The sequence below is a fragment of the Lactuca sativa genome, chromosome 3, assembly GCF_002870075.4.
Source record: "Lactuca sativa cultivar Salinas chromosome 3, Lsat_Salinas_v11, whole genome shotgun sequence".
Classification (NCBI taxonomy): Eukaryota; Viridiplantae; Streptophyta; class Magnoliopsida; order Asterales; family Asteraceae; genus Lactuca; species Lactuca sativa.
The window spans coordinates 224034235-224106323 of record NC_056625.2 but is presented as its reverse complement, the minus strand read 5'-3'; the positions used below and the strand labels follow the sequence as shown (position 1 = coordinate 224106323).

General features: G+C 36.7%; 2 protein-coding genes across 2 annotated transcripts; both read left to right on the top strand.

The window, feature by feature from the left end:
• Positions 1 to 44656: 44656 nt before the first annotated feature.
• On the top strand, positions 44657 to 46760 carry LOC111913671 (zinc finger BED domain-containing protein RICESLEEPER 2-like). The gene is made up of 2 exons (XM_023909392.2): positions 44657 to 46324; positions 46410 to 46760. Exons 1-2 carry the CDS (start codon positions 44657 to 44659, stop codon positions 46758 to 46760), a joined length of 2019 nt encoding a protein of 672 aa, XP_023765160.2.
• Positions 46761 to 61925: 15165 nt separating this feature from the next.
• LOC128132906 (uncharacterized) lies at positions 61926 to 63731 on the top strand. Its single transcript, XM_052769911.1, has 3 exons — positions 61926 to 62908; positions 63013 to 63092; positions 63601 to 63731. The coding sequence occupies exons 1-3, from the start codon at positions 61926 to 61928 to the stop codon at positions 63729 to 63731; spliced, it is 1194 nt and encodes a 397-aa protein (XP_052625871.1).
• The last annotated feature ends 8358 nt before the right edge of the window (positions 63732 to 72089 follow it).

Genomic DNA, 72089 nt, shown 5'->3' with positions numbered 1-72089 from the left:
AATATCCTCCTCCTGAACCTTGAGTTGGTGGTATCCAGACCGCAGATCTATCTTTGAGAAGTGACTAGCTCCTTGGAGCTGGTCAAATAGGTCATCGATTCGTGGAAGTGGATATCGGTTTTTGACAGTGAGCTTGTTAAGTTCTCTGTAGTCGATACACATCCGGAAGGTACTGTCTTTCTTCTTGACAAAGAGAACTGGAGCTCCCCAAGTTGGGAAACTGGGTCGGATGAATCCTTTATCCGAAAGCTCGCTGAGTTGGCTGGACAACTCTTGCATCTCTACAGGAGCCAATCTTTAGGGTGATTTGGCGATGGGGGTAGCTCTTGGTACAAGGTCAATTCGAAACTCGACTTGTCTTTCTGGGGGTATCCCCGGAAGTTCATCAGGAAAGACATCTGGGAACTCACAAGCTACTGGAATGTCTTGAATGTTGACCTCTTTCATGGATTTGTCTACTATGTGAACCAGGAACGTCAAGTCCCTCTTTCGTAGGTACTTTTGCGCTTTAATGCACGAGATAAGGCGAAGGTTCGTGCTGGCTTTGTCCCCATAAATAACTAGGGTTTTGTGATTTGGGAGATGAAGGCGAACAACCTTCTCGTGACACATAATTTCAGCATGGTGGGGGCTTAATCAATCCATGCCGATAATCACATCAAAACTCCTAATGGAAACAGGTATTAAGTTTATTTGAAAGACGTGGTGATTTAAGGCTAGGGTAAATCTGATATAGATTTCCCCAGTGGATTCTGTCTTCCCATTAGCCATTTCCACCGTGAAGGTTTCATTAAGCTTCTGGGGTTGTTGATTTAACAAGTGTTTGAATTTATTGCTCACAAAACTCCGTTCTGCTCCGGTATCAAATAGGATGCATGCATAAGTTTGTTTTAGGAGAAACGTACTAGTAACAACAGCGGGATCCTGAACTGCTTCTCCCTGAACCATAGCTAGCACCCTTCCTGTTCCTGCGTTCCTAGGGTTGTTGGTGTTGGGGCAGTTCCGACGGATATGCCCTGTCCTTTCACATCCGTAGCAAGTGGGGCTTGATCCTATATTATTGCTGCTATTGTTGGTGTTGTTTTTGTTGTTGTTGCGATTGTTGTTGCTGTTTTTGTTTCCTTGTGGTTTATTCTGGGGAGGATAGGTCCTGCAATACCTTGCCGTGTAACCCTTCCGATTGCAACTGGTGCAATGCATTTCTCTGCATTCTCCATCATGGTGGAGACCGCATTTGTTGCACTTTGGAAGAGTTCCCGAATACTGCCTAGGAGCACCTGGATTAGCTGAGGCTGGAGCATGTGGTGTGAAGGGTACTTGAGTGGTCACAACATTGACCGTCACTGTTTGTTGCTTCTTTGCTGATTCCGAGCCTTATCGCCCTTTTCTCTTGTTATTCTTTCCTTTCTTGTTGTCATTCTCTTTCTTGCCTTCAATTTCCGTTGGCTTCTCGCCCTTTTGTTGTTGTTGTCGTACAGTTTCTTGGCCAATCTCTTGGCACTATCGAACATTTCAGGTTTTGCAGCGATCACATTTCCTTGAATTGGGGAGGTCATTCCCCAGATGAATCGTTCGATTTTCTTCCCTTCAGACGTAAACATGCCAGGGCACAATAATGACAACTTGCTAAACTTTGATATGTAAGCATCTATATCAGAGTTTCGGACGGTGAGATCCCACAGCTCTTGCTCCATCTTCTGGATTTCGCCACGAGGGCAGTACTCAGCCATCAGCATTTCCTTCAGCTCCGTCCATGGCATAGAGTTGGCTACAGAGAGAGTCATGGCCTCTATATGTCCATTCCACCAGGTGAGAGCCTGGTCGACAAAGGTGCACGCAGCAAACTTCACCTTCACTTCCTCGGGGCATTCATATATTTCGAACACTGATTCCACCTTCTCAATCCACCCTTTCAGGGCTATCACACCACCCGTGCCATTAAAGGTTTGCGGCTTGGCATTGGTGAAATCTTTGTAGGAGCATGTTTTGGTCAGTCCTTGATTGATCCCGTTGTTCGAACTTCCTGCCCCTTGTCCGTTGACTCCTCCATTGTTCCCTTGGTGAATCTGTGCCATTGCTGCGGTGACCGCAGCAGACACAGCTGCTTGGAATGCAGCTAAGTCAACTTCTGGAGGGGTTGGTCTAGGGTTACCGCAAGTTGGTCGTCGAGGCGGCATCTTTCTTTCATGGAGCGGAAAGATGTTGAGTGCCTATGGTTTTGTGAGATTGTGATCCTATAAACTAGGTGTGTGGCAAAAACTTAATCAATTTCACAATTTAGCATACAATCATGGATATATAACACATAGCAGATTAGAACGTCACAATAGAACACATAAAACCTTTCATTAATATTATCCGCATTTTTGATACATGAATGTTTTGCTCAAAAGAGCATACATAAGTGGTGCAAATTCGACAGCATAACGGCTCTATGAGTAGTGTAATCACTTAAACATAGAGTCAAGGTACATAGCATAGATTCTAATACTAGTAGGGTAAGTCTACTCCTAACACTCGATGGAGCGTCCTATGACTACAGGGAGGTCATATGCCGAAGTGTTGTGCCAACAACTGGGCCATCTCAGTCATATCCCCAATGACTTCGTCCCTTTTATGCTCAGCTCACACTGCTCGTGCTTCCATAGCGAATAACTGTTGCCACAGGGCGGCAATCTCAGCTTCTGGGGAGCGGTTCTCCCTTGCGGGATTTACTGGTGGGGCGGGATGGTCCGGCTGCGCCTCGCTGACAGGTGTCGCGACAGTGTCCTCGTCGGTGTCTTGTTCATCCTCCATGTCGTCCTTAGCCTCATCGAACTCGTAGTCAGTGTCCGTATACTCGTCAGGTCCACGGCGTGTGCTCCCCCCTGATCTCCTTCCGGCTCATCTTCGATCATCCCGTGGGCTACTAGGACCTAGTGAAACTGAAGGCACTGGTGTTTTCCTTCCATGTAGACTGAGAAGAGGCATGCGAATAACTATCATTACTCCTATGACACTTCTATCATTATATAGATTAAGTTGTTGTTCTCTTTTTGGTGATAAAGGGGTATGTTTTTAGGTCTTCCTACCATCACGATTTCCTTGGGACACGTGATAGTTGTACCTTGGAGGAAATGTAGTTGATCAGGCTACATCCTCTCCTTGATACAACCATGAACAGTCCCGGCTTACCCTAGATGATAGCATTATCTTGTTTGGTTTGGTATTATATTCTGTTTCCTAATTCACACAGGCAAAGATGTTTTTGTTCAGAGTTGCGTTAGTCCCTTTTTGGTTTATAGTTGCATATCAATGTGTGGTTAGATATGCTATTTCACTATAAACAATGCTCTGATACCAACCTGTCACACCCCCGAAACCAGACGGCGGAAACGTCCCGGGGGCTCGTGTGACTTTAATTGAATATCATCACAATGAATATATATATATATATATATATATATATATATATATATATATATATATATATATATATATATATATATATATATATATATATATATATATATATATATATATATATGAATCATAACATAAACGTCACCATGCATCAATATATTACAACTGGAATTAATCACATCAAGTACATTGTTTTAACATGACACATTCATAACATAAATTTTTTGAGTGCTTTTAACAACATAACATCCTAACATTACTTCATATTACTCTTCCGCTTACCTGTTACCTGAGAATACAAGTTATTTTTGGAAAAACGTCAACATATGAAATGTTGGTGAGTTCATAAGCAATGTTGTGATAAAATGATTTGTGTAGTTTGTAAAACCCAGAAAATGCGATATTTTCTTAAAATACTTTTGTTTATAAAAGTGTGAAGATCCATAAGTTGATGCATGAATGATTTCAAAAACATATATATGAAGGGTATTTTGTATTATAGTTATAAAATTTCGAGCGAGTAGTATTGAATTCCCCAGAAAACCCGATGTTTTCCGATGTTGAAATGTATTCGTGATTACTGATTTTTGTATTGTCTTAACGAATGAATATTGATTACTCCACATTGTATATCGTCCTAATTTCATCTACTTTGATTTATCGTAAGCCTTAGCGAACGAAGAGAAAAGGAGCATTATGTCCCACTACTGTCATAAGTACCTTAGGCTGTCGTGGATGCGAAAGACACGAGGGTCTAACACACATTTGATTATTGTGACCTTATTAGCTTTTCTAATGGGCCTCCAATAGCACATAAAAGCTATTGAAAGTCCTTTTATAAAATATCGGGTCATGGAAGGCCCAATAACATATAAGCGTTATCCCTTTGGGCCCAAAGATCATATCGATGGGCGTGCAAGGCCCAACGAGCATGATTTGAAACTCATAAGCCCAAAGTTTGAAGATTTACTCATTGTAGTTATCGCGTATCTATTGAAGTGTTTTGATTTAACGATTGTTGTTTTGTATTGATTCGAGACTGAATCAATTCGTTTATAACGATATTTGGTGTTGAATGTGTATTTGTTTTCCATTTTGTTGGTAATCGTGGATCTTGTATTTTGTCTTAATGAATTAATTTGTTTAAAAGTAGAATTTGACCTTTTCACTACCTTTCTTTTATAAAAATAACACTTTTAGTCCTTTATATAAAATAATTTCATTTTTAGTCCTTAAAACATTTTCTTGACACTTTTGTATCATAAACTTGTTGAAAAAACAGTTTTAACCCAAAATTTATTTTGTTAACAGCTTCGGCCCTTCCAGAATGGTGTTTCTCGGTTAGAACCCCATTTTTCGCAACTTTTACAGTTTTGGCCCAAAATCTAAAAACTTTACATTTTTGGTCCTTTTTGATAGTAAAAAGCATTTTTGACCCTTAAAATAGTTTTGTTATGCTAATTATCCCCTGTTTTACAGATAGTTTCATTTTAGCCTCTTAAATTTGTCATTTTTCGCAATTCGAGGCTTATTGGGCCAAAAAGCCCAAAATTAGCCCATTAAGCTAAAAATTTGCATTTTAAGTCCTTTGAAAATTTTATTATTCAGAAAAACAATTATGAAAACTGTTTTGACTCTTTTGGCCCTTAAGAAATCGTGACTTGGCCATTTTTAACCCTAGTTTTTTATACTTGACATTTTAAGCCCAAAAGTGGGTTTTTATGTTGAAATATGTTATCATAACCTTATAATTTTGTTATTCTTGACTTGATTAGTGTAAAATAACTTAGATTATATTTTTTTCTCTCCTCATACCATAGATCTCGAGATTTACTCCTTTTTAGTTACATATTTATCACAAAAACACATAAATATACACATACATGCATTAAATCACACATAGCATACATATACACATAGATCTACACATTTTCTTCTATTCTCCCCCATAAAACACATGAAAACCGAAAAGAGAGGGGTATGAAGCTCACCTTGAGTTGTGGTTTCGGTTTTGAAGAGAGGAGTGAAGAAAATTTCGATCCTAGTAAGCTTTCTTGGATGATCTCGAATTTAGAGGCTTCTAAGATGCAAGATCACAAGATTGCATGGATTTAGAAGATATTTTTGATGAAATGAAGTAGTTAGATCATGGATTAAACATCAACTTACCTTAGATTTGTGATATTAAGAAGAGTTTCCTTGTAGCCCTTGTGATTATCGAAATTTTTGAAGGAGAGTGTAAGGATGTTCTAGTGAGAGTTTGAGAGAATGGAGATGAATTTTATGAGTGTGTGTGTGTTGTGTTCGGCCGAGAGAAGAAGGGAGAGGGAAAAAGAGAAGGTTGATGAGATGTTTGCTTGGAAGCATGGGATTTGTATGGAAACCCACCAATTATTAGTGAGGTGGCAATGAGAAAGTCAACTCCTCTCTCCCTTGTGGGTTTGGGCCTAGAATGGAGAGGGGAAGAGAAAAGATTTGGGCTTTTTTTCCCTTAAGCCCATATTATGGTTAAGTTAGATGACGCTTGGCCCAAATAAATCAAAGTATAATTTTTATGACCTATTAGGGCTAAATTAAATTGGTTGTGACCCATTAAGGCCCAAAATATTATGTTTCATGTATATGGGTCCAATTAGGGCCCATTAGAGAGTTCTAGGTTCAAGATGGATAAATTGGAAGCTTATTAGTCCATTAGTCCCAATATGGAAATCCAGTCCAAAATGGACTTAACCCGGGATTTCAAAGGTTTCCAATTCTTTGTTGACCATTTGTAGTGCTAGAATGAAGTATTTGATGAAGTTTTGTTGTTATTGAATAAGCATCATGCATGCTTTCATGTTAGTGATTCATAGTTGTTATAGGTGTTTTAGTTACAAGACACCAAAATTCCTAGTTGTGACAGTAGGGTAGAAATTTGATAAATCACACAAATATTATTTTAATGTAAGTAATATTCATAACATGAGGTATTTGCGTTTATGAATCCGTAGACAGATAGAACGTCTAAAACGGAGCTCGCATTCAAAAGTTACAACGATTCAGTCACAAAAAACGATAAATGTACATCGGGTATCGACACTAAATGCACTACAAAATTCCGTGAACGATAATTATAAAGTATCGGAACACACTTTATAGACATCAAGAGCTAAGAAGGGGGCCAACAAGCCCCTTTGAAGCTAATGCCATAGAAGCTACAACACATAGAAGCAGGCTAACAAGTGGATTGAATCTTTTCTAGTCTAGAGACTGGTATGACCTTGTATTTAATTTTAAACCCCGTTCAGTTTTCCAGTAGAATGTCAAATCCCGCAAATACGGAAATCTACCGCATTTAGACACCCATATTTCTACAAAACGGATTGGGAAAGGATTAAATTACGTATTTATTAATATTATTTTCAACAATATTGATTAACGTAATAGTTAGTTATTATACATTACAAATTACACAATTATACAACATTTTACCACACTTCTATAAAATGCGAAGGTTTATATAAGAGACTACACACATTCAATAAACATGAAAGGAATTATCTCTTGTCTCCCCTCTCCTAACCGTCCCTTCCCTACCCAACATCATCATTATCAATTTTCCATATTATAATTCAAGAGTCAATCCTAAGATTATTTTAATCAAAATTCCATACACTTATCACATCACACTTTCTAAGCATGCTCCTTTACCCAAGTGTAAGGTCCTGAAACGGATCTTACTAGTGATCAAATAGCAAATACAATCAGTTAGCAATAAAGAACGAGTAGAATCGAGAATAAACAAGCTTGCACACGCTTTTCTATTAAGAATAACGTCTGGTACAACTTGTGGTTACAGTAGCTGTGAACTTTGGGGCATGAACAACTGACAAAAGACCTAGCACACCTCTATATATACTGCACCTGGGCCGGCTTTGGGTTTACAGCCATAAACTCACTGTCGGGTCGTAAACTACACATAGACTACCACAAGCTATAAATTGACCAAAAGAACCTATTACATAGAAAGCCTAGACCAAACCACTAATTAGACCCTTCAATCTCCCCCTTGGTTTGGTGCTAGCTTTAAGTCAATCTTTGTCCACGATCATTACATCATCCAACCCCATCGCTCCATTCCACATCCGCTTGTTGATAATCTCAGCAACCATAGTGGTGTATTCTTTCGCAACAGACTTAAAAATCTCCTCAGCAACCTGAATCTGGAAATGGCTCAAATGATGAATGTCCCATTTTCTAAACTGGAACAAATCCCTTCTGTCATATAAACGAATGCACCCCTCCTTTAGTTTGATGATAGCAGATGCTGTGGTTTCATAACACCCAGTAAAGCATAGAGCTTAGAGATCCATCTGGGTAATCTTGAAGCACGAGAATTTGTTTGACCTGATTTGTAGCAGGCCACATCACGACCTGAAGTGGATTGCCAGTCTTGGGATCAATAACGTCAGGATGATCCATTATCACAAATTCAGCAGTCTTCATAGCTAGAAATCCCTTCTTTACTTGGTCTTCTAGAAAGTGATTGAAGCTTGTTTCTTGCTGATTATCCGTCGGGTTTGATAACAGAGATTGAGATAGCTCTGAAAGATCCACCCTGGTCCAAGAGTTAAAATCATGACAATCCTTATAGCGTTCCATATTGCCGCTCTTTCTACAAACAATCCACATTCTCAGGGGATCATGAAAACCCCAAGATATGATACCTGACCGATCACCATACGTGTCTCTAAACCTTGCGGCTTCGAGATCCGTAACAATGATTGTGGACTGATTTCCTGGTGCATTCTTGTCAGAACTCCTATTGAATAAGATTTGTCCCTTCTTGGCAGCCTTCTCTAGTTTATCTCGAATGATCTCTGAAATATGTGGAGCATGAGCAGGCTCTTCTTTAAAGCGGTTTACCACTCAAGAAGTCTGAGCAGTTGGCACGCAATAGGATGAGCTTGAGAGTGAAGATCGATTCTATGCTCATATGCAGATGTCTTATACTTATCACCAAAATCGTCTTCAAGCTTCTTCTTTAGATTAAAGTAACTGGAGCTCAGGAGATTGAAATGATCTTGAAGCTCCGAAATTTGCTTGGACTTAATTGCTTTATCTTCTTGAAGATCAGAAACTTGAATCTTCAATTTCATATTCTCACTCAAGAGATCTTTAATACGAATACTCAGCTCGATGTTCTTCTGATCTAGCACACTCACTCTTTTCTGGAGATCATTGATCACAGAGTCATATTCTCTTGGTTGACCTTCACTAAAATCTATTCCTTTGCCCTTAGAAGAAGGAGCAGCAAGTTGTTTTTGAGCAAGATGTTGGGCCAAACGGACAGAAGCTGCATCAAGATCAATTCTTGGAGGAGAGAATCCTGATGGAACTGAGGAGCTACCTGCTTCAAAGAGTGAGCTAGGGCCTTCACGTAACGGTTCAGTGGTTACTATAGCGGGAGTGGTAGTTGGAGTGAACGACAAACCCTGAGACAACCCAGAATCCAGATGCCTGAATCTAGGATTTCGTCGTCTTCTTTTGGACGGACGCGGCATTGTCTGGTCTGTTGAAAAATCACCCTGAAGTGGCTCTAATGTAGGTGAAACAATGTCAAGGGGAGGAATCCTTGATACAGTCACTATTAGAATTGAAGAGACAGCCACTTGATCCGTAGTAATGGGGGTTGATTCGAGAGCGTCCTCCGAATCCCTACTCTCCATTGTCGTGTGAGCAACATCACTGAGATTATCTAGCAAAGAGTTGAGGTTGACGTTTGCCAGAAAGTCATCATTAGTTCCAAAATTGGTAGGAATATCATCTCTGTCAAAGCCTGTGAGATCGAGGTCTTCATCTTGGTTAGGCTCAGCAGTGTTCTTAGAAGACCCATCATTATAGTCTCCTTCTACTTGGACATTTTGTAGGTCATGCTCCTCTGCAACTGACACAGCAGGAGCAGCAGTCTCTTCTCCTTCTTGATCCGATACAGTGATCACATCTCCTTCTGAGATCACCTTTTCCGATGAAGTATGCTCTGAAGAAATCTTGTTCGAAGATCCATGTGACTCGGTGGCTTCGTTCGGTTTGGTAAATCGTCCGAACTTGACCAATGGATACAACCCCTTAAAGACCACCTTCCCCCTGCGGTTTTGCTTAATGATCCCAATAGTGTGGGGGCCCAAAGACTTCATATCGAGTGTATCTCCATCCTTTACCAAGTCAGGAAATTGCTTATTGATGAAAAGGTGAACGAACCAAGGGTACATCAGAAAAGTATCCCGAGTAGTGGCATTAATGTTGACCATGAACTCGTCCAGGATAAACCTAGAAAAGTTGAAGCTGATCCCCGCAGCAAGAGAAACAATAGCGCCAGTGTTTCTTAGGGATATCTCACCTGCACCGGACCTTCTGCCGGAGATGCAGCTCACGAACACGTGGGTTAGAAATCTCCAATAGGGCGGCAGAAGTTTCTTCATTGTTGGTGGAGTATCACCTTCGTATCCCATCTTCCTTAGTATTCTTTGAGCATCACCAATACCAATTTCTGTGGGAAAGGTCAGAAGGTCATTGATCAGCAGAGTCTCTCTCACAAAGGTCTCATCGATAACAATCTTGCATCCCTGAACGATCGCGTCCACAGTGACAACTCCATTATCAACCCTTGTCATTTTGGCAGTCTGTCAGAACTCACGAATCATTTTCTGATAGACAGTAGTGTTCGTTGTAATGGCAGAGGCCAAGTAGCATTCTCGCAATCCGTGAATCATTGATTTAAAATCCTGATGAGCCACCGGAGGGTCAGCAAGAACCATCACCATGTTTTGTATATCTGCAAATTTTAAAGCTGCTATTTTATCTGCACTAAAACATACCAAGTAAGACAAGAGAGAAAAATGAGCAATTAAAATTTTAAATGATTTAATTTTTCCCCAAAATGAATTAATAATTTTTTAAAATAAAATTAGGTCAAAGTCAGAGTTTGCGGTCAACGAGGGTTTACGGCCGTAAACCCTTGACCGTATGCTAACGACCTCAAAGGGAGTTTACAACCGCAAACTCTTCACGACCATAAGCTTCGACCGTAAACTCCGATGATCAGTTTTTCGTCGATTTCACGCTAAAAAATCATCAAATCACTGAACGAAATGCATATTCATGGTCGGAAACGAGATACCTCCAAAGCTATCGGAGTAATTTCGCAAAAATCGAAGAATTTTTTTCGAGGAGTGAGAGTGTGGGAGGGTTTGCGGCCAGAATCAGAAGAATGAGAGGGATTCCGGCTGTAAACCTCTTTTATACCTAGATTTCCTTTACCTGATGTCCACACAGTATAAGGCAGGATCCAACACAGTCCAATATTTTTCAAAATTTTTAAAACAAATATTTCTGAGGATTAATATTAAAACTAAAATTAAAATTAAAAATAAAATAATATTAATCTAGAAAATTTAAAATAATTATTAGATTTTAACAGTTAATAAAAATAAAATTAAAAATAAAAATAAAATAAATAGAAATAACACCAAATAAAATATACAACTTAAAAATTTAATTTCTGAGAATAAATTTGTGACGCTGGGATCAAAATTGTTGGATAGCCTTATTCCACTTGTCGGTACCCTTATTTTCACATCTTCGTTTGATCGATCGCCAATATTGAGGTCCACTTAAACACGAAACATTTGTGACATAATTTTGGACAATTTGCCAATAACATGACATTTTTAGCCCTTATTCTTAAGTAAATTTCTTAGGGACCATTTAGCTGACGACACCCAGGGATATTGTTGTCCACCTAAATTGAGCAACGAGATCTACAGACAATATGTACGTGTTCAATTTTAGTTGTACTAGAACGTGTTTCCCGCTTCCTGATATGACCCAACCATCAAGGACTTCCAGAATACTCCTTACACCGGGTGAGCAGACAATTATTAAGTTAGAAGATAGATTTAGAATGCATATGCTGTACATCCAGGTCGGATCTCTTCCAATCACGCAAAGGATGAAACATATGACTAACTGAGGTTTTTAGAGGCATTGAGAAAAGAATGGTGCATATACTATGTACCAGGTCGAATTTTGAGTCACGCAAAGGAGATAGTATATGGCTAACAGATAGAAAGAATTGCATAGAGAGAAGATGCATAGAAATAGAATTGCATATGTTACAGTCCAGGTCGGATCTCTCGATCACGCAAAGGAGGCAACATATGACTAACAGACAGAAAGAAAGAAAATAACCTTCTACAGACCTAATTTATCGGAATTCCCCAGTCACCCCATCCAACCAGAATTAAGGATAGAATCCACACATCGAGGAAAAATGAATCCACAGTTCTAGATGATGAGAATTGTTATCGAGATTTAGAAAGCAATCATGATTGTTTGAAAGAAAAGTATGAACACAAGAAGTAAATATTAATCAGATCTTATATTGATAAAGAACTGGTTACAAAACTAAGCAGAGAAAACTTGCGAATGAATGAATCACTCGTTCATCTAATTACTCTACTTCTAACCTCAGTCCCTATTTATAGGAAACCTGAGTGTACAAAAAATATACTAAGTCCTGAACTATATGCTTCGCATAAAAGAAGACTTAGTAAAATAAATAAAATGCGAAACTAAAGAAACAAACACTTCGACTTTTACAACTTTTAGTCTCTACATTCTCCCCCTTTGTAAACAGTCGAAACTATTCAGTTTGTAAGATGTTGAATAGCTGAGTGCATTGTTCTTCGAATTTCAGAATACCAAGTGATTATCTTCTTTAGCTCCTTCTTGTTTCCTTCATTTTTCTTCGCATAGTTACTCATATGAACAATAAAGTTCGTATATTGCGAAGAGGTGTATCTTTCTATTTATGAGACTTTGAACAAAAATTTCTTGGGCTTCCCTTTCGTATCTTTTCCTGCGAAAACCATTCCAAAAGGTTTCAGGCAAATTTCTCCATCTGCATACTTCCTTAACTCTGTTTGAGGCAAGGTTGATTCCTAAGCGACTGTAACTTTTCTTCCAAGACCCAATGCAAGTTCTTCATCAGTCAACGCCAAGCAATAATATCTTGATATGTGCGAAACCAAATCTGAACACATCAGTATCATGTCCTTTTAGCTTGTTTTCTTGCATGTCTTTGAGAATGGATGCCACTTGAATGAGATCATTTAGATTCATTAAGGGAAAATCAGCAATGGTAAAGTCAAAATCCTTGTTGTCAGCACGAACCACAAAATACCGAAAGTTTTGAAGCATGTTCTCGAACATAACATCCTTCTTGATTGTCAAAACTTTCTTGATTTTCATTAAGGACCAAAATTCCTCTTGATCCTTCGCAAGTACATCATGAAATCTGATCTTCAAGTAAGTGTATTCATCAGCATTATCAAAATTTTCACTTATCTTGTACTGCTCCGTAATAAACATCATTTCGTTTATTGGAAAATCAAGTTGGCTTCTATCTGAATTCGCAACATCATAACTCTTCCTTGGCTTTTTCTCAAATTCATATAAATGATTCCCCAACACTTTGGACTCAATAGTTTCATACGAATATAACTTCGCAGGATCACCTTTGTTCATTGTTGGTGGGTCACTTGCTCTTTGCTTCATGATACTTTGCACTTGTCTTAATCTTTCCATTTCAGCTTCTGCCCCTGCTTTCTTTTCTTCTTTTGATTTTTCATATACAATCCCTTTTCCTTTTCCAATAATCTCAGTTGAAGGTTTCGCACTTGAACTACCTCCATCTTTTGAACCAATTGTGATTCCTTTGGTAATTGGTTTTGTTGTTGTTACTGTTGAAGAAATTGGCTTTGTGAGCACTGGCAAAGATATTTTGATTTGAGTTGAATGAATCTTCCCAACCGTTTTCGCATCCTCTCCTTTACTTCCTTTTATTTCTCCTCCTTGCACCCCTGTGAAAGCAGGTGGGGCATTCTTTGGCAAAAGCGAAGTAAAGTTGGTTATCGGGGCCAATGCCTTCTGAATAGCTTGCTCTAAAGTATTAACCTTGAGGGTTAAGAATTCAGGAGTAAGAATTGATTGTTGAGAAGGCTGCAAAACACAACTTTTCAATTCAGTAACCAACTGAATTAATTTGGAAAACTGCTCCTTATTGTCTTGATGCTTGGCTTCAATAAGTTGAGCAGACGGTTGATAATCAGTAGCAAGCTTGGTTAATTCTCCAGCAAGAATATCAACTCGTTTTTGTACATCAAGATTTTGCGAATTAATATCTTGAAGCTCCTTCGCAATTTCTTTCTTCAACTCTTCAATTTTGAAGTTTACATCATCCGTGACCGTCTTGACATCCTGTACAAAAAGAACATGACGTTCTTTTGTAACATTCTTCAGTTCGCGAACAACATCATCAAAAGATTTCCCTTGAGCTTGAATACGAAGCTCATTGTTCTTGTCTGAATTATCAACTTTCTCAATTATTCGTTTCTCCACAGCTTTAAGCATGGACTCAACCTCTAAACCTGATATTGACGATTTAGTGCCCGAATCAGCTTGTGATTGAATGATAGCATTTAACTTTCGATTCAGGATTTTGAATTGCTTTCCTGACATAAGCATATGATCAGGTATCTCCTCCTCCTCTGAATCGAAATGTAAAGCCTCAAACGTTCCTCCAAAACGACCTCCTTCGGTTTCTTCATCAGACATAGCTTGCGAAGGTTGTGGGGTTTCAGGTGATTGTGATGGAAATAATGTGGTGAATAGATGTTGTAAAGGATGATCAAAAATTGAGGAAGTGATGATATTTGTGTTTGGAAGGAAAAATGGTGGTAAGGAAACAGATATATTCTCAGATGAGATGGGTAAAGATGAAGATAAAACGATTGGCATTGTTGTGTCGACACTTGTGATAGGTGCCCCCATATCAGATACGTTGACAACCATATCAGAAGTAGGTACCTCCTCAGGAACTGATTTGGTAGTGACTACTTCAAGTGGAATGGTGGTAGAAGTGGGAATATGCGAAGTGATAGGAAGAGATATGATTACCAAAGGTGAAGTTGAGACAGGTGGAGTTTCAGGAACCACTTCGTCATCGGACGATTCATTTTGAATAATCATCTTTCGTTTCTTATAGAACTTTTGTGTAATATGCTTCGCAACCTCTTGAGCTCTTTTTCGCTTTGAACCAGGAGAAACAGGAGCCGAAACATTTCTAAACACAGCTCCCTTACTACTCACTTTCGTTTTGCGAATAGTAGGAGAAGTATTTGTTATCTTTGATGATTTTTGAAGCTTCTTTAATACCCCAGACTTTGTCGGTATGATCTCCTTAGTTTTAGGAGAAAGCTCATCTTTCGCAACTCCTTCATGTTTGTCTTCCTTTTTAGTTTTCTTCTTCTTCTTGGAGGACTCTCCACTAACGTCAAAAAGTATTCTAGTTCGCACATTTGGATCAAAAGTCTTCATGTAGCGAACTAAAACTTTGTGGGTAGAAGACACTTTGCGAAGCATTGCATCAAGAATTCTGGCAACACTTGTGAAAATATTTTCATCATCTTCAACAGCTTTTGAAAACTGATATAATGAGAATTCTGCAATATCTGCTCCTTCAGGAACTGGAATTCCCTCCTTCGCATAAACATTTTCAAGAATTAAGCTCCAATACGCACAAGAAATCCCCTTATTCGCAGTGGTGTTTTCTAGGCTTTTGATGAAATCCTTCCAAAGTTGAGTTCCATAATCAACACTAATATCATAGTAGATACACATAACCATTGCATAGACCTCCATCCTTCCCCTGTCTAGACCAACAGTCCTTCCTGTTAAACACCATAGAAAGATTCCAAATAGAAAGTTCCACATGCAAGGCAAGCTTGATTTCCTGAAATCACTTATCTTTTCAAGAGTGGGTTGATATCCCATCTCATTGAACATGAAGATAATTTGGGAATTGATCGGTTTAAAAAACGGTGGTTTATGGAGTATGTTCAGAAAGTCAACGAACATGTTCTTGGTCAGTCGAACCCTTTTGTTGTTTATGAGATTGAAAGTGATGATATCCGTTGAATAGTTGTATGACGCAGTTGATGCCGCCATTGACAACCAGGTCATCGGAACAGGAAAAGAACTGAACACTGCAGTTGATAAAGGTGACCTTTTCAATGCAACAATCAACATCTTTAGTTCTTCTGGGTAAGATGAGACATTAGGATCAACAAGGTAGTTTGTGCTTTGAATCTTCATTAGAGACTGTGAGATAACTTCTTCGGTGTTGGATTGAGTAGCGGCCATTATTAGGGTTTAAAGAAGATGAAGATTCAAAGAATTTGGGAATTTTTGAGTTTTGATCGCATAACTGTTTAAGATACTCTTAAACCCCCTTTTATATGTAACCGTGAATGATTTGAATTTGAAGCAGGATGCATTTAATGATATCCGATGTGGCACCTTGAAAATCGGACCATTACTGCGAAAAGGTAGCCATGCGTCAAAAAGCAGATGTCACTTCTCCTACAAAACCGGGCAGAATACTAGACGTCATGGATACACAGCCTGTCATTATCCTCCTTTATTGAATTGTAACCGTTAGAACCCTTCGCATGGAGGCTAAGTTGGTATTACATAGAAATAAGATAAGAAGCAAGTTAAAGAAAAATTTTGAAATTCTGTGATGTCAAAAATGCAATTTGACACAAAGGCGGATAAACCCTAGGCAAAGGTTGCTTAGTTAATTATCAAAAGAGATGATCAACAGCTTGTGTCCCGTGAATTACAATCGAATACTTATTGATAAGTATCAAAGGTATTCTTTTTAAAAGTGATTCGTGGGTTGGTTTAAAATTTCATTACATGTCATCCTAAACATAAGGTGATAAATTGTAATAGAAATTACTTGTATGACCAATGTAGTGAGTGACAAGTCAGCTTTGAAAATATTTATCATGACTAGGACATTCAAATGAAACTCACACGGAAATCATATGAAAAAAAAGATTTTATGTACTGGATCTTGTTGGGTAACAAACATCGTAGGTTGTGAATGTTTGATCAAGACCACTCATGCGAATTGAATATGATTTGGAGTTTCGAATTTTTGTACTGAAACAAATGTTTCGTTAATATCTGGATCAATGTTCCCCGTCAATTCCTTAATGTTGGAAGATGTATGGGTTTCACCTTCATCACGGACTCATGATGTCATATCATAAACACAGAAGTTTTGTATATCTAAGTCTCGATAGGTTTGATCAGAGACCTCTCGGACATACGTCTTTGTGTGTGTTTTGTGTGAAGAATTTTATGATGAAAAAGATTGGTTATAAGATCAAATGTACCTCTGTTATTTGTGGACCAAACAGAAAACTCTTTACTCATATGAGAAGAGTAAGGTAGCTCGTTTGACTAATGCGAATATAAGCCTAATTGGGAAGAAATTTTCATAAGATAATTTCATTAAGGCTTTTGTTTCTCACACATTGAGTCATATGAGGCTTGTGTCAACATGCTGCAGCATGCTTCTAGGGACATCCTAACTAGTACAAAGTTGAAAGAAATGGTACCTTCCCATAGAAACATATAAGCATGACCTCTTCGCATTATGCCCTTGACTAAAACTAAATACACACCAAACTTAAAGAACAAAGTTAAAAATATTTTTGTGGTTTTTGAATTTTTCGAAAAAAAAATAAAAAAAAACATAACAAAATAAAATCTTTTTGGATTTTTGGATTTTCGAAAACAAAACAAGAAAATATTTTTGATTTTTCAAGTTTTTCCCAAAAAAATTGAACCTTAGTTACCAGATGCACGCTTGCGAAGCCAGGCGAAGCCACTTAATGAACAGTAACTTCTGAATGCTTTTGACTCAGAGCTGCTGAATGGACCTTTCATTGTTGAGTTATTGATTTTGTAACTGAATTCACATCGATCATTCCCAAACCTGCTAAAATTCTTACAAATGATTTTTCATCAAGAGGTTTAGTAAAAATATCAGCAAGTTGTTCAGTGGTTTTAACAAAATGTATTTCAATGTTCCCATCTTCCACATGATCTTTGATAAAATGATATCGAAGAGCTATGTGTTTTGTTTTTGAGTGTTGTACTGGATTATGACAAATGCGAATTGCACTTTGAGAATCACAATACAAGGGAATCTTTTCATATTTATAGCATAATCACGAAGTTGACTCTGAATCCAAATAATTTGCGAAGTGCAAGCAGCAGCTGAAATATATTCAGCCTCAGCAGTAGATATAGCAACACAAGTTTGCTTCTTTGACTACCAACTCACCAATTTCCCATCTAATAGTTGACACCCAGCACTTGTACTTTTTCTACCCAAAGTACATCCTCCTAGATCAGAATCTGAAAAAGCTTGAATGAAAAATCCCGAGTTTGAAGGATACCAAAGTCCTAACGAAATTGTCCCCTTAAGATACCGAAAAATATTTTTCACTGCAGTTACATGAGGTTCTCTGGGATTAGCTTGATACCTAGCACAATTACATACTGAAAACATAATATCAGGTCTACTTGCATTTAAGTACAATAAAGACCCTATCATGCTTCGATAAAGAGTTAAATCATCTGCAGGAGTATCTAATGAAGGAGTTAGTCTTGTTCCTACTGCCATAGGTACTCTCAGCTTCGTGCTGTTGGTCATTCCAAACTTTTCAAGCAAATTCTTTGTGTATTTTTCTTGATTGATTGAAATTCCATCCCTGTTCTGTCTTATATTTAAACCAAGAAAATCATTAATCTTTCCCATCATACTCATTTCAAATTGACTCTTCATTAGATTTTCAAATTTAATTGATAATTCTGGGTCAGTTGAGCCAAAAATGATATCATCAACATAAATTTGAACAAGCATGAGATGATTCCCAAGTTTCTTGCGAAACAATGTGGGGTCAACTGATCCTTGTTTAAATTTAGATTGTTTCAAAAAATTTGTAAGTGTTGCATACCAGGCTCTTGGTGCTTGTTTTAACCCATAAACTGCTTTGTCTAGGATGTAGACATGATCAGGTTGTTCTTCATTTACAAATCCTGGTGGTTGTTCAACATACACTGTTTCTTCTAGCTCTCCGTTTAAGAATGCACACTTAACATCCATTTGAAAAACATCAAAGTCTTTGTGAGTTGCATAAGCTAAAAATATGCGAACTGCTTCGAGTCTTGCAATAGGAGCAAATGTTTCTTCATAGTCTATTCCTTCTTGTTGCGAATAGCCTTTAACAACTAGTCTAGCTTTATTACGAATAATATTGCCATCTTTGTCGGTTTTATTTTTAAAAATCCATTTTAATCCGACAAATGAAACATCAGAAGGTTTAGGAATTAATCTCCAAACCTTATTCCGTTCAAATTAAGCCAGTTCAGACTGCATAGCAACAACCCAATCTGAGTGTTCCATAGCATTCTTTACTGTCTTTGGCTCTATTTTCGAAATAAAAACATTAAACATACACAATTCTTTCTTTGCATTCAGTACCTCATTTTTCGCACAAATTTGAGCTCTTGTCAACACACCATCTTGTGGATTCCCAATTACTTGTTCTTTGGGATGATTCCTTGTCCATTTCTCAAGTGGTGGAAAATCATGATAAAATTCCAATGGTGCATCTTCGTACACATCTTCATTTTCAGATCCTGCAACAGAAAAATTATCATTTAATTCATGAAATTCATCATTTTCATCGAGATTAATTGTCTCTGTTGTATCATGCTCCTCTTCAACAAGATGTTCATCATGATGCTCCCCCTCAAAATGATGTTCCTGTTGAAATTGTGAATGCTCCCCCTCAACTTGATGATTCATATTTTCATTCTCCCCCTCGAAAGTTTGCTCTCTCTGTTCATTGGTGACAGTATGCTCCCCCTCCATATGGACTTTAGGCATACTTTCGCAAGATTCTGTAGTTATTATTGAATCATCAATATGTTTTGAGGATTCTGATGTTTGATTATCAGGAGCCTGAACTTCCGCATCAATTGCCCTTTCAGGAATTCCGAAAATTAAGTCATAATCAAAATCATTTATTTCAGAATTATCAATTTGAGTGTCTGAATCAACAAGAATTGATTTATTTTCAAATTTCCTATCCGTTTGTTTGAGATAGTAATCATCAAAGGTTAAATTGAACGTTTCTTCAACTTTTCTTGTTCGCTTGTTTAACACTCTGTAGGCAACTGAATTTTGCGAATATCCTAAGAATATGCCTTCATCAGCTTTAGCTTGAAACTTTGTCAAATTATCTTTTAAATTCATTATAAAACACCTACAACCAAAAACATGGAAGAATTTTACATTAGGTTTTCGATTGTTGAGTATTTCATATGGAGTGACATTGAATCTTCGATGAATGAATGACCGATTCTGAGTAAAACATGCAGTTGATACTGCTTCAGCCCAAAGATATTGAAGTAAGTTCGCATATGTTAACATGGTTCTGGCTACTTCGCGTAGAGACCTATTTCTTCTTTCAACAACAACATTTTGTTGTGGAGTATATGGTGATGAGAAATTATGCGAAATGCCTTTGCCTATGAGAAAGAAATCCAATGTTTGATTTTTAAACTCAAAACCATTGTCACTTATAATTCTGCGAACACTCTTTTTAAGACTAATCTCAATCTTTTTGATAAAATCAATCATTATCTGAGCAACTTCAGATTTTACCCTAAGAAAAAATACCCATGTGAACCGAGAAAAATCATCAACAATGACTAAAATGTACCGCTTTTTATTGATTGTAGCAACAGTCGATGGTCCACATAAGTCAATGTGAAGAAGTTCCATTGGTTCCACGATTTTTGAATCTATCACAATTGGATGACCTTTTCTATGTTGTTTTCCTTGTTCGCAAGCTGCACACAAAGTATCATTGTCGAATTTTAGAATAGGTAAACCACGAACTAAATCTTCAGTAACAAGTTTATTAATATTGCGAAAGTTCAAATGCGACAATCTTCTATGCCAGAGCCAGCTAACATCATTGGAGGCTTTTGAGAGTAAACACACTACAGGTTTGCCCATAATTGGTTTGATGTCTAGTGTAAACATGTCACCATATCTTTTGGATTTGAGAAGTACTTCATTTGTCGTTGCATTTGAAATGATACTTCCTTCTTCGTTAAACAAAACCTGATTTCCAGTACCTACAACAAGTTGCGAAACACTAATCAAGTTATGTTGAAGACCTTCAACATAAGTAACCCTGTTAACTGTGAATTGTCCATTTGTGACTTTGCCATATCCTTTCACTTGACACTTGTGATTATTTCCAAATTTGACTACTCCAGCATTCTCCAAGCTTCTATAATCTCGCAAATTTTACTTTCTTCCAGTCATGTGACGAGAGAAACCACTATCAATATACCATTTCGCATCATATTGCTCGTCACATATCACCTGCATTTAGTGAAAAAATTTAGGAACCCAAGACTTATTAGGTCCTACATTAGTAGTTTTGAACAAATTCTTTGAATTTAAAAACCTTTTTTTCACTTTGTCTGAGACAGTATCCATTAAATCAACATCATCAAATCTAGATATTGAAATATAGTTGTTCAATAGTTCTGGATTTCCATTGATGTTTATCTCTTCCTTCACAACATTCACAACTTTCATAACTGGTTTCCATTTTTGTACTGGAACTTGCGAATCATGAGATGATGAACTACCAGTAGTAGACTTATTCACAAACTTGTCAAATGCAGTCTTTATTTGATTCTCTGAAAACTTCCCATTTTGATATTGTATTCCCTTCCCTTCAAGCCAACGATTGATTGTATATACATCAGATTTTCCTTTTGTATACGAGACTTTGGTCGGTTTTGAAATCGAAAGATTTGGAAAATTTGGTTGTTTAGGTGAAAATTTTGGTTTTGTTTGTGTTTTGACATTCAAAGTTGATGAATTATTCGTTAATTTGCCAACATTGTGAAACTTATGATTATTCACAAATTTTTGCGAAGTCTCAAACTTTCTAATGTTGTCATATTTCCGAACAAATTTATCGTTATTTTTCATTGGAACTTTGTCAACAGAATATATTGGTTTGTGAAAACTTGTATCCTTTTGTTGATTTATTTTCTGAAATTTTGATGATTTTGTCTTTGAAACTTGTTCTTGATCAACTTTTGGTTTATTATTAGTCATAACTTGCCAAAAGATTGCTTTTCTTGCTTTTCTTTTTGAAACATTATTTTCTGTTGAATAATTTCCAACCATCAATTTAAATTCATGAGAATTTAATTTCACTTCCATCTTTGGTTTTTCACTTCTTTCAAAAACTTTTTCTTTTTCACCTGTAACCACCCATTTTTGTGATGATTTTTGACCTTGAAAAACATAAGAATCTTGAGTCAAATTGTTTTCTACTGTATTTTGATTTGCAAAGAAACCTTCAGTAGTTGACTTTTGATTATCATTTTCAACCATTTTGTTAAATTCGGGTTTAATTTTCTCAACATTTCCAGTTGTGACAAAAACTTGATTTGGAAAAATGGTGTTATCTGTACATGTAAAATTTGGATAAACCACAGTGTTAGTTTCCAAATAATGTGCACCTTTGTCATTAAGAATTTTGTCGAATTCTTTTGTATCACCAAACACTTGATTAACAACTACTCGTTGAGGTGTTTCATGTGAATCCTTCACTTCTTCTTTGTCTTCATCAGTGTCATCAGACTTCCAGCTTTCAACTTCCACATTATCAAAGTCACAATGTTGCGAAGTAAAGAGTTTATCATTTTCATCCTTAAATATCGAATCAACCATAATTTCTTTACCTTTGACCTTAGATGTGATATTAATGATTGACAATTTAGAACAATCGACCTCTTCTTCTTCTTCGTTCTCATTGATTTCACTCACATTATCTTAATTGTCATCGATATCAGCATAATTGAGTTGAGAATCAAGAGTTGAAGTTTCAGTTTTCTTTAAGATTCTCACTTGTTCATTCTTTGTCAAACTTTCATTGACAATGCCAACCAATTCATCAGTATTCAAGAATTCATCAATTTTGACAATACCACATGCGAATCTATCATCAGGTATTTTGTCAAATTGAGCAATTGTGTTTTCGCAGTCATAAGAAACAACATCAACTTTTTCACGTTCATATTCAAGAAAAGGTAAAAGTTTCCTATGTTGTTCTTTGCTTATTTCAGATGAATGATGTAAAGTTGTTAATTTTGCATACAAACGTTTAGTAGAGTTACAATAAATGTTTCTTTGTGCTAGTAACAACCTAACTTCTTTATCTAGATTGTTCCTATCACAATTTACATTTTTCAATTGTAATTCTAGTTTATCTACCCTGCTTCGTTTTATTTCTAATTCTCTCCTTGTCTCAACTAGTTGCAAATTTAGTTTTTGAGCTTCAGTACTAGCAGACACAATAACAAAATAAAAAAAAGCAACAATATCATCAAATGAAGTTATTTCAGCATCATAAGCAGATAAAGGAATACTAAATGATTCAAGAATAGCACGTACCTTGGTGGTCATTGGAGATTTATCAGTAGACTTGGACACAAAGCAACGTCCAGAAACATTTTCTTTGCAATTTTCTTCAAAAATTGTGAACATTGCCCCATGAGTTGGATGCCTCATTTCTTCATCATCAAATCCTAAAGACTAGATCTGATATGTTCCACTTTCTTCTTCATCATATTCTCCTTTCGCAACTAAGGACAATCCTTTCGCCTTTGCACGCACCTCTTCAAGCTTTTCTGAATAATAAGCTTCATCTTTGATTTTTCTTTTCTTCTCCTCTTTCTTTCTCAGCATGCAATCAGCTGCGAAGTGATTTGTACCATTGTAGTAATGACAGTAAATTCCTGAATCACCTTTTAGTTTCTTCTCTTCCTTTGCATCTTTCTGCTTTTCTTCAACTTTTTCCATTTTCTTCTTTTCCTCACCTCCAGCTTTCATTAAACCATTCTTTGCATCATTTGCCTTTTCTTTTGGATTGAACGGCTTCTTGAAAAATTTCTTAACTCTGTTGTTTGAATAGAATGCAACTGCTTCATCATCAGAGTTCATTAAGAAACCTTCATTGTCTGATACTTCTGTTTCACCAACATCAATTTCTGAAACCTTTGAAACCAAAGCCAAAGGACCTCCTAGACTCTGTTTCGATTCTTCATACATTTCTGTAACCTCGCTTTCATGAGTTTTCAACTGATTGTAGAGATCATTCAATATGGAAGTATCAAAACTTTGTTGGTTCTTTATCATCATACTCACACTACGCCATTCCTTGCGAAGGCCCATTATGAATGTAAGATTGTATTCCATGGGAGATCTTGTGATTCCATACCTGCTGCAACGATAGAGAAGCTCACTCAGACGATGATAGTAGTTTTCAAGAGTTTCAGCATTCTTTTGTATGAATTCCTTCAGTTCAACAAGACATTGCTTAACAGAATTGATCTTCGTCTTTTCACTACCTTGCAATACTTCTCTTTCAGTGTGATCCAAATTTCCTTGGCTGTTTTACAACTACGAATGTAATTGTAAACCACAGGAGGTAGAGCACCTCTTAGTTCCCTCATACATCTCTTCTCATTCTTCTTTAAGCGGTTTTATTGTTCAATAACATCATTTGAAGTAGCAGATTGTCTAATTGTGTGAACATTTCCAGGAGTTTGAACTGTTCCATTGATACAATTCCAAAGTTCTTCATCAATTCCATTTAAGTAATCCTCCATTCTATCAGGCCACTGATCATAGTACTCAGGGATTAACATTGGAATTTTGGTTCGCCATTGAAGTTCGGGTTCATTAGTATTCATGTTGAAGTTCGCCATTGATGAACACGAGAAATTTTTAGAAAGCTTGAAACACTTGATGAATTAGTGAATTGATCATCGATTGCTAATCGATCACTCGACTAAACAATTCAAATGCAGAATCGATTCAAATCTGAAGATCAAGAGATATTTTCAGAACCAAAATGCGCGGAAAATTTTGAGTAAAGTTACTACTCAAAAAACAAATGATTCTAAAACGAAAATCAGATCAATGCAGTTTGAATCCTGCTCTGATACCAATTGATGAGAATTGTTATCGAGATTTAGAAAGCAATCATGATTGTTTGAAAGAAAAGTATGAACACAAGAAGTAAATATTAATCGGATCTTATATTGATAAAGAACTGATTACAGAACTAAGCAGAGAAAACTTGCGAATGAATGAATCACTCGTTCATCTAATTACTCTACTTCTAACCTCAGTCCCTATTTATAGGAAACCTGAGTGTACAAAAGATATACTAAGTCCTGAACTATATGCTTCGTACAAACAAAGACTTAGTAAAATAACTAAAATGCGAAACTAAAGAAACAAACATTTCGACTTTACAACTTTTAGTCTCTACACTAGATACAGGTTCATTAGTGTGACTAGTAGATTCCCATGTATATCTCCCTGCTCAACCTATCCGAGCATCGTATTTTCAGGCTAAACGGATCTAACTAGGTCAATGTTTGTCAAGTCCTTGAATTACTTTGGTTTTAACTCTTCCTAGTCAAGTCCAATTAAAATCTTTCGTGCCTACCAGCACATCGAGCACAGAGCGCAGACAATTCAACTTAGGTACGTTACACAGATTCAGATTGGCCGTTATCACTTGCTAATTTCATTTCCCGTCACAACACCTGCAAATAAGACTATCAGCAATATTTTTAATTTTCTGGATTTTTCATTGTTTTTGGATTTTTGGATTTTTATTGTTTTTGTATTTTTGTATTTTTTATTGTTTTTGTAGTTTTGATTATTTCTCCCCCTAAATTTGTGCATGGGTGAGAATAAGAGTAAAAGAAAAGAAAATGCGCAAATTTAAATTAACCTATCTATAGAAACAAAAACAAATTTAAAAATTAAGAAGAATTAAGAAAAGAAAAAACAGAAAAACTTAATCCTCAAAACGAATCATTATTAGAAATCCCACAAGCACATCGAAGCGATCTTGTTAAAGGGCTTAGTGAATAGATCCGCCACATTATTAGCAGTGGGAACTTGTTCCAACCGGATTAACGAACGTTCATAACAGTCTCTGATAAAATGAATTTTAATATCGATGTGCTTGGTTTTAGAATGTTGGACTGGATTTTTGGCAATTTGAATTGCAGCCTCATTATCACAGTAAATGGGGGGTTCTAAGTAATTCAAATCGTAGTCCAACAGCTGATGTTGGATCCAGATATCTTAAGAGCAGCAAGCAGATGCAGCAACGTATTCCGCCTCCGCTGTTGAGGTTGAAACAGTGTGTTGTTTCTTCCTGTCAAGCTCACAACCTCCATAATTATTGTCAGTAAAAGCATATAAATCAAATTTAGAATTCTTCGGATACCAAAGACCCAATTTTGGGCTACCTTTGATATACCGAAAAAATCTTTTGACAACAATAAGATGTGAAAGTTTAGGATTAGCCTGATAACGTGCGCATTGCCAAACTGCAAACTTGATGTCAGGTCGGCTTGTAGTAAGATACATCAGCGATCCGATTATCGATCTGTAGAGTGTCTGATCTACGGATTCGCCATCACGATCTGGAGTAAGAAGAGGTCTTTCAGCCATTAACGTGGATGCATATTTGACATCTTGAAACCCGAACTTCTGAAGAATATCTTCCACATACTTGGCTTGATGTAGCAGGATTTCAGTTGAATTTTGTTTGACCTGAAGCCCCAAAAACATGGTCATCTCCCCCAATGAAATCATTTCGAACCTCTTTTTCATAACCCCTTCGAATTCCTTGCAAAGTTGCGGACTGGTCGACCCAAAAATAATGTCGTTAACATAGATTTGAACTAGAATCTGATCACTACCGACATGCTTGATGAACAAAGTTTGATCGATAGTGCCACGAGAGTAACCATGCTCGAGCAAATGCTTTGTTAGAGTTGAATACCACGCTCGAGGAGCTTGATGTAACCCATACAATGCCTTGTCCAACTTGTAGACATGATTAGGAAACTTGGAGTCAACGAAACCAGGGGGCTGATCAACATAGATTTCTTCCTTCACCTTGCCATACAATAAGGCAGTCTTGACGTCCATTTGGTAAACGGTGAAGTTCATGTAAGAGGCATATGCAAGGAAGATACGAATAGCCTCCAAGCGAGCTACTGGAGCATAAACTTCAGTGTAATCAAGACCCTCGACTTGTCGAAACCCACGAACCACCAATCTAGTTTTGTTCCGCACTATAACCCCTGAATTATCTTGCTTGTTTCGATAGACCCATCGTGTGTCAAGAGACTTTTTGCCCTTTGGCAACTCAACCTACTTCTAAACCTCGAGTTTCTCAAATTGATGTAATTCTTCATGCATTGCATCTACCCAGCTGGGCTCATTCAAAGCCATTTCAACATTCTTTGGCTCTATTTGAGAAATAAAGCAAGAGTAAAGACATGTATTGGCATCTCCACTCTGACTTCTGGTTTTAATGTCGTCACCTAGCTGACCAATGATGTTGTCGATCGGATGATCACGTTGAATCCTTGAGGGTATTTCCTGGCTAATGTCATTAAGCGAGACAGGAAGATTGTGAATATTGGCACCTCCCTCATTTGCTGATTGAGCCGCGCCAGACGACTCTGCCACAAACTCATTTGAAAAATCTTCAGGAAAGAGTAGCTCCATAAAAGTTGTGGTAGCAGCGGAAGTATCTTTGGACATGAACTCTCTTTCTATAGGAGTGAGTGGTGTTGTTTCAGCATCAGGAGTAATATTTTGAACTGGAGATCTCGGACTATTAGGATGTACAAATGACTCCCCCTCAGGTGAAGCGAAGGACTCCCCTCAGGCGAAGCAGGAGTCTCCCCCTCAGGTTGTGAAGAGGATACCGTTGGAGGTCTGTATACAACTTCTTCGTCTTCGTCTTCAGAAACATTCTTTGAACCGGAGACAAATCCAGATGAGCTACTTGAAGACACAATTATGGATTTTAATAGAGATGTGTAATCAAACAACCAATCCGGACCTACTCGAGCATCGGTCTCATTTTCTTCCAACCAGCGCACGTCATAAGATTCTACAACTTGCTTTGTCTTCTTATTATAGACCCTATAAGCGGTGCGAGCAGCACACCCTACGAAGTAACAATCATCGGCTTTGGCATTAAACTTCGGGTTGGACTCTAAGTGAAGAAGGGTGCAAGGGCAACCAAATACACGAAAATGACTGACTGAAGGCTTGTGACCATATAGAATCTCGTACAGAGTCTTCATTTGAGCTTTGTTGATGAACACACGATTCTAAACGCAACAAGCAGTGTTTATCGCCTCAGCCCAAAAGAAGACTGGCAGTTTGGAGTCACACAGCATCGTCCTTGCAACGTCTTTTAAAGTTCTATTTCTCCTCTCAGCAACACCATTTTGTTGGGGTGTGTGAGCGGAGTTGTATTGACGCATAATACCCTTTTCTGCACAGAAATGATCGAGTACAGAATTCTTAAACTCTGTTCCGTTGTCAGTACGAAGCGCCTTCACCCTGTTTTTAGTTTGGTTCTCAATCAACACAATGAATTTCTTAATTAGATCAGTAACTCCAACTTTATTGGATAGAAAGAAAACCCACGTAAATAGCGAGAAATCATCAATCACAACCAGACAATATGAATTTCTGTTAATGCTGAGAACGTTTACTGGTCCAAACATATCCATATGTAGCAATTGAAGCACCTGACTATTTGAGTTGACCTGTTTTGGAAGGTGTGGTTTTCTATGAGGCTTACCTTGGGCACATGACACACACTTCTCAAACGTGATAAAGTCCGTGACAGGCAAACCACAGACCATCTCATTCTTTGCAAGACGATTCAAGTTCTTTGCATTAGCATGACCGAGTCTTTGGTGCCATAACATTGCATTTTGTGCGGAGATCTTTGAAAAGAGGCACGTAACTTGTTCTGGAAGATTGCTATTCATATCTATGATGTAAGCATTCCCATCCCTTTTAGATTTCACAAGAATCCACTCTTCTGGGATGACAAAGCCTGGCTTGAGAATCATACATTCTTTTTCGATGAAATGTGTAGAATAGCCTTTGTCACAGATCTGAGACACACTCAACAAACTATGCTTCAATTCGGGAGCAAAGTTGACATTCTCGAAGCTTAACACCCCATTTGTGACGGTTCCCTTTTGAGTGATTTTGCCACCTTCTCCACCCGCGAAGGAGATATATCCCCCATTAAAGGATTTAATGTTGTGCAGTTGGGCGATATCTCCTGTCATATGCCAGGAGCAGCCGCTGTCGACGAACCAAGGTCTGACGACATTCCCCCGCAACTGTCGATGCAAGATGTGCAAGTTTAATTAGATTTGGGAACCCAGGTCATTATTTTCATGGGTTGTCCTGATGCCTTTTCAGATCTATTATCATCTAATAACTTTTCAGAGGACATCGATGATGGATTGGAAGCCAATTTGGGCAACCACTGATAATTAGGTTTTCTAACAATCCCGTGTGGTTTTGAAATCGGATGTTTATCAGTTTGCTTGTAGCATTTGGGTTTTCTACTAGAATTAGTAGAAGACCCACTGCTACTTCTTGACGAAACCGACCTTGGCTTGGCCAATCTCGGTTTTGGCAAACTGCTTGGGACTTTGTTATGAAAGACCTTTATATGCTTTTGAAAAACAGCCCGTTTTCTACTCTGATCATCCTTCCAATCATCATTCCGAGAATAATTTCTAGAGTACTTTCTAGTTAAAGACCTTCCTCTGAATTCGTTCTTTCCTCTTGGAGACTCAAAATGTACAAACATACGATTTTGACAATTTCTAGCTATATAACCACCAATACCACAATTGAAACAAATTTGTTTGTTATTGTTATAACTTGTGCTACATTGATAAAATTTGTTTTCCATACTAACGCCCTTACTTCTCTCACAAGAACAAGAACAAGAATTAGGTTGTGAGACAAGTGAGGGTACATTAGATGGAGAAGCTTGTGAAACTGGTGGTTTTTCAATATTATCATCACAAACATTAGAATTGCCAACGACATTATTCAAAACAATATCAGACACTTTAAAACCATTCAAAACAGTATCAGAAGAAGTAGAAACATCACAAAAAACATTGTCACTTGAAATTTCAGAAAAATTATTGTCTTTATTTAAAACTAAAACTTCAGGTTCAGACTCAGTTTTATTTTCAGAAACAGATCCTTCAACTTCGTGCTTTGACTGATTCAAGGATTGATCTGCAGGAGAAGTAGAAATGTTAGTACTTTCAACATTAATAAATCCTCCCGAAACAAAACCAGATGGCTTGCCATAAACCATGAATTGTTCATTGGCAATCTCTTCTTTAGACACAGGTTGAAACTGATATGAATGATTGAAAGGAGGAGGCACGTGATTATACCCTAGACATTTTGACTTATTTCGTTTGAATTGCATGTAATGGTCTTTCATATTTGCAACTACCTCACTCTATACATCATATTTTCTAAAATCAAAATCAGCAGTTTCAAATTTGCCCTTTAATGATTCAATTTCAGCCACTAGTTCAGCGTTATGTTTCTTTATATAGTCATAATTTTCGCATTTATTACTATAGTCTTCCTGAAGTCTCCTAAAGTCCTTTATTTAGATTCTAATTGGGCCTTAAGAGGTTTTTGTCCTTTTCTGAGTTGGTAACCTTGATACCTAAGATCCTCTACTTCCCTTTTTAGTAGGTCATTATGTTGACGAAAAATTGTAAGGTTCTCTACTTCTCTACCTAGTATCTCAATTTCCTCATGCATAATTTTAACATAATCAATACAAGCTTGAGAGCATGAGTGTAGACTTACCTCGTTTTTATTAGGTTCATGAGAGTAAGATACCATCAACGCAAATTGCAGCTCCATCATTTGATCTTCAGCTGCAACAATCTCTGCCAGAGCATCATCACCAACATGTGCCAAGTGGGCATTTTTAGGTCCAGATATGTTCAGGGCCTGCATCTAATCCTCCCAGCCAAAAGATTGCGCAACCATGGCCTTCTCACTATTGACCTGAGCACCACTTCGACTGTTTCCAACTGCAACCATTGTCCTGTCACTATTTAATCTTCTGTCTGGTTGTGGACAATCACGAGCAAAATGCTCTGACTAGTGGCAGTTGAAACACCGCAACTTTCCCTTGCTGAACCCAACCTTCTTGTCAGCAGTCATCCCCCAGTTGTTCTATCCAGTCTTCTTTGCAAACTGTTTCGCCCTGAAAAATGCCATGGCTATTTGCCATGTGATATCCATCTCTTCAACGACTTCAAGATGAATCTGATCGAGATCGGCAAATGATAGTTGGGGTGGAAGATCTCCAGCTACAAGTGCATTGTAGCAATTGACAAGTCTTGTAGCAAGAGCGAGATTTTCATCACCCTCCTTTCCTTTTAAAGAGGAAGCCAAATTGGAGGAAGAAGCAGCTTGAGCAGCCATGAATGATTGGTTCTGAGAAAGAGGTATAGCTAATGCAGCAGGAAGAGAAGAAGCTGATGGAGTGGAGAAGGACTGAACCTGAGCCTGCTGATGCAGTAAATGATTGATCTGCAGAAGAAAAAGTGAGAGATGAAAGTGTTGAATTTTGAGCATTCTAACACTCCTATGGTGTACATGCAACCCTATAAACCTTGGATCTATGTTTTCTCTATTATACATGCAAATTAGAACTTTCCAAGGCTTTAATCCTAACTAGCATATTATGAAGCTCTTATACTACAAAGTACTAGTTAGATGACATAACTTTTGATGTAGCTTGATGTCTTCAAGCTTTAAGAGCTTAGCCCCAATAGTGTGGAAGCCTCAAATGGAATCACAAATCACCAAAACACTTTCAAAGACTTTAGAGAATATGAATACTTGGTTCTCTCTAGTGAAATCGGCTAGCCCTCTTAGTGTATCCACACTAGCGCCAATTTCACCAACCAATGACATCTTTATATAGTATGGAGACTAGGGTTAAACCCATGAACTTTCATTTCATATGATCCATGGGTTAAACACTCCATGGACTATCCATGAAAGCTCAGCCCAACCCAAATGAACTTGGCCCATTCCATATATATCAGAGTCCATATTTAATTAGTTCATTTTGATCACTTAATTAATTCTAAATTAAGTCTTGATCAATACTAATTAAATAATATGATTCCATATTAATATATTAGAACTTATAATATATTAATATAATTCATAAATATACTATTCTCTAAAGACTATCCATATAAATTGTGTCGGTGAAGTGCAACCCAAATGGAACATGCCGGGTCAGGTCAAGTACATACCAAATATAGTTATGGACTTAGACATTAATCCAACAGTCTCCCACTTGGCCCAACCTAAATGAACTTGGCCCATTCCATATATATATATATAAGAGTCCATATTTAATTAGTTCATCTTGATCACTTAATTAATTATAAATTAATTTTTGATCAATACTAATTAAATAATATGATTATATATTAATATATTAGAACTTATAATATATTAATATAAATCATAAATATACTATTCTCAAAAGAGTATCCATATAAATTGTGTCAATGAAGTGCAACCCAAATGGACCATGCCTGGTTGGGTCATGTACATACCAAATATAGTTATGGACTTAGACATTAATCCAACAGTCTCCCACTTGGATAAGTCTAAAACTATTATTGAGTATGACTTCAAAACCTAACTGGAAATCGTAGCTCTTAAAGCCGCTGTCGAACTCTAATCTTGTCAACGAACTTGTCCATTAGATAAGGGATCATATATTCCTCCATTCTAGATATCATATGGACTGAGACATGGATTATAATCATTCTCTCTTTCCATTTTTGTTTCCCGATTTCTGATTCATGACAACTGACTGATTGAATAAATCAAATCAGTCTTGGCTTGGCCAAGCACTCACATGTGTCATCATTAAATCATCGAGGGGCCCACAGATATTGCTTTTATCCCGAAGGTAAAAGGAATGGATAAACTTCGACTCATATGGCTTGTTCTACTACTTGTTGAATCATACACAAAGGCACGTTTTATAACACCGAGTTCCCAAATGCGTTTTCGTGCAATCAACGTACAATCAACTCATAGTAACAACTCATATCTCTGGGTTTGGAGAATATAAGATATTGTCGTCTCATGATCACTCGTGATAAAATCCATGAAGTGATTCAAATGAGCGCGGGTTGAATCCAATACTCAGAACTTATGAGCACTCATGAGTGTTGTAGCACAACTTTGTCCACCAACTTGGACCTCTACAAGCCAACCCATGACAATCTTGATTCATACCTACTTCCAACATATGACCGACTGTGGATGGTTTGAATAACTTAGTCATTCTGAAAGAATAACCTAGTTATTATGGAAGTCAAAACATGCAAAGTGAAACACAAGAATAAATGAATCAAATATGGTATCAAACCCTATGAATATAAATAAACACTTTTATTTATCACCATATTGATTACTCATTATTCAATGTTTCGGTTTTATCAACTTTATACTTGAATTAAAAAGACTAGTTGTCCCATGCTCCAAGCATGTACACTATGTTTTTCTTAAACAATAGCTTTGTCATACACCAAGTATGCACTCTATGTTTGTCTATGATCCTTACTTTGTGAACTCGATCGATTGAACATAACTCCAATGATTCTCATTTCACAGTCCTAATTCCTTACTGCAAATGCAAGAATTCCAAATTAATGCCATTTACTGAAATCTGTTAGATTCTAAACTTATATGCATTGATCCTCTTGTAATGACTATGCACAAATTCACAAAGACTTGGCAACAATCATCACAGAGTATTCCAAAGAAGATCAACTCCTTGGAAACATCCTTCTTGTATTAAGTTTCCTATGCATACAGATTGAATACTTTCTAACTTTGAAGCATTTCAATATTCCATTTTGACTATCACTTATGAACAAGAGTTGCCTCCTTACAGATTATGTCAATATGGTCCTTCCAGAATTAATACTATACTTCCAACTGTCCTTGAGTAACCAATCTTTGGTAAACCTTAGATTGTCCTCAACAATTGCTTAATCATTTTAGTCATATCCGATCCTATATCCGAAGCATATGGGACATGATTCATGATGTCTCACATAAAGACTAAACCAGTCTTTTGCTATACTATTTCCATTTCTATTTGCCAAGTTCTCATAATTCAGATTATGAAAAGGGATGCCGTAATCATAATCGAATTTTAGAACGCAAATAATGAACCTATACATAGAATTTCCTTATGTTGAGCCATTCCAACATGAAATTCATATATATTGTTGACTAAATACGATTAAGACCTCAATCTAAGCTTTTAGATTTGAGATGAAGTATAATTTCCTCTCCCTTAATTATAGCAAAACAACTTTTTCCCAATTGAGACCTTTTGTTTTCTATAATTAACATTGCTAACTTGCAACCTTTATCATAATTATAATGCTCCCACTAACATGATGATTAATAGCATAACACTTATGCCCCCACTAGCTTTGACATGTACCCAGAAATCAACTGGACTTCTAGAAATCAATACTTTATTGACTTTCTTACCAAAGTTCGAATTTCTGATACTAGATTGCCTTGATAAGACTTTATCAATATCATACACTTCTCTTAGATAGCTCACATGTGTGTCTAAACCATTATGAAGAGGGATGCCGTAATCATAATGTTTAGACCTTTTGTCATTCCCACAATTGCTATCTACTCAAAATCTACTTAGTGAAAGAGTTTCCTTACCATCATTTTCATGAATCGAAGAGAAACCTTATGACACTTATTTTTTATGGTGTAAGTGTTACTATCCATGTGAAATTTTCAAAACCATAATCACAGGGCTAGGTTAGTGACATATCCTAACTTATATGGATTGAACTTGTGCAATCTTAACTTCTTGCCACTTGGCAGCTCAAGGGCTTGCCATTGCTTCCAAGTAGTTATGTAAACAATTGAGAACATGTAGAACTCAAATGTATAGCCAACTTAACTGGAATGGGCACAGAAATGTCAGTATGATAGGTTATAAACCTCTAGTTGTGTGCTAGCGAGGAAATACAGGTTTTATTCTTGATTACTTCTTGAAACCCTTTCAGGATCTTTTAGACTCCCACTGTCTCCTTGACCTATAAGACTTTCTTGCCAAATATTCAAGAGATAGTGTGGATTCTAATCAAGACAGACACTTAACACAATTAGCCTTAGTTGGTCTTTGTTTTATCCAAAACATCACAACTTACCAATTTCAAATGTACAAGAGTAGAAAACTTTTACTCTTACATTTGACAAGTGTTTTAAACCTTTCTTTAAGATATGTCACTCAACTTACAGTCTTGGAGTATGACTCTAAGACTTGTTTTGAAACGAAGTATGACTCATCATCTTGATTTGACCGCTTCAACAATTCATAGCTCCTCTTTTTAGCTATCAGAATGTACTTAGAGGATGAATTGTGATAAGGTCTCAAAATCATTAAGATGATCTTAAAACATGATATTAAAGTACTCTCCCATTTTTTCAGATTTGAGAAACTTTTATCCTTCTGCCTAATTTGATTCTTCTTATTCGTTCTGTCATACATTGAAAATTTTCCAATGTTTCAGAATTATACTTAAGCTTGTAAGTATAATCATATTTACTAAACCTTAGTAAATCATGACGAATAGTCTTATCCATCTTTTGTGGTGGACTTTGACAAGTGCACAGAAAGTGTACTTGATCCCTTAGTCGTTCTCTTGATTCACACATCCATGTGAACAAGTAGTTAGTCTTAATTTTTCCAATGCTCGAAAGTTCTCATTCATCATACTATACAACTTGCATGATTCTAAGTTTCTATCCAACTAAAACTTGGGTGATGAGAATCTTTCCTTATTTGGTAAATTTAGACACTACCACAAATGAAAGAATCAAATTCATATTTCCAATGCAAATGTATATGAAAACTTGTTGTCATCTATTCCTAAGCATCTATCATAACTCTTAAGCACCTGCTCAAAATTCTGATCACCGAACCATGCGATTAAAATCCATCTTCACGATCAGAATCAGCATATACTTCCTTTAAGTCTCTTTACTTTTCTTTGATTCTTAAAACATCAACATGTGACCCAGCCACATCATGTAATAAGAATCTCCAAGTAGGAACTTAATAAAGTTAGACAATGGACTTTACCTGAAATAAAGTCAAACTTATTGACTTTACCATCCTTAGGTAAGTTTGGAAGCTTCATAACCAAAGCCCCTTCCTTTGGCAATAGAAAAATATGGACTCTTAGGTAATAGTACATGGGAATATCTCAGACTTAGCATTTCTCTTTACCATTTGGTCAACCAAGTTGACTATGGCCAATCCCTTTCCATTGGGAAGAGAATGCATTTTTGGATTTCCTGTGTCACTATTGTCCATGTCCATAAAGTTTTGGGAGGTTGATCTCTTAATCAAATTTGTTTTACTTGGACACTAAATCATTTCTAATTTAGCAACACCAAGCAAATAGATAAGATCATTAAGGGTCTTGTCATATTCTATTTCATAGGAGTCCCAAAGGAACTCACTATGTGACTTAGAAAGTGATTGAACCACTAACTTTCTCAAGACTTTGACACCCAACTCTCTCGGCTTGTCAGTATGTGACCTCATCTCCAAGATGTGATCACACCTAGACCTTGCCTTGCCAATAGGGCTTGAGTGACCTTGAACTTGTGGGTTAGGGAGAATAATTAGAGGAGGTGGAGGAAGTGAAGTTCCAAGATATTTGGGAAGATCATAGATGTCTGAACTAGACATCTTTTGGGAGATATTCAAGATAGTTGATTTAAAGTCCTTAATATAACACCCAATATGAAATATTAAGGTTAGGACCCAACAAATGTCACACCCCAAAACCACGAACGACGGAAACGTTCAGGGGTGGAGGACGTCATGTACAGTATCACAACAGTGTAATATAATAAACAAGCAACAACATCATCCATTTCATTATAAGTAGAATTTTAATACATGTGTGTTCTTTCATTGTAATAAGACACCAAAAATATACAATCAAAATAAAAGACGAGACTTGTCTGCTCCGTCTTCTCAAAACCTGGCCACCGTACCTAACTATTGATGACCTGAGAATACAAGTTATTTTGAAAGAGAGTATCAGCTTTAAAGCTGGTGAATTCATAAGTATTTAAGTGTCATTGTCTTGCTTACTAAAAAGCTGTTTTAAAAGTCATGTAAACCTTTAAATGAAAATGTTGATGTAAGTATGAAAAGCCCTAGAAAATCCCTTATTTTCTATCAGTTTGAGATGTAGTCTTCTACCAAGACCCGAATGTTTTGTTTATGACAATGTAGTCTTCTACCAAGACCCGAATGTTTTGTAAGTAAAATGATAGTTTTTCCTTCAATTGTTTAGTACTAAGGTACTTAGTCTAACTCATCATTTATGTGAAAGTATCACAAAATAAAGTAAACAGGAAAATGTACTACTGTAAGTGTTGTCACTGGGTACTAGGACTAACACAACATCGTATTAAGCGAAATATGTAACCTAATGAACATCCGAAGATTGTCCAGAAAAAGTAATAATGTAAGTGTCATCGTTGGGTACTAGCAGTAACACAACATCGCGATAAGCGAAAAGTATAACCTTATGAACAATCGAAGATTGTCCACTTGTCCTCTGTAGCAGCAGCAGGTGGGTGGGGGGGGGGGGGGGGTTAGCCCCTGTTATCGATCTACCTAGTATAAGTAGTAACCTTAGACCTCTGTAGATGGTCATCGACCACTGGTGCTAATCAGTGGGGTTCGGAATGGTAAGTCCCGCCGAGATATCCCATTGAACCGGGATAGGAAAGATAATTTACACAGAAGGTACTAATAAATCATCCTCGTAGTTCTAAGTACAAGTATCCAGGTAAGTGAATACAGGATAATGCACCAATGTAAAAGTGTTCCTGTATGGTATTCATGTAAGTGTGTTCATGTAACAGGTAAGTATATGTAAACATATTCATGTATTAGGTAAGCATATGTATATGTAATCACGTATCAGATAATGTACTAGTATAGACTCATGAATGAACTGACTCTTGTGTGATTCCTTGTAATAGGAGTAATGTTTGATATCTTCAAATTATCCCTATGATAATTTATTGAAATGTAATTGGTTGATCAAGTAGGTTTATACTGTTGGGTTTTGAGCATTCTAACACTCCTATGGTGTACATGCAACCCTATAAACCTTGGATCTATGTTTTCTCTATAATACATGCAAATAAGAACTTTCCAAGGCTTTAATCCTAACTAGCATATTATGAAGTTCTTATACTACAAAGTACTAGTTAGATGACATACCTTTTGATGTAGCTTGATGTCTTCAAGCTTTAAGTGCTTAGCCCCAATAGTGTGGAAGCCTCAAATGGAATCACAATCACCAAAACACTTAGAATAACTTGAGAGAATTCTACAACTCATGAAATCGGCTAGCCGTTTTACTTCACACACTAGTGGCCGATTTTGGTCAAGAATAAGATGCTTATATAGTTAGGGTTACGTCATGTAAACCCTAATTGACATGGCCTTTCATTTTCATGATCCATGGGTACAAATACACCATGGAGCATCCATGGACCATCCTATGGGTTTTAGCCCAACTTGATTATCCATGGAGCATTAGCCCACTATACAAGTATGGATGATTTACACAATCAACCCATATATTTAATTAGTCTTCTTTTGATCACTTAATTAATCCTAGATTAATTCTTGATCAATACTAATTAAATAATCTTATTACTCTTATTATTAATATACTAGAACTTATAATATATTAATAACCATAAGTGTCTTATTTCTCTCATTATAGTCTATCCAAGTGCATGATGGTATGCAACCCAAATGGACCATGCCGGGTCGGGTCAAGTCTTACCAATTATAGTTATGGACTTAGACATTAATCCAACAGTCTCCCACTTGGATAAGTCTAAAACTATTATTGCGTATGACTTCAGGAACCAACTGGCAATCGTAGCTCTCAAAAGCTTCTGTCGAACTCTGACCTTGTAGATGAACTCTGACCTTTGTCAATGACTTGTCCATTAGATAAGGGATCATATATTCCTCCATTCTAGATATCATATGGACTAAGACATGGATTATAATCATTCTCTCTGTCCATTTGTTGTTTCCCGATTTCCGATTTATGACGACTGACTAATTGAACAAATCTAATCAGTCCTGGCCCGGCCGAGCACTTTCATTTGTCATCATCAAATCATCGAGGGGCCCACAGATATCGCTTTTATCCCGAAGGTAAAAGGAACGGATAAACTTCGACTTATATGGCTTGTTCTACTACTTGTTGAATCATACACAAAGGCACGTTTTATAGCACCGAGTTACCAAATGCGTTTTCGTGCAATCAATGTACTATCAACTCATAGTAACAACTCATATCTCTCGGTTTGAAGAATATAAGATATTATTGTCTCATGATCACTCGTGATAAAATCCATGAAGTGATTCCAATGAGCGCGGTTTGAATCCAATACTCAGAACTTATGAGCACTCATGAGTGTTGTAGCCCTTTGTCCAACACCTTAGACCTCTACAAGCCAACCCATGACAGTCTTAATTCATATCTACTTCCAACATATGACCGACTATGGATGGTTTGAATAACTTAGTCATTCCGGAAGAATAACCTAGTTTATTCGGGAAGTCAAAACATGCAAAATGAAACACAATAATAATTGAATCCAATATGGTATCAACCCTTTAAACATAAATAAAACACCTTTTATTTATCACCATATGATTACACATTATTCATTGTATACTGTTTCAGCTATCAACTTTATTCTTGAATTTAAAACAATAGTTGTCCCATGCTCCAAGCATGTACACTATGTTTTTTCAAAACACTAGTCATGCCACACACCAAGTATGCATACTATGTTTGTCTATGATCTTTACTTTGTGAACTTAGATCAATTGAACATAACTTCAATGATTCTCTTTTCACACTCCTAAATCCTTACTGCAAATGCAAGAATTCCAAATTCATGCAATTTACTGAAATCTGTTACATTCTAAACTTATATGCATTGATCCTCTTGTAATGATTATGCACAAAGTCATAAAGACTTGACAACAAACATTACAGAGCATTCCAAAGGAGATCGACTCCTTTGGAAACATCCTTCTTGCATTAAGTTCCCTTTAATCTTACACAGATTGAAAATACTAACTTTGAAACATTTCCAGATTCATTTTGACTATCACATCTGAAAAAGAGTTGCCTCCTTACAGATTATGTCAATATAATCCTTCTAGAATTATCACTATACTTCCGACTGTCCTTGAGCAACCAATCTTTGGTAAACCTTAGATTATCCTCAACAATTGTTTAATCCTTTTAGTCATATCCAGTTCTAAACCTTTTCCCTTCTTAATGCCCCATGCATTAGGAAAATTTTAGAAAGGATGAATATAGCACATGTAATCGATCATATATCCGAAGCATATGGGACACGATTCATGATGTCTCACATAAAGACTAAACCAGTCTTTTGCTATAACATTTCCATTTCTATTTGCCAAGTTCTCATAATTCAGATTATGAAAATGGATGCCGTAATCATAATCGAATTTTAGAACGCAAATAATGGACCCATATACAGAATATCCTTATGTTGAGCCATTCCAACATGAAATTCATATATATATATATCCTTGACTAAATGATTAAAACCTCACGATCTAAGCTTATAGATTTGAGATGAAGTATAATTTTCTCTCCCTTAATTATAGCAAAACAACTCTTTCCCAATTGAAACTTTTGTTTTCTATAATTAACATTTCTAACTTGCAATACTTATCATAATTATCATGCTCCCACTAACATGATGATTATTAGCATAACACTTATGCTCCCACTAGCTTTGACATGTACTCAGAAATTAGCTGACTTACTACCAAAGTTCAGATTTCTGATACTAGATTGTTTTGATAAGACTTTATCAAAAACATACACCTTCCCTTAGATAGCACACTTGTGTGTCTAAACAATTATGAAGATGTATGCCGTAATCATAATGGTTAGACCTTTTTGCCACTTCTCACAAGTCCAGGTTAGTGTGCCGGTAAACCACACACGCTCCACTAACGACTTTGAGAATGCAAATATCACAATTGCTATCTAAGCTAAAATCTACTTAGTGAAAGTGTTTCCTCACCATCATTTTCATGAATCGGAGAGAAACCTTATGACACTTAGATTTAATGGTGTATGTGTTATTTATCCATGTGAATTGTCATAACCATAGCCACAAGACAAGGATAATGACAAATCCAAAATAATATGGATTGAACTCAATCTTAATTTCTTGCCACCTGGCAGCTCAAGGGTCTGCCATTGCTTCCAAGTTGTTGTGCAACTAATTGAGAACTCTAAGAACTCATACGCAAAGCCAACTTTAACTGGAATGGGCACAGAATATGTCAACACGATAGGTTATAAACCTCAAGTCGTGTGCTGGTTAAGAACCTCAGGTTCTCTTCTTGATTAGTTCTTGAGACTTTCAAGACCTTTAAGACTCCCACTGTCCTCTTGACCTATAAGACCCCCTTGTCAAACATCCAAGAGATAGTGTGGATTCTAACCAAGACAAACACTTCACACAATTGGCCTTAGTTGGTCTTTGTTTTATCCAAAACATCAGAACTTACCAATTTCAAATGTACAAGAGTTTTAAACCTTCTTTAAGACATGTCACTCAAGTTACAATCTTAGAGTATAACTCTAAGAATTGTTTTTGGAACGAAGTATGAATCATCTTCTTGATTTAACCACTTCAACAATTCAAGTTCCTCTTCTTAGCTATAAGAAGGCTCTTAGAGAATGAATTGTCTCTAAATCATTAAGATGATCACAAAACTGATACGAAAGTACTCTCTCCCATCTTTTCAGATTTGAGAAACTTTTATCCTTCTACCTAATTTGATTCTTCTTATTTGCTCTGCCATACATTGGAACCTTTTCCAATGTCTCAGAATTACACTTAAGCTTGTAAGTATAACCATATTTACTGAGCTATAGTAAATTATGACGAATAATCCTATCGATCTTTTGTGGTGGACTTAATCAGTGCACAAGACTGTGTACTCGATCCCTTAGTCCTTCACTTGACTCACACATCCATGTGAACAAGTAATTAGTCTTAATTTTCCAATACTTGAAAGTTCTCATTCATCATGCTATACAACTTGCATGATTCCAAGTTCCGGTCCAATTGAAACTTGGGTGATGAGAATCTTTCCTTATTTGGTAAATTTAGACATTACCACAAATGAAAGAATCAATTTCATACTTCCACTCTTGCTATTAATGGAATCTTATAAGCAACAAAAATTTCCACAGATGCCATTGTAAGGATATTTTAAAATAAATCAAATCAAAAATTTTCCTTTTATTTTAAAAACTTTGCGGAAGAACTTGACCTTACAATCCATATGAAAACTTGTTGTTATCTATTCCTAAGCAATATCTCATAACTCCTAAGAAGTAGCTCAAGAATCCGATCTTCAAACTATGCGATAGAAATCCATCTACGCCATCAGATTCAACATATTCTTTCTTTAAGTTTCTTCACTTTTCTTTGATTCTTAAAACATCACCATGTGACCCAGTCACATCATGTATCAGGAATCTCAGAATAGAAACTTAGCAGAGTTAGATAGTGGAATTTACCTGAAGTAGAGTCAAACTTATTGACTTTAACATCCTTAGGTAAATTTGGCAGCTTCGCAACCAATGCCCCTTCCTTTGGCAATATAAACATATGGACCCTTTGATAATGGTACAAGGGACTATCACAGACTTAGCTTTTCTCTTTACCATTTGGTCAACCGAGTTGACTATGGCCGATCCCTTTACCATTGGGAAGAGAATGCTTTTCTGGATTTCCTGTGTCACTATTGTCAATGTCCATCAAGTTTTAAGGAAGTTGATCTTAACAAATAGATAAGATCATTACGGGTCTTGTCATAGTCTGTTTCATAGGTGTCCCAAAGGAACTCACTATGTGACTTAGAAAGTGATTGAACCACCAACTTTCTCAAGACTTTGACACCCAACTCTCCCGGCTTGTCAATATGTGACTACATCTCCAAGATGTGATCACACCTAGACCTTGCCTTGCCAATAGGGCTTGAGTGACCTTGAACTTATGGGTTAGGGAGAATAATTGGAGGAGGTGAAAGAAGTATGATTTCCATGGGACATCATCTTCATTTAGGAAAGCTTGTCTCAAGAGATTTAGGAAGATCATAAATGTCTAAACTAGACATCTTTTGGGAGATATTCAAGATAGTTGATCTTAAGTCCTTAATATAACACCCAATATGAAATATTAAGGCTAGGACCCAACAAACTATTTTATAACTTAGAAGAGGGATGCCGTAATCCAAGCTATAAAATATTTGAAGGTAGGTGAATGACGATTCACCAATTTCCACCAAGATAAACGAAATGTATTATTAGGTTTTAATTGGTTTTGAAACTCCTAGATCTATTGAGATTCATTGAACTGTTCAATGGCATGTTTCAATCTCGAGTGTGCCCTTCAGGTTTTGTAACTGGGATGCCGAGGATCACAAAACAAGGTGTGAAGTAACCATGCAAATTACTTGGTACCCTTAAGTGTTTACCCCTCAATCGATGTGCCGGTTAACCACACACGCTCCACCGATACTATGATAAACATTAAGTTACCCTTTGCCTACCTTGTTAAATACGAGTTAGTGTGCCGGTTAACCACACACGCTCCACTAACCGACTTAAACAAAGTGCAAAGTGTAATTTCATGGATTAGCACCTTATTCACATTTTCCTAAGTAACTAAGATTGGGTATTTATAAGTGTTTAGTTACTTAGTATTTATCATTAATACTTTTAATGAAGGGAGAATTATAGTCCTGTCAAACTCGTTCGGCTAACGACCCTCCACCAGTCAAGCAAGCGGTGGGTGAGAGTGGACACCCATTAAGTTGCCATTTTATAGGCAACAACCTTATACCCACCTTATAGACCGACTTCGTGAATGAGGCGTACTAGCGGTAAGACTGACTTTACTCTTATACATATATATATATTATTAACTTATAATATTATAAAGTATAAGGGTTGAATTTTAACTTTTAAAATTCTAAGGGCTAACTTGGAATTAAAGTATTCATAAGAGAAAACTTTACAAATTCCAAAACTTGAGGGCAAGTTTTGAAACTATTCAAAACTAATTAATTCCATAACTTGAGGACAAGTTATGGAAGACTTTCAACTAAGGCTGGCAATTCTTGACACGACCCGCGACACGACACGAAATAAACGGGTTTGGGTTGAGTTTTTCAACCCGCCAACCCGTTAATTAAACGGGTCATATATGGGTTTCTCAAAAAATAAACGGGTTGACCCGCCAACCCGTTTATATTTTTAATAATTTTTTTTTTAAATGTAAATCCTAAGGTCGTAAGTCACTAACTCTAACTCTGTTTTGATTTTACCCATTCGACCATTCTTGCCCTAAATCGTATCGAGTATCCGGTATCCTCTTCTAGTCTCTCCGGCTCCCAATCTCCCCCACAGTCGACACTCGACAAGTCGACAGTCCTACTCTCCCCTCTGGCCTCTGTTACTCTGTGATCGGAATTAGAAATCTTGTACTCGAAATCATAAACAATGTTGAGTCGTTGACGCCTGAAGCTGCAGTGGTGAAGCGCTGAACGTGAGTCGCGCCAATAGCCCAATACGATCGATCTTCTATTCTTCTGGTATGTTTCTTAAATTATTCATTTGTCTTAGTTTTGAGTTTTCCGATTACAATATATACTTCCTCAGTTTTCCGATTTGGTTTTTAATCCAAAGATAAAGTTAGACTGTCTAATGTCGATGACCTGAATATTCTGATAAGCTGATAACATAAACATGTAACTATGAAATCCCAAATTTTGAACATGAAATTGATGTGTAATGTTGGTTTTGAATCTGGAAATTGAAAACAACCCTTAAATTCTGAACAGAAACTGTATATCAGTATATGTGAAGTTTGTATCCTGCATCTACACGTTAAGTCTTTGTGACTGTGTTATCTGTGTTATCTGTGTATCTGTGTATGTGAAGTGTGTGTGTGTGTGTGAAGTGTGTAACAGTGAACAATGTATCTGTGTATGTGTGTATTTGTTTCTATACTTTATGACTTTATGTTCCTCCTGTTTTTCATTGTAGGAGAGTTATGGGAGATACTAATAACACCAATCCTTTGGATGTTAATGATGGAAGTGATGATTCAGTTGAAGAAATTGGTCCTGAAAGTATATCACAAGGTGTTGAGAGTACTTCCACTAAGCAAAGGAAAAAAAGGAAAAAAACTTCAGATGTTTGGAGAAGTTTTGAAATGCTGCCACAAAAACCAAATGAGCCCTTGTATTGTAAGTGCAAAAAATGTGGGGCAAAATATCAGGCAAAAAGCGAAAATGGAACAGGTAATCTACGTCGTCATCGAGATTCATGTGATATCTCAAATACTAGAGATATCGGACAATATATGATTTCTTCCAACAATGGTGTTATGGCTACAAGAAATCCAAAGTTTAGTCAAGAAACATTCCGGGAAATGGTGACTCATGCTATGGTTAGACATGACTTGCCATTCTCTTTTGTTGAGTACGAAGGAGTTAGAAATTTTTGCAAATACTTGGAACCAGAAGCGAGTCTTGTTTGTAGGAACACAGCAAAGTCTGATATCCAAAAATTATATACTACTCAACAAAAAAGACTCCGAGATGAGTCGCTTAGATGTCCTAGTAGAATATGCTTGACTTCTGATGCTTGGACCTCAATCGTTACAGATGGTTATTTGAGTTTGACTGCCCACTATGTTGATAGCAGTTGGGTCTTACAAAAGAGAATTTTAAACTTTTCCCACTTTCCTCCTCCACATACGGGTGTAGCTATAGCCGAAAAGTTGGGTGAATTGATTAAAAGTTGGGGAATTGAAAAGAAATTGTTTTCTATAACTTTGGATAATGCAGCATCCAATGATGTATGTGTTGAGTTGCTTAAGAATCAGTTTCGTTTGATGAATTCTTTGGTATATGATGGCAAGTTATTTCATCTTAGATGTTGTGCACATATTTTGAATCTGATTGTACAAGATGGTTTGAAACAAATTGATGTTGCGGTGGAAAAAGTTAGAGATTCTGTGAAGTATATCAAGGGATCTACACTAAGAAAAGATCGATTTATTCAGATTTGCTCGCAAAATCTTCTTGACTACAAAAAGGCTTTGGTTCAAGATGTTCCTACTAGATGGAATTCCACTTATAAGATGCTTTCTTGTGCACTTTATTATCGTCTAGCTTTTTCTCATTTGAGCTTGAGTGATTCGAACTTTCAAACTTGCCCATCCTCTGATGAATGGGATAGAGTTGAGAAAATGTGTAGTTTTCTTAAAGTGTTTCATGATGCAACTCTTCAGTTTTCTGGATCTTTGTATCCTACTTCAAATTTGTATTTCCCTCAAATATTTGGAATACATTTGAAGTTGGTTGAAACGAAAGATAGTCCTAATGAGTATATGAAAAAAATAGCTACTCAAATGTGGAGTAAATTTAGCAAATATTGGGCTGACATCAATCTTTTGTTAGCTATAGCTGTGGTGTTTGATCCGCGATATAAGTTCTCTTTTGTTGAGTTTAGCTATAAAAAGTTGTATTGTGAAGGTTCATCACAATTGAAGAGGGTTGAGGAAGCACTTTTTGCACTTTTTGATGAATATATGCAAGCTTCTCAAGAAAGTAGTGTTGGAAATGTTGGAGGTGGTAGTGGTAGTGGCGACTTTAATTCTCGACAAGCTAGTGTTGGAAATGTTGGAGGAGGCTCTAATCATAGTATTCTTGAGGTAAGTCCTTTTTTCATTACATTTGCTTTATACTTTTTCTCTTTAAATATATTATAATTTTTTCATATTTTGTTTAATATAATAGGAGTTTGATGAATACGATAATGATGATATGGATTCGACCAAAAAACGTCAATTGCAAGTATATCTTCTTGAGCCAAGAACTAAAAGAACTTCTTCCATTAACATACTTGAGTTTTGGCAATCCCAACAGTATAGGTATCCAGAATTAGCTAAATTAGCTATGGATATACTCTGTGTTCCCGTTTCAACAGTAGCATCTGAATCAGCTTTTAGCCTCGGTGGAAGAGTTTTGAATGAGTATCGAAGTTCCATGAAGCCTGACATTGTTGAAGCTATAATTTGTAGTAGGGATTGGTTGTTTGGAGAAAAAGGTAGTATTTATAATTTATTGTTTACTTATATTAACTATTAGTTTGTATTGACTTTTTTTTATTTTTATCTTTCTTATCCTGCTATGACCTCAACCACGGGGGACCGACTGATAGAGCCCTCCCGGCGAAGACCCGGCAGATCGCGAACATCGGGGATTAAAGCAGGTAGACTACAACCCGAGTTCGGAAACTGCGTGCTACTACGGACTCTACCATATCATGTACCCGAGACTCAGAATTAGACTACTATTTCTGAGACCAACATTCTTTTTTGAACCTTATCGCCACTCGTGAAGAGGAAAGAGAGTAACGGGGTAGACACACGACATCCAAAGAAAGGAGGGTCGCAACCAAGCATCGATTGGCAGGGCTGCAAGGTGCATTAACCTTGCCTCAGGCATCATAAGGGATAGATCGTCGTGATTGAGTTCATACCGCTCACAAGACCTGGTAAATTAGGTTCATGAGTATGCGTTGGTGCTACTCTATTATAGGTAAAAGCACAACACTGCAAATGAAGTGGTCATACTAATCGAGAGATATAGTTGTTATCAAAACCTTTCCTTGCATAGATGTGAGGTAGACTTGCATCGAAGTCAAAATTTTCGCTGAAACCATAATTACTAGAGTCATATTTACAAGATGGGCTTAGGACATACCTAACAGTCTCGAAGGTCTATTTAGTCTTTATTATATAACTAAGCATACATCAATTGGTCATAATAAGGACCTAGCTTGGGTCAAGTATAAGGCCTCACTTGGATACAAAACTACTGAAATACATGAGTTTACCATATAAAGAATCTCGTTATAAATTGTTTTCAGAACACCCTTAACGACCGAATTACGTTGCAAATCGATATAAGATAAACTTATTTAGAAACTCGCGACGTATAGCCATTCTAAAAACTCATTATCGTCTCACCTTTAAACAATTTGTTGAGAAGTTCCTTCTTCATAGACCTATGGGGTGCGATTGTTCAGGAACTAATACACCGGGTCCCATCAAAACTCCTCAGCCAAGTACGTTCGGACAAACATGATTCTAAGATGAGTAAAGCTTAACGCCTATATGAAACCTACTCCTACCCACTGCCATAACTCCATCTTAGGAACGTTAGCGGAAACACTAGGAATAGTACAGTAATGTGCAAAAATTTATATGCGTAAATATAAATCGTAAGGATGCACTTAAGATAATCATTCCCACTAACGAAGTCGTTTTTCATCATGGAACAGAGCCATGCCTTCACCAAGAGGCAACCAACAAACTAGCAAGGCGCCAACCCTACAGATAGACTCTGCTACTTTTCAGGCTGCAGTCACGGCAGCCGTGACAGCCGTCATGGCGCAATTTAATGCTAACAACGCCAGAAAAAATGGAAGCGGTACTGACAATGCAGATTGTGGTAACAATCAGGAACACCAACGGGTGTCTGCCAACGAAAATACCTCAGGCCACAAACCTACGAACAAGAAGCGAAAGTTTTGGAACAAAAAGGAGCGCAACCAATCTCAAAGATCCGCTAAAAGACAATTACGACAACAGTCACAACACATGCCTCGACATCAGCCACAACATCTACCGCTCAAGCATCAGACAAGAAATATATGGGAGCACTCCCAAAGTGTACCAAGTGTAACTACCATCACACAGGGGCTTGCCGAATTTTACACTGTAAAAACTACAACAGGAAAGGGCATACCGTCCGTTTCTGTAAGGCCCCGACTCAGTACATCGCTTCAACCCCCAATACCAAAGTAATTCCAGTGTGCTTCCTATGTGGCGAAACAGGACACTTCAAGAGAAACTGTCTAACTAAGAGGAATGACGAGGGAGCCAGAGGAGTGTGACAAACGAACCAGCAAGGGTAGCAGGGAACCATATTAGGACTTTTGTAATGTTTCCAACGACAAAAACGTTTAAGTACCATATGTTTGTAATGAATTTGGTATGCTTGCTAAAGTCACCGCCTTTCTAAGAATAGTTAAAATACTCTCTCGTTCAAATCAAACTAAAGACATTCATATATGACCTTAAGATCATTACCTATAAGATGTGGTAACTTTGTACATACATCGGGATTAATTATAATCAAAATATGGAAGTCTTGAAACAAATAATTCAATACTGACTCCTATTCCATGGTTAGTAATAGGGATTGAGTGGGGCCACCCACTCGACGATTTCACCAACATCAACTTACATACGATGTTCATATACCGCTCGATCGTAGGGAGACTTATCAGGAATCATGATATCAAGTATAATTACTGGCTATCGAAACACACCTGCTACCAGTGCTAGACAATGTGGTATAAATTATCTACAGTAATAATAACATCAAATAAAACGGAACACCGTGAAAAGAAACACAAGATACTCTATCACTCTAGTGATCTCCTCTTATGAATACAGCTTAACTCATGTTATCTAAAAAGATCCGGTTGTCACCATTCAGTTTCGATTAGTATAGTCCTCATCTTCCTGATTTAACGTTTACAAAAGGACCCTTCACCTAACCCTCCGAATATCGAAACCTTTGTCTCCCATAAACGCGTCCAGCTCGGATCTACGGGTCATCTCTCGCTGTGAAACTCCAAAAAACGCACCAGAGGGATGTTATACTTCCCTAAACCTTATCACATGTATTTACAGGAGACCTTCGGGAATGTCACGCATACAACAGACAAGGTTCAAGCACAGAAGCTTGGGACGGAAACGATTAGTCTACCACTACTACATGTATACGTGAGGATAATGTATAATTAAGATTCTATGGACATTGGATGTGTGCTTCCGCCCTATTTCCTGTTCCATGTCTGGTTGTAGACTTGGGGCTGAGTCACCCATCCAACTGTCTTGCCAATCTTAAACACATACGACCTATATGCGCAAGTTAATGATAGATGGACCAGGTACAAGTCCTGCCATGAACTTCGGGCCAAGGTTGCCCAGGAGGACGAGTGAATGTCCTACCATCCGAAAAGGCCTAGTCGCGTAAACCAAACCCACATGCTTCCTACCGAGCTACAAGAACTGTCAGGACAAACCTGTCGAACTACTCAATAATGAAATTGAAGAACCAAGCTTCTCACCCTGGAGAACTCCGGTCTTATTCTTCAAATAGAAAGACAAATTGCTCGTAGGCCCATCCAGAGGCTCCGACAATATCTCCAGTAGAAACCTTTACTATCTGCCTCGCATAGACGAATAGGCCGACCAACCGCAAGGAACGAGGTACCCTTCAGGAATTAGACCTAAGATCTGAATATCACCAGTCGTGAGTATTGGAGAAGGATGTCCAAGGACAATCCTCCAAGTTTGATGCGGACGCTACAAGTTCGTAGTGATACCCCTCGGATAGGACCAACCCGCTCGCAGTCTTCATGAACTTAATGAATAGGATATGCAATTCTTACTAAGATCAGTTCGCCATTGTCATTGTAAATGACTTGCTTATCTACCATCATACTGAGAAGGAAACCAAGGAGAGCAGCTACAACAAACCGCGGAAACAATACGATCAAAGAAACCTTACCTGAAGTTCTCTAGATACGAGTTTTGGAATTGAAGAGTCAAATTCCTAAGACACACTACTATTGATGTGGAAATTCTTGAGGACCCTTTCAATTAATCAAAACCATTGAGAGATTGTCAGCACCAAAGGCGTCGACGGGAACACACCGGAATTCTGGGTCTCGCTGACCTACCGTCTTAGTCCCTAGAGAACTTCTCACAAATTACGGAACCCCCTTACGACTTTGACCCTGAGGGGAACAACCCTTGACTGGGAAGAGAAGTAAGAGGGAGAAACCTTTAGAACTCTAGAATAAGAGACCAAATTCCTCTGGAAGCCTCACTCTGGGAAGGATTAGTACGCTTCGGAAAGCATGGAAAGCCAAAACCCCAAATAATTATGCCTTTCGAGATTCTTGCAGAATCAGCCTTGTAACTTGCTACTTCAATCTACTCCCACGAGCTTACTAAAGTACATTCTACCCGACACGTCCCGAACTTGCAGAAGTATCTATCCGACGAGACTCTTGTAATCCCCCTCGACGAGATTGAGTTCCACAAGAGCCTCACCTTCGTGGAAGAACCGTAGTGACCATGGACCGAGAGGTCAAGCGAACGCAGCAACGCTGCTTCCCATTAGTGAAAGTTCGCTGGAATACTAACCAAGGACCTGGAGTCACTTGGGAGCGCGAGAATCAGTCGATTAGGAAGTATCCCCACTTCTTGGCTCGATTATTCATGCCTACTCCTTGCCTAAATTCAAATTTCGGGACGAAATTCCCTCTAATGGGGGGATGATGTGACAACCGTCAATCTCCGGTCAAGTCAAAGTCAACTGAAGTCAACAAATCAAACCGTTCGACTCAATTTGCCCGTGGGTACTAGAGTTTACGTTATGTAATTTCTAAAAAACTTGCTATTCTAATGAGAGATCATAAATCGAAAAGTGCGTACATCTAGATCTCCTTAACCTAAAACTGTGGTACGTGGCGAGTCAAACCGATAAAACAATGTTGCATACTCATTGGGAGTGTGTAAGATCCTTAAACAAGGCTTAACAGGGTTTACAGACCTTGCTTTGCGAAGCCGGACACTCACAAATGTCACACACGAAACCTCTCTCAATCGTTTTCACTCTATCTCTCTTTATCGAGAATCTCCCCCAAATCTCCCCATATATGTCAAATCTCTCCCAAATCTCTCTAAGAATATGAAATCTCTCCCAAAACTCTCTTTGTATGAGAAATATCTCCAAGAATATGAAACCTCTCCCAAATCTCTTTTTGTATGAGAAATCTCTCCAAGAATGCGGAATCTCTCCCAAATCCCTCTCCATATGTAAAATCTCTCCCAAATCTCTCTTTGTATGAGAAATCTCTCCAAGTATGTGAAATCTCTCCCAAATCTCTCTTTATATGAGAAATCTCTCCAAGTATGTGAAATCTCTCCCAAATCTCTCTCAAAAGTTCCCGTAACTTTTTGAAGTCATTCGGGTCATTCCGACCCTTAACCGGGTCAAAAACGGCTTGAAACGTGGTAAAAACGAGTAAAATAGGCTTAAGGACCCAAAACCCCTCTTAAGGACCCGAAACCCCTCTTAGGGCCGAAAGTCCTCTTAGGGACCGAACCCTCTTGGACCGAACCCGAAGGCTGCTGAACCGAACCCGAAGGCTGCTCTCGGGCCCGAACCTCGCACAAGCCCGAACCTGAAGCTACTGTTCATTTCGGTCTATTTTGCTCCTGAAGCTTCGGACCGAGCCTCCTTCTCTCTTCTTGCTGTTTCGCCTCGTCTCGCTTCGGACCCAGCACCAGAAGGGACCAAACCTTCGGCCCCCTTACGAGAATCCTCGCAGGAAGAGCCTTTCTTCCCGGTTTTCGACTACGACTTCATTTTAGCTTCGTTTTTAATTGTTTTAACGCGAGATTTTCACCCAAAACTTTATTTTAACATATAAGGCCCCATATTTATTAATTATCCACATTTTGGGGGATAAACCTTATCCAAGAAGAGTGGGTGAAGTACAAAATGTGGAGTGTTGACTTTCCTTTATTCTATGACACAAGCAACCACTCCCATACCCACTTCATGTCACTATTCACCATCAGCCCATACCTAGTCATTTCATAGTACTTTTCCCACCATTTTTCAGCCACACACTTGGTCAAGGGTTAGAAAACCCTCCTCTCTCCTCACATTTCTTTCATTTCCTCTCATTCCTCCATCAAGAACAAACTTCACTTTCTCTCATCTTCTCTCTCTAAAATTCGAGATTCAAGGCTATACTCCAAGCTTTTCTTCTACTTTTGGTAAGTATTAACATCCTATATATGATTATTTCACTTCCTTCTACTCAAATCATAGATTGCTTACACAAATATCGTCATATTTGTTGTTAGCTCCTCAAATCTTCAAGCATCTCCCAAGTGTTCTTGAGATTGAACACTTCTTTTCTCCATCATCCATCTACTGAAATCAGTCAAGGTGAGTTCACACCCCTACATCTCCATGTTTTCTCAAGTTTTTAGGGGGGAATACAATTTAAAACACCAAGAACATAACTAAACGTTTCTAACAGCCTTCATCAGAAATGTTGGACTCCATTCACGGACTGTTTTGGACAACTTAAACATTTTTTTTTCAAAACTGTTTTAGGTGTACGTAGTTCCAGTTCTTAGCTTTAAAATGACTACTTTCACATCTCCATACGATTTGTCTACAATTTATGGTGATTTTTACAAAACTGCCTATCATTTCAAACATCAATCCGGACCAGTCTGTGATTATGGACTTGTTCACACAAGTTAGAGTTCATTAAAACTCATAATAAAAATTATGAATAAACTAGACTCATTTTGCAAACTCTCAGAATTTACGGATTCTGATTTGGACCTTTGATGATTTTTCTATACATTTTCTAAGAACAGTAAATGAAAATATTAATAACAGAAAAATGCTATCAATTTCATTTCACCTTGTAACATGTTGAGCAAGGTGTATATCTTTATGTGATTATATGTTTTTGCAAATAAATGAAATTTTGACTTAGTATATAGTCATACATCAGTTAACAAATGGAGTTTGCTAGATAGAGCATAGAAATAACGATTTGTTATAATCATAGCACATCTAGTACATACAAACATTTGAATAAACTATGTTAAATATAGTTTATGTACATTACCACTTTTGCCCTTGTTTTGATAAACTATAATAGGTATAGTTTATGATTCATCACATAACACACTCATACAAAAAGGGTACATTCATACAAAAAGGTTTTACATTCACGCACACCACACGTAAACTTGTTAACTTAAATTGTGAGACATTCTCTTTCCGTACGTCCGAGTGCGGGACTTAAATTCCTGGTAGCTATATCCAGAGTCTCTTGTAGTGAGAACGTGATAGTTGTGTGTATAAATCTATATTGGGTTAGACACCCCACACCTTAGCTGCATGCAACAGCTAGACCGACAGGTCTGTGGTGACAAATATCATTTCAGTTTCGCGACGCCTGAGAAACGTTGTGGCAGGTTCATTCTGTCATTTGTATGGTTATAGCGGCTCACATAGGAAGTTAACAACTCATAAAGTTTACGGGGAATTTTCATAAATCATAAGGGGTTTTATGTCGATTTAAAATCACTTTTTATATTAATAATTATGGATATTATTGTATATTTTCAGTCTTGGTATTTAAGACTACACACCATTCATTACGGGAGTTTTCCCAAATCAGAAAGGGTTTTTACGCCAATTTAAAACCACCTTTATATCTTTAAGTATGACAAATACTTATTCATTTTCGGTCCTGGTATTAGGACCACATAACTTTTATAAGGAAAATATTGGATTTTTCTTGATAACATACATCTCTTTACAAAGATCGATTTTCAAACTCTTACTGTCAAAAGCTTATGAACTCACCAACCTTTGTGTTGACACTTTTCAAAACTACTTGTATTCTCAGGAATTCAGTGTCACGCCCCAAAACCAAGAACGGCGGAAACGTTCTGGGGCGGAGGACGTCATGTATAGTATCACAACACAGTAAATGTAAATAAGCAAACAACATCATCCATTGCATTAAATATATAATTTTAATACAAGCGTGTTTTGTATAGTTTTAGACACCAAAAATATAATGTAAATCAAACTAATAAGATGGGTCTTGGATGCGCTCCATCTTCTCAAAAGCTGGCCTCGGTACCTGTCTACTGATGACCTGAGAATACAAGTTATTTTGAAAGAGTTTATCAGCATTAAGCTGGTGAGTTCATAAGTATTTTAGTGTCGGTGTTTGTTATCAAAAACATTTGAACCTGTCTCAAGTATAAGTTGTAAAATGTAAGCAAATGTTTGTAAGTGTTTGTAAAAGTTTGAATTTCTCAGAAGAACCTATATTTTCTATTAAAGTAGCCTTCTACCAAGGCTTAACTGTTTTGTATGCTCGTTTGTTGTAAAAGTGTGTAATTTCCCAAGTGTAACTATCATTTAACAAAATATAGTTTTTACATTAATGTTTAAGTAAAATAATCACTAAATATATGTAATGGGTAAATTATTGTAGTACTGTAGTGTTGTATTATAGGAACTACTGCTGTACCAACTACCTTAAACCGGATTTCTATTAAGGTATTATGTGATAAATTGCACCATACTATCGACTGGTAACAACGACATACGAATGGTTGTAATAACGGAATGACGTTTGGCACCCGCAGACCTGCAGGTCCGGCTATAGCTAGCAGCAAGGTGTAGGATAGTCAATCCAATATAGATCTATACGCAAACTCACGCTCTCCCTCCAAGAGAATTCTGGCTACAACTCGGGCCATGACATTTAAGGCATGCTCCGATACAGTGGATCACAATTGTTAACGTATTCTTGTATATGTAATGTAATGAACTGTTCTAGTATAGTTGTATATGTTCTTCCTCTAATATAGTTGTATATGTTCTCTGTCTAGTATAGTTGTATATGTTCTCTTTCTAGTATAGTTGTATAAGTTCTCTTTCTAGTATAGTTGTATAAGTTCTCTTTCTAGTATAGTTGTATATGTACTCGTAGTAATAAGTATTGACTCATGAATGAACTGGCTCATTTATCTAGAAATTATAGTAGTATGATCCTGTGTTACCCCAATGGTAACTTGCTGATGATGTACTGATAAGTATGAATAAAGGAGTACTTTTATGTCTATATATGTACATTTGATATATAATTAATATTGAAACGACCTTCGGATGGTTACCCGAAATCCCACCAGACCACATCCAAATCGAGAAAAAGGAAATAGGGCGGATGGCCTTCCTAAGCCCTTTAAACATTACTTATATATCTATACATATATGGGCATGCAATTTATAAGAAGTAAAACAAAGTTTAATAAAAGCATTTGATAAGTAAAAGAGTTTGTAAAACATTTTGAAGTAAAACAGTTTGATAAACAGTTTGAACAGTGATAAAATCATTGGTTTTCTAGTTATTAATCACATGTGATTAATGTAATCACATGTGATTGATGCAATAACTATAAGCATTTAACTTGTATCCCCCCATAAAGTATTTAAAACATTTAAAAGTATTTCAAAGGTTAATTAAAGGGGTATGAACTCACTTGTGGTGAGTGGGTTGGATTGTAGTGTCGGATACCGTGCTAGGTGGCAAACGGAGACTTGTTCACACACATGAGCCTAGTTATCATATAATGAGCATATATATAACTAATTAGCCAAATAATAACTTAATGAAATAATTTGGGACACTCAGGAACATGTAAACACTTTGTATAAGTGTTATAGGTCCTAATGGTTGCATCTAAGTTGCTATGGGACAAGGCTAAAGGGGTTAAATGTACCAAAGGGCTTTATATAAGAGTTTACTACCCAATAAACCCCACACAAGGAGTTTACGGTCGTAAACCCTTGAGTTTACGGCCGTGAACTCCAATCTTGGTGGTAATGTGTGTTTTGAAGTGCTAAATGATTTCTAGAATAAGCCTAGCTTGGTGGTTTAATCCCTTGGGTAGTTTAGGGCATAGATAATACTCCTTTGAGGAGTTTACGGCCAAAAGGCCATATCCCTTAGAGTTTACGGCCGTAAACTCTCATGGGATGGGTGTTTTAATTCTTTCAAGTCCCAAACACAACTAGGATAAATTCTATGCATTTGTTTAAGGCTATGGAGGACCCTAGGCACACTTTGGTGCCCTTATTTGGTGTTTACGGCCCAAGAGTATTCCTTGGCCGTAAACTACCTTTAAGGGGTGTTTTTGATGTGTTAAAGTCCCCAAATTAGCTAGAAGTAATTGAGGGTTAATGTCTAAGGCCTTTAGGAGTGATTAGGGCACATTTAAGCCCTTGAATTTGGTGTTTACGGTCCAAGAAACTCTTGGGCCGTAAACACCCAAAGCTATGTGTTCTTGATTTTTTTTCTAGTCTCAAATGATCATACATATTATCCTAAATTAGTTACCTAACAAGGAAATGGGACTAGATGGCCTTTAAGCTTCATTTTGGAGTTTACTCCCCAAGAACGTTCTTGGGCGGTAAACTCCCGAATCACATATATTTGACAAGTAATCTATGTTATTAAGCATAAAACAAGAATTATAACACAACTAGGGAAGTGTACTCATGATTTGGGATGAAAACCCGAAGATCTGTGAAAGAGAAAATGGCTTTTCTCTAGTTGGAAATGTGAATAATGAATGAATTTAGTTCAGAAATCTATTTATAGTCCTGAAATATTTTGGCAGAAAATATTTTTATTCTGGAATTGGACTCTATCATTATGAAGTTTTGAAATGCTCAAGTTTCACAAACCCATGAGCATCCACTCTCCTGATATCTCCTTAAACGTAAACCCTAATGTATACAAACTTATTCGGAAAAGTCTGAAATTCATTGAAACTGGACTAGCTTCTATTGAATAGTTAATGTTCGTACAAAATGGAAATTTTGGGTTGTCACATCATCCCCCCGTTAGAAGGAATTTCATCCCAAAATTAGAATTTAAGCAAATAAGAAGTTACAAACAATTAAGCGAAAAGATGAGGGTATTTCAGTTTCATCTGATCCTCGCGTTCCCAAGTGAATTCCGGTCTTGGCTTGGCATTCCAGCGAACCTTCACGATAGGGATATGGCTTTGCTTCGTCTGCTTGACCTCACGGTCCATGATCTCTACTGGTTCTTCCACGAAGTTGAGGCTCTCGTTGATCTCGATCTCGTCGAGTGGGATTACAAGAGTCTCGTCGGATAGACACTTTTTCAAGTTAGATACGTGGAATGTAGAATGTACATTACGAAGTGCGTCGGGTAGGTCGAGTTTGTAAGCTACGGGGCCGACTCTTGCAAGAATCTCGAAAGGCCCTATGTACCTCGGATTAAGCTTCCCACGCTTGCTGAAGCGTATCAAGCCTTTCCAGGGTGAGACTTTGAGAAGGACTCGGTCTCCCACCTGAAATTCCAAAGGTTTTCTTCGTTTATCAGCGTAGCTCTTCGGTCGGTCCTTAGAGGCTTTCAATCGTTCACGAATCTGAACAATTTTCTCTGTCGTTTCCCGAATGATCTCCGGACCGGTGAGAGTACTGTCAGAAGCTTGCCTCCTGGCTAGTTGGGTATCACCCACCTCAGCCCAGCACAGAGGAGATCTGCACTTTCGGCCGTAAAGGGCTTCAAATGGAGCAACCTTGATGCTCGTGTGATAACTGTTATTATAGGAAAACTCGAAAAGGGGTAAATGAGTATCCCATGCCTTTCCAAAGTCAATCACACAGGCTCGCAACATATCTTCCAGTGTTTGGATGGTCCTCTCACTCTGTCCGTCGGTCTGTGGATGGTAGGCTGTGCTCATGTCCATCCTTGTTCCTAGGGAATGCTGTAGTGATTGCCAGAATCTTGAGGTGAACCTACTATCTCTATCGGAGATAATGGACATAGGTACACCATGTAGCCATACGATTTCCCTAATGTATGTTCTCGTAAGTTTCTCCATCTTGTCAGTTTCTTTGATAGGCAGGAAGTGTGCAGACTTGGTCAATCTATCGACGATGACCCATGTGGTATCAAGTCCACCCGTTGTCTTGGGCAACTTGGTTATGAAATCCATAGTGATCCACTCCCACTTCCATTCTGGAATCTCTGGTTGTTGCAGTAAACCAGAGGGCTTATGGTACTCGACCTTAACCTTTGCGCAAGTAAGGCATTTACTTACGAAGGTAGCAATCTCTGCTTTCATATTAGGCCACCAGTATAGCTTTTTAAGATCCAGATACATCTTATCTGAACCTGGGTGGACGGAATATCGAGTGTTGTGCGCCTCGGTCATGACCAAGTCTCAGAAACCACCGTGTTTCGGTGTCCAGATCCGGTTCATGAAATATAAGGCTCCGTCACCCTTGGCTTCTAAATTCTTGTCCATCCCTCTAAGGGATTCACTCGTCACATTTTCAGGTTTCATGGCTTCTAGTTGGGCCGCCTGAATTTGCTTAGACAAGTGTGAATGGATGGTTATTGACAATGACTTGACTTTGCGACTAGAATATTCCTTCCGACTTAGGGCGTCTGCTACTACGTTGGCTTTACCCGGATGATAACAAATATCGCATTCGTAGTTACTGAGTAGCTCAACCCACCGTCGTTGTCTCATGTTGAGCTCCTTCTGATCGAAAATGTGTTGTAAACTCTTGTGGTCGGTAAAAATAGTGCTTTTCGTTCCGTACAAGTAATGTCTCCAGATCTTCAGAGCAAACACCACTGCTCCTAGCTCGAGATCGTGGGTCGTGTAGTTAACTTCGTGTGTCTTCAACTCTCTTTGTGTGTGTGGCTGGATTTTGTGATGCAACACCCATCCTAGTCCTTCCTAAGGTCCATATCTATGATATATTAAGCCTAAAAAACTAGTGCGGACTCAATATACTACTAAAAGATGCTAAATTCAAGTGAAATATAGATATATGGATCGATTGCTTAGTGTAAAAGTGTCAAGTTGTCACAATAGACTTCTATTGTGGGACTCGAGAATTAAACAATGCTCATCAAAGCTTTGCTAAATTGCATAGACATGTATTCTGGAACTCAAGAATTAAACAATGCCATTAAAACTTTGCTAAATTGCATATACTTCTATTGTGAAACTCAAGAATTAAACAATCCTAATAATCAAAGCTTTGCTTAAATTGCATACACTTCTATTCTGGAACTCGAGAATTAAACAATGCTCATCAGAGCTTTGCTTAAATTGCATAGACTTCTATTGTGGAACTAAAGAATTAAACAATGCTCATCAAAGCTTTGGTAAATTGCATAGAGTTCTATGGTAGAACTCAAGAATTAAACAATCCTCATCAAAGCTTTGCTTAAATCACATAGACTTCTATTGTAGAACTCAATAATTAAACAGTGCTCATAAAAGCTTTTCAAAATTGCAGAGACTTCTATTGTGGAACTCAATAATAAAACAATACTCATGAAAGCTTTGCAAAATTGCATAGACATGTATTATGGAATTCAAGAATTAAACAATGTTCATTAAAGCTTTGCTTAAATTGCATAGACTTCTATTATGGAACTCGAGAATTAAACAATGCTCATCAAAGCTTTGCTTAAATTGCACATAGACTTCTATTGTGGAACTCAAGAATTACACAATGCTTATCAAAGCCTTGCTAAATTGCATTGATTACTTCTATTGTCGAACACAATAATCAAACAATGCTCATCAAAGCTTTGCTTAAATTGCATAGACTTCTATTGTGGAACTCAAGAATTAAATGATACTCATCAAAGCTTTGTTAAATTGCATAGACTTCTACTATGGAACTCTAGAATTAAACAATGTTCATCAAAGCTTTGCTTAAATTGCATAGACTTCTATTGTGGAACTCAAGAATCAAACAATGCTCATCAAAGCTTTGGAAAATTGCATAGAATTCTATTGTAGAACTCAAGAATTAAAAAATGCTCATCAAAGCTTTGCTTAAATCACATAGACTACTATTTTGGAATTCAAGAATTAAACAGTGCTCATCAAAGTTTTCCTAAATTGCATAGACTTCTATTGTGGAACTCAGGAATTAAATAATACTCATCAAAGCTTTGCAAAATTGCATAGAAATGTACTTGGGAACACAAGAATTAAACAATGTTCATTAAATGTTTACTTAAATTGCATAGACTTCTATTATGGAACGCGAGAATTAAACAATGCTCATCAGAGCTTTGCATAAATTGCATAGACTTCTATTGTGGAACTCAAGAATTAAACAATGTTCATCAAAAGTTCGGTAAATTACATAGAGTTCTATTATAGAACTCAACAATTGAACATTCCTAATCAAAGCTTTGCTTAAATCGCTTAGACTTCTATTGAGGAACTCAAGAATGAAACAATGCTCATCAAAGCTTTGCTAAATTGCACAGACTTCTATTGTGGAACTCAGAAGTTATACAATACGCATAAAAGCTTTGCAAAATTGCATAGACACGTATCGTGGATCTCAAGAATTAAACAATGTTCATTAAAGCTTTGCTTAAACTGCATAGACTTCTATTATGGAACTCGAGAATTAAACAATGCTCATAAAAGCTTTGCTTAAATTGCATAGACTTCTATTGTGGAACTCAAGAATTAAACAATGCTCCTCAAAGCTTTACTAAATTGCATAGACTTCTATTTTAGAACTCAAGAATTAAACAATGCTCTTCAAAGCCTTTCTAAATTGGATTGCTACTTCTATTGTCAAACTCAAGAATCAGACAATGATCATCAAAACTTTGCTTAAATTGCATAGACTTCTATTGTGCAACTCAAGATTTAAACGATAATCATCAAAGCTTTCTTATATTGCATAGACTTCTACTATGGAACTCGAGAATTAAACAATGTTCATCAAAGCTTTACTTAAATTGCATAGAATTCTATTGTGGAACTCAAGATTCAAACAATGCTCATCAAAGCTTTGGTAAATTGCATAGACTTCTATTGTAGAACTCAAAAATTAAACAATACTCATCAAACCTTTGCTTAAATTGCATAGAATTTAGTGTTGAACTCATGAATTAAACAATGTTCATCAAAGCTTTGGTAAATTGCATAGACTTCTATTGTGGGACTTGAGAATTAAACAATGCTCATGAAAGCTTTGCTAAATTGCATAGGCATGTATTCTGGAACTCAGGTATTAAACAATACCATTAAAACTTTCATAAATTGCATACACTTCTATTGTAAAACTCAAGAATTAAACAATCCTAATCAAAGCTTTGCTTAAATTGCATAGACTTCTATTATGGAACTCGAGAATTAAACAATGCTCATCAATACCTTGCTTAAATTGCATAGACTTCTATTGTGGAACTAAAGAATTAAACAATGCTCATCAAAGCTTTGATAAATTGCATAGAGTTCTAAGGTAGAACTCAAGAATTAAACAATCCTCATCAAAGCTTTGATTAAATCGCATAGACTTCTATTGTGGAATTCGATAATTAAACAGTGCTCATAAAAGCTTTCCAAAATTGCATAGACTTCTATTGTTGAACTCAATAATTAAACAATACTCAAGAAAGCTTTGCAAAATTGCATAGACTTCTATTATGGAACCCAAGAACTAAACAATGCTCATTAAAGCTTTGCTTCAATTGCATAGACTTCTATTGTGGAACTCAAGAATTAAAGAATGCTCTGTCTGGGAATTAAAGACTTAAGATTCTGGAATGATGCTTTATTAATTAAACACATTTGGAATCTGATCAGTAACAAGAAGTCTCTGTGGGTTCAGTGGGTGAGAGAAAACTACATTGGTGATGGAAATTTCTGGGAAATTTGGCAGAAGAAAAGCATGAATTGGACTTGGAAAAGATTTTTGGAATTGAGAAAAACTGTTAGACATCATATTGTCTCATGTGTTGGTGATGGTAGAAATACTTCTTTATGGCATGATTGGTGGCACCCAATTGGCATATTAAGTACAATTATATCAAGGAGGGATTGGTTTAGAAATGGATTTAGTGAAAATTCTTTAGTCAGTGATGTTTTGACTAATGATACTTATAGATGGCCTGTTGATTGGGTAATAAATTTTCCTGGTCTGAAAGATGCTCCCATGTTTTGTAATATTGGTAATCAAAAGGATATTACTGTTTGGAGGGATATGAATGGTGTGAATAAAAAATTTTCTTGCAAGCAAGTTTGGAGAGATATCAATAACTTTGGAAGTAAAGTCAAGTGGGTTAGCTGTGTTTGGTATAGTAATTGTATTCCCAGGAATGCATTTATTTTATGGCTTGCTGTTCTGAATCGTCTGAAAACTCAAGATCGAGTTAAATGCTGGGAGAAATCAGGTTCTTTACTATGTCCTTTCTGTTTAAAAATTCCTGATTCTCATGATCATCTTTTCTTTCAATGTGAATTCACGCATAGTATATGGAAACATTGTTGTTCTAAGGCTGGAATTGACATTTCTTATTCTAATTGGAATGATCTTGTTCTTAAATTGTCTTCAGTCTTAAATTCGAGATCTATTGAGATTTTGATCAAAAAATGGGTGTTTGCTAGCTGTGTTTCTCACATTTGGAAAGAAAGAAATTCAAGAATTTTTAGTAAATTGAGAAAATCGAATGAAGGAGTTATTTTGTGTATTGAGAAAGAAATTCAATTGAAGTTATTAGGGTTGAGGAAGATGAATGTTATGGTCAGCAGGGAAATTTTACAGATATGGGGTATTTTTGGAAAAAATTGATGGGTTTTTTGAATTTCTTTGTTAGGAGTAGCTGTTGTGATCCTGTTTGTTTTGAGGATTGGGATAATATGGAGATGTTGAATTGTTTGACTGTTCTTATGGGAGGTTTGTATTGGGGGTTTTTTCGGAATGATAGGTTCAAAGGAATTGACGGGTTTCAAGGAATTGACGGATTAATTCACTGGTTTAAGAGCTTGCTCTTGAATTTTGTGATATGTACCTTTGGGATTTTTTGTTTGGATATGATCTTAATTGAGATTATTCAAATGGAAAATCCTAGACATGTGATTGATGCCATGTCAAGTATGCAACTGGGTTTGATAATATGGTGGTATTGTGTAGTCCAGTGTGGGTTTTTTTATGTGTGCAGAAAAGGAGTTACGAAGCTGATTATGAAGCTGTTTGTAGTGAATTTGGATAGTACGAATGTTGATTGCAGGAAGGCCATTATGTTGAGTCACATTTGGAGGATGAAGGATAAAAGAGAGTACAATAAAGGAGGGATACAAGGGCTGAAAGTTGACAGAAGTTGCTGGAATGAGTTCTTGATGCTTTTGCAGTGGATTTTGGGTTATATTTTTTGTATTTTTTGGTACTTTAATTTTGTATGTAGGATGTTTGGGTTTGATCTTTTATGGGGTTATTTGTTATGTTTTCACTTTTGGACTGTGGGTTTTTTTAAGGGCCTTACCCCTTGCTTTGGTCTTAATGGTGATTGGTGGGGTGGTTTTTGCAATGGGGTGAAGTTACCTTTTTTCCCACTTCTAATAAGTCCTTGGTATAAGCATATAAACATTAAGGTTTTTTGGGACTTTTGGAGCTTAGTAGACATGTTTAAAAAGTGGATGGGGAGTTGGTTATGGATAGGTTGGTTTGGTTAGGGGTTTGTTTGTTTTTTATTTTTTATGTATTTGTATTCTTTTATTCTTTTTAATAAATTTTGCTGAGCTTTGGCTCTTTTCAAAAAAAAAAAAAAAAAGAATTAAAGAATGCTCTGTTTGGGGAAAATTGTTAGTAAGAATCAATCTGCATTCATTCCTGGAAGATCGATCTTGGATAATATTCTACTTGCGCAGGAATTGATGGTGGGATATAATAACAAGAGGGGAGTTCCAAAGTGCACCTTAAAAATTGATATTCAAAAAGCATATGACACAGTGGATTGGGAGTTTCTTAAGAGAAGTCTTAAAGGGTTTGGATTTCATCCGATTATGATTCAGTGGATTATGGCTTGTGTGTCTTCCCCGTGGTTTATGATCAATTTTAATGGTGAAGACCATGGGTATTTTGAAGGAAAGAGGGGTCTTAGGCAGGGTGATCCTCTGTCACCTTACTTATTTACTTTAGTGATGGAAGTATTCAATAAGATTCTTGGTAAGAAAATAGAAGACAGCCATAATTTTAAATATCACAATAAGTGTGAGGTGCTTAGCATTTCTCATTTATGTTTTGCTGATGATCTCCTGGTTTTTTCATATGGTAATGGGAATTCGGCTAGAATCATAAGGGAAGCTCTTGATGAATTCAAAAATATTTTGGTAATGGCAATTCTGCTAGAGTCATAAAAGCTGCCCTTGACGATTTTTATTCTGTTTCTGGTTTGAAAGCTAGCATGGAAAAAAGCCAAATTTTTTTAGTTGTGTGAAGCCAAACATGAGAAGGATTATTTTGGGAATTTTACCTTTTGACATTGGTAAAATTCCTTTTAAATACCTTGGGATTCCCATGTGTGTGAATATGCTTTTCAAAAGAGATTGTTTTGCTCTTGTTGATAAGATTAAATTGAGAGTGTGTAATTGGAAAAACAAGATGCTTTCTTTTGCTGGAAGATTACAACTCATAAATTCTGTCCTGACTTCTATTCATGTGTATTGGGCTTCAATTTTCAAAATTCCTATTGCTACTATTAGGGAGATTGAAATGATTTGTAGAAACTTTCTGTGGGCTAATGGAGAAGTGGTTAGAGGAAAAGCTAAAGTTAAATGTAGTGATGTTTGTAAGCCAAAAATAAATGGGGGCTGGGAATTAAAGACTTAAGATTCTGGAATGATGCTTTATTAATTAAACACATTTGGAATCTGATTAGTAACAAGAATTCTCTGTGGGTTCAGTGGGTGAGAGAAAACTACATTGGTGATGGAAATTTCTGGGAGATTTGGCAGAAGAAAAGCATGAATTGGACTTGGAAAAGATTTTTGGAATTGAGAAAAACTATTAGACATCATATTGTCTCATGTGTTGGTGATGGTAGAAATACTTCTTTATGGCATGATTGGTGGCACCCAATTGGCATATTAAGTACAATTATATCAAGGAGGGATTGGTTTAGAAATGGATTTAATGAAAATTCTTTAGTCAGTGATGTTTTGACTAATGATACTTATAGATGGCCTGTTGATTGGGTAATAAATTTTCCTGGTCTGAAAGATGCTCCCATGTTTTGTAATATTGGTAATCAAAAGGATATTACTGTTTGGAGGGATATGAATGGTGTGAATAAAAAATTTTCTTGCAAGCAAGTTTGGAGAGATATCAATAATTTTGGAAGTAAAGTCAAGTGGGTTAGCTGTGTTTGGTATAGTAATTGTATTCCCAGGAATGCATTTATTTTATGGCTTGCTGTTCTGAATCGTCTGAAAACTCAAGATCGAGTTAAATGCTGGGAGAAATCAGGTTCTTTACTATGTCCTTTCTGTTTAAAAATTCCTGATTCTCATGACCATCTTTTCTTTCAATGTGAATTCTCGCATAGTATATGGAAACATTGTTGTTCTAAGGCTGGAATTGACATATCTTATTCTAATTGGAATGATCTTGTTCTTAAATTGTCTTCAGTCTTAAATTCGAGATCTATTGAGATTTTGATCAAAAAATGGGTGTTTGCTAGCTGTGTTTCTCACATTTGGAAAGAAAGAAATTCAAGAATTTTTAGTAAATTGAGAAAATCGAATGAAGGAGTTATTTTGTGTATTGAGAAAGAAATTCAATTGAAGTTATTAGTGTTGAGGAAGATGAATGTTATGGTCAGCAGGGAAATTTTACAGATATGGGGTATTTTTGGAAAAAATTGATGGGTTTTTTGAATTTCTTTGTTAGGAGTAGCTGTTGTGATCCTGTTTGTTTTGAGGATTGGGATAATATGGAGATGTTGAATTGTTTGACTGTTCTTATGGGAGGTTTGTATTGGGGGTTTTTTCGGAATGATAGGTTCAAAGGAATTGACGGGTTTCAAGGAATTGACGGATTAATTCACTGGTTTAAGAGCTTGCTCTTGAATTTTGTGATATGTACCTTTGGGATTTTTTGTTTGGATATGATCTTAATTGAGATTATTCAAATGGAAAATCCTAGACATGTGATTGATGCCATGTCAAGTATGCAACTGGGTTTGATAATATGGTGGTATTGTGTAGTCCAGTGTGGGTTTTTTTATGTGTGCAGAAAAGGAGTTATGAAGCTGATTATGAAGCTGTTTGTAGTGAATTTGGATAGTACGAATGTTTATTGCAGGAAGGCCATTATGTTGAGTCACATTTGGAGGATGAAGGATAAAAGAGAGTACAATAAAGGAGGGATACAAGGGCTGAAAGTTGACAGAAGTTGCTGGAATGAGTTCTTGATGCTTTTGCAGTGGATTTTGGGTTATATTTTTTGTATTTTTTGGTACTTTAATTTTGTTTGTAGGATGTTTGGGTTTGATCTTTTATGGGGTTGTTTGTTATGTTTTCACTTTTGGACTGTGGGTTTTTTTAAGGGCCTTACCCCTTGCTTTGGTCTTAATGGTGATTGGTGGGGTGGTTCTTGCAATGGGGTGAAGTTACCTTTTTTCCCACTTCTAATATGTCCTTGGTGTAAGCATATAAACATTAAGGTTTTTTGGGACTTTTGGAGCTTAGTTGATATGTTTAAAAAGTGGATGGGGAGTTGGTTATGGATAGGTTGGTTTGGTTAGGGGTTTGTTTGTTTTTTATTTTTTATATGTATTTGTATTCTTTTATTCTTTTTAATAAAATTTGCTGAGCTTTGGCTCTTTTCAAAAAAAAAAAAGAATTAAACAATGTTCCTCAAAGCTTTACTAAATTACATAAACTTCTCTTTTAGAACTCAAGAATTAAACAATGCTCTTCAAAGCCTTGCTAAATTGGATTGACTACTTCTATTGTCGAACTCAAGAATCAAACAATGCTCATCAAAGCTTTGCATAAATTGCATAGACTTCTATTGTGCAACTCAAGAATTAAACGATAACCATCAAAGCTTTCTTATATTGCATAGACTTCTACTATGGAACTTGAGAATTAAACAATGTTCATCAAAGCTTTGCTTAAATTGCATAGACTTCTATTGTGGAACTCAAGAATCAAACAGTGCTCATCAAAGCTTTGGTAAATTGCATAGACTTCTATTGTAGAACTCAAAAATTAAACAATCCTCATCAAACCTTTGCTTAAATTGCATAGACTTTAGTGTGGAATTCAAGAATTCAACAATGCTCATCAAAGCTTTGGTAAATTGCATAGACTTCTATTGTGGGACTCGAGAATTAAACAATGCTCATCAAAGCTTTGCTAAATTGCATAGACATGTATTCTGGAACTCTAATTAAAACTTTTCTAATTTGCATACAATTCTATTGTGAAACTCGAGAATTAAACAATCCTAATCAAAGCTTTGCTTAAATTGCATAGACTTCTATTATGGAACTCGAGAATTAAACAATGCTCATCAGAGCTTTGCTTAAATTGCATAGATTTCTATTGTGGAACTAAAGAATTAAACAATGCTCATCAAATCTTTGGTAAATTGCATAGAGTTCTATTGTAGAACTCAAGATTTAAACAATCCTCATCAAAGCTTTGCTTAAATCGCATAGACTTCTATTGTTGAACTCAATAATTAAACAGTGCTCATAAAAGCTTTTCAAAATTGCATAGACTTCTATTGTGGAACTCAATAATTAAACAATACTCATGAAAGCTTTGCAAAATTGCATAGACATGTATTGTGGAACTTAAGAATTAAACAATGGTCATTAAAGCGTTGCTTAAATTGCATAGACTTCTATTATGGAACTCGAGAATTAAACAATGCTCATCAAAGCTTTACTTAAATTGTATAGACGTCTATTGTGGAACTCAAGAATTACACAATGCTTATCAAAGCCTTGCTAAATTGAATTGACTACTTTTATTGTCGAACTTAAGAATCAAACAATGCTCATCAAAACTTTGCTTAAATTGCATAGACTTCTATTGTGGAACTCAAGAATTAAATGATACTCATCAAAGTTTTTTTAAATTGCATAGACTTCTACTATCGAACTCTAGAATTAATCAATGTTCATCAAAGCTTTGCTTAAATTGCATAGACTTCTATTGTGGAACTCAAGAATTAAACAATGCTCATCAAAGCTTTGGTAAATAGCATAGACTTCTATAGTAGAACTCAAGAATTAAACAATCCTCATCAAAGCTTTGCTTAAATTCCATAGCCTTTAGTGTGGAACTCAAGAATTAAACAATGCTCATCAACGCTTTGCTAAATTGCATAGACTTCTATTGTGGGACTCAAGAATTAAACAAAGCTCATCAAATCTTTGCTAAATTGCATAGACATGTATTCTGGAACTCAAGAATGAAACAATCCATTAAAGCTTTGCTAAATTTCATATGCTTCTATTGTGAAACTCAAGAATTAAACAATCCTAATCAAAGCTTTGTTTAAATTCCATAGACTTCTATTATGGAACCCGAGAATTAAACAATGATCTTCAAAGCTTTGCTTAAATTACATAGACTTCTATTCTGGAACTCAAGAATTAAACCATGCTCATCAAAACTTTACTAAATTGCATAGACTTCTATTATAGAACTCAAGAATTTCATAATGCTTATCAAAGCCTTGCTAAATTTCATGTACTACTTCTATTGTCGAACTCAAGAGTCAAACAATGCTTATCAAAGCTTTGCTTAAATTGCATAGACTTCTATTGTGGAACTCAAGAATTAAATGATACTCATCAAAGCTTTGTTAAATTGCATAGACTTATACTATGGAACTCTAGAATTAAACAATGTACATCATAGCTTTGCTTAAATTGCATAGACTTCTATTGTGGAACTCAAGAATCAAACAATGTGTGACAACTCAAAATTTTCATTCGGTCAAACCCTAAAAGTCAATCACTTCGATTTATAGGTCAATTTTATTATTACTTATTTTTAGCAAGCTTAAAGTTCTTTTGATTATTTTAATGTTATTCTTTAAACGAACGGGTGAAAGAAAGTGCCATCTCGGGTTTTGAAATTTAAAAACCGCAAACACCTCGTGTCTTAGAAGTTCACGACCAAACTTTTATGTTTGGGCCGCAAAAATCTTCCAAAAACTGTGAACTCATGCATTAAGCATGAGTTTACTCCCCAAACTAGTCATTTTATGTTTACTCCCCAATTACCAAAAGAGTAAACTCAAAAACCCTCTCAAGTATCATCCAAGTTTTTTTCAATATCTTCAATCTTGTAAGTGTTTCTAGCCCTTTCAAGTTAGTATATCACTTAATCTGGTGATTATACATCCTTTAATCCATTCATTTTTGTGTTTTGATTAGTTTTCCAAAAACACCAAGAACACACACTAGTGTTCTTGGACTTTAAGTTCATTTCAAGCCTCCACAATGTATGTACTTCTATCCTAGAGTCATTTAAAGCTTGCTATACATATTTATACCAAGGAAAAGTCACAAGAACACCAAGAACAAGGTGTTCACGGTTTTGAGAGGTTCCCAAAACCGTAGACACCAAATTTAGTGCCTTAGGGGGCTTTAGAGTGTCTAGATGCTTCACAATGCCTTAGGGACTTGTCTAGATTCATCCTTGTTGATTTTATCACACAAAAAGCACCAAAACCTTACATTTTTATGTGTTAACGGTTTGGGGATCTCCCAAAACCGTAAACACCCCAAAAGGTGTGTAAAAGTCCCATAAAAGTCCCATGGTTATTCCTTATGTCTAAAGCTAAGGAATTGAAAACTCTCAAATACCAAAACTTATGGGTTTAAGGTAGTAAACTCATGGGTTTAAGGTAGTAAACTCATGAGTTTAAGGTAGTAAACTCATGGAGAAATGGTCCTTAGACCGTAAACTCCATTTAGGAGTGTTTTGATGCCACACAACACTTCCTAAGGCTTAAACATGAAGTAGGAATGTTTGGAATAGCTTAGAAGACTTCAAAACAACAAATGGTCAAAAGTTTAGGAGTTTACGACCGTAAACTCAAGAGTTTACGACCGTAAACTCAAGGGGTGTTGGTCTTTAGGGAGTAAACTCATTTTAGGAGTGTTCCGTGAACCCCAAACACACTAGCCTTTCCCTTCAACACTTAGATGCACTCCTTAACACTTATAACACTTATACAAAGTGTTTGTCATGTCCTAGAGTGTCTTTACTTGTTTATTAGTTGTTTAAAGACTAATTGTTTATATACATATGTCCTTATATGTTATTAGGATCTTTGTGCGTGTCTAAGTCTTCACTTGACACCAAGCACTTATCCGACACTTCCTTCCGATCCACTTGCTACAGGTGAGTTCATACCCCTTAATTAATGTTTTAAATGTTTTTAAATGATTTATGGGGGGATACAAGTAGAATCATGCTACTTATTATATCAATCACATGTGTTTAATAAGCAACATTCAAATGATTTACTAGTCATTAACCGTTTTAACAAACAGTTTCCTTCAAATGATTTTCATAAACACTTTATATGTTTAAAACTCCTTATTAAATTGTACATTTTACTCTGTATGTTTCATTTCAAACTCATTTACAATTGTGTTTCAAACAAATGTTTCTTTATACTTAAATTGTTTTATCAAACCCATGCTTTCAAACCTTTTTATAGATTGACATCAAGTCGATCTTTTCTTAGATATTATCAATTGCATGCCTATATATGTATAGTTATATAAGAAATGTTTAAAAGACTTAGGAAGGCTATCCACCCTATTTCCTTTTCGCGCTTGAGATGTGGTCTTGTGGGATAACGGGTACCCGTCCGAAGGTCGTTTAAATATTAGTTATATATCATGTGTACATATATAGTCATAAAGGTTCTTCCAGTCCATTCAGTACCCTTGGGTAGCAAGGGTATACTTCCATGTTCATACGTACCAGTTACATTACTAGTAAGCTACCATATGGGTAGTTTAGGAAGATACTAGAACTATTACTAGAATGCGATATCATACAACGAGTCAGTTCATACATGAGTCAATACTTGCTAGATAGATAGAGAACACATTATAGCTAGTGCACAGTACATTACTATACTATTACTTAGATACATCTACATGAGTACATTTACATGAATACGTTTACATATATACACTTACATGAGTACATCTACATGAGTACATATACATAGATATATCTACATGAGTACATTTACATGATTACATTTACATGATTACACTTACATGAGTACGTTTACATATACGATAATAGGACAGACATCACTAGGTGCTATAGCATGGAACGAGTTCATGATCTAACTATACCAATGAATGGCAACACATTGTGATAGTTATATTGGGTATACATGATTATAGTAATGTGGATGTTCACGGCGTGCAAATATGCAGGGGTCGTGTAAAGGTCCCAAAATCCTTTTGACAAGGGAGCGTTTAGCCTGGGATCTAGCCATCACATTATGCCTTATCCCTCAAATAAGTCAATAGGAGTACAGAAGTAGTCATTTATTACAAATACTACAGTACTTATAAGACTTACCCTAGACTTAAGGTAATTAGTACGGTTGTTGTAACAACCCGAAACTTCTAACCTATGTAACTGATCCGTGTATCAGCACTAAAACTTGAGTTTATTGTCTTTTATTAAATCTTGTGGTTTCATATGGGTGCTCTAGACTTAGTATAATCTAGAAATGAGTCTTAGGAAGGGTTGGAGAGTGTTTAGTATCACAAAATCGGGCCAAACTCACCGAAAAAGGTGTGTACGACCACACACCCAACCGCAAACACCCTCAACCTCACACCCAATTCAATATATGGATGGATACCCCCTTCATTCATTCATTAAGATG

Excerpts from the sequence above, each read along its gene's own strand:
- LOC111913671 (XM_023909392.2), top strand. The coding sequence starts at position 44,657 with ATGGGAGATACTAATAACACCAATCCTTTGGATGTTAATGATGGAAGT. Across the intron at positions 46,325-46,409 it reads CTAATCATAGTATTCTTGAG|GAGTTTGATGAATACGATAA; the intron begins GTAAGTCCTTTT and ends TTAATATAATAG.
- LOC128132906 (XM_052769911.1), top strand. The coding sequence starts at position 61,926 with ATGCTCTGTCTGGGAATTAAAGACTTAAGATTCTGGAATGATGCTTTA. Across the intron at positions 62,909-63,012 it reads GAGAAAGAAATTCAATTGAA|GAGTAGCTGTTGTGATCCTG; the intron begins GTTATTAGGGTT and ends TTTCTTTGTTAG. Across the intron at positions 63,093-63,600 it reads TTTGACTGTTCTTATGGGAG|GATGTTTGGGTTTGATCTTT; the intron begins GTTTGTATTGGG and ends TTTTGTATGTAG.